The 60948-nt window shown below is 42.7% G+C and overlaps 2 protein-coding genes across 5 annotated transcripts; one reads left to right on the top strand and one right to left on the bottom strand.

Moving 5' to 3' along the window:
* The first annotated feature begins 12096 nt into the window (after positions 1 to 12096).
* On the top strand, positions 12097 to 18749 carry TMEM254 (transmembrane protein 254). Its single transcript, XM_084210072.1, has 4 exons — positions 12097 to 12223; positions 13761 to 13864; positions 15038 to 15097; positions 17245 to 18749. Exons 1-4 carry the CDS (start codon positions 12122 to 12124, stop codon positions 17363 to 17365), a joined length of 387 nt encoding a protein of 128 aa, XP_084066198.1. The 5' UTR covers positions 12097 to 12121; the 3' UTR covers positions 17366 to 18749.
* A 4306-nt stretch (positions 18750 to 23055) lies between these two features.
* On the bottom strand, positions 23056 to 52048 carry LOC311156520 (L-threonine ammonia-lyase-like). 4 transcript variants are annotated; one of them, XM_084210520.1, is made up of 12 exons: positions 51827 to 52048; positions 47618 to 47644; positions 44093 to 44435; positions 39810 to 39926; positions 38674 to 38915; positions 34378 to 34543; positions 33816 to 33912; positions 32855 to 32930; positions 32125 to 32250; positions 30744 to 30911; positions 30375 to 30432; positions 23056 to 25897 (listed from the first exon to the last, which is right to left on the bottom strand). In XM_084210520.1, the coding sequence occupies exons 1-12, from the start codon at positions 51925 to 51927 to the stop codon at positions 25799 to 25801; spliced, it is 1620 nt and encodes a 539-aa protein (XP_084066646.1). In that variant the 5' UTR covers positions 51928 to 52048; the 3' UTR covers positions 23056 to 25798. The 4 variants fall into 4 exon arrangements, with proteins under 4 accessions (XP_084066646.1, XP_084066644.1, XP_084066647.1 ...); XM_084210518.1 differs by having other exon boundaries at positions 51633 to 51959; XM_084210521.1 differs by lacking the exon at positions 47618 to 47644.
* Between the last annotated feature and the right edge of the window lie 8900 nt (positions 52049 to 60948).

The raw sequence follows: 60948 nt of genomic DNA on the forward strand, positions 1-60948 counted from the left end.
CCAAAACTGTTATCCAAGCTCCTGAAATGCATGTCGAGCCTTGAGTACAGCTGCCCCGAGTAGAACGGCGGCTGACCTCCGAAGCTCTGGCTCCCTCCTGGCAGGCCTGGCTGCGGGCAGAGACGGCTCCGCTCTGTCCCCGGGCCCTGCTGCGCCCGGGGCCGCTCCGGCCCAGCGCACCGGGGGGGCTTTGGCTTGCCCGGCCTGGCGTAGGCGGCGGCCTCGCTCTTCTTGTGGTTTAGCTGCCGGGCTCTCCGGTTCTGGAACCACACCTGCGGGACCGGCAGAGACTGAGCACCCGGGCCGCCGCTCCGCCACCCGCCCGTCCGCCACCCGCCCGTCCTCCCTGCCCGGAGCGCCCTTCTCACCTGGATCCGGGACTCGGGGATATCGGTGAGGCTGGAGAGCTGCTCCCGCAGGGCGATGCCAGGGTAAGGCTCCTTCTCGAAGGCGCGGACTAGCAGCTCTAGCTGCGCCTTGCTGAAGGTGGTTCGCTTGCGCCGGCCGCCCTCCCGCCCCGAGCTGGGGCCGCCGGGGCGCGCCGGGGGCTCGCCTGCGGGGAGAGAACGGGAGGCGGCAGTCAGCGGGGCCGGGCAGCGTCCTCCTGCCCCAACGCCGCCAGCACTGCCACCAACACTGCCACCAACATCACCACCAACACCGCCACCACCAACACCACCACCAAGACCCCCGCCGCCTGCCCGCCCGGCGCGGCTCACCGGCGGCTCCGGGGCTGGGGGCCAGGCTGGCGGAGGGGAGGCTGGCGGGGACCAGGCTGGCGGGGGGCAGACTGGCGAGCTCCATGCGGGCCGAGGTCTGCGGGCGGTGTAACGGCCCTGGCAGGTCTGTGCCTTAAGAGCCCTCCACCCCGGCCTTTAGCGACCCCCACCCACCCGGCCCGGCCCCTCTGCAGCTCCGAGGGTGACTCAGAGCAGTCTCCAACACCTCCATTGTCATCCCATCACCAAAATACACATAATGAGGGCTCGCCCCATCCAAGGAGCCAAAGTGTCTCCCAGCGAAGTCCCCGTTGCTGCCACCAACCCATCCACCTTTCTTGAATTCAAATGGAGAGCAAATAATTTAATGAAGAAATCTTCCGCCTTGGGTTCAGCCCTCTGAGGGAGATCCCCTTCTCTCTGCACTGCAGGCCTGGAGCTCTGCTGGAAACCCTGTGCTCCCCCGATGCAAGGAGGCCTCCCTACCACCCTTCTCCTAAAGGCAAGCCATCCCAGCGCTTACTGCACCCAGGTTACAAGTCCTTGTCTTCCCCATTTGGTTACCCTGCTCCTATTCCCATCCATGAGACATTTCTCATCAGCTTTACTGCAGGAAATAAAATGCTGGTGGCTTTACTAGACATTGCATCAACACCCAATGTTCACAGCAAAGGACAAAGCCTCCCCCAGCACACTCAGGTCACCCTGGTCTGACGGAGCAGTCTCCCTCCGGAGTGCGTGCTGAAGAGCTCAGCAAAGGTTTTCCTTTCCTGGGGCAGCTTTCTTTCCCTCCAGACAGCTCTGCTCATCCAAGTCAGGTACAGAACAAGCAAGGTCTGTGCTATCAGCCCAAGGTGAAATCATGAACAGCATATTAATTCAAAAGAGTGGCCAGAAATATCATTTAAGAGAGCCAAGAGTGACATAAGGGACTTACAGGGAGCAACAGTTGCAACACTGAAAAGGATTAGATGTTCGAAGAGAAGCAAATCAATTAGTCAGTGTAATAATTTGTCAAATGAGGCCACTAATGGCTGTCACTGAAGGTGTTCAAGAACAGCAGCATCATTACATCATTTGTTTTTCATCTCAACTTGTCCCCATTCATTTTTCAGACTTGGGACCTACTCCAGCTTGCTGTGAATCTGAAGGGTACAGGGACAAAGTGTGTGTGAGCTGGTACACAGTGTTTGCATACTGCAGGGGCCAGTGCACCCATTATCCATGCTGCCACTTCTGGGTTGAGCTGCACAAGGGTTTTAACATTACACACACCACAACAAAAAATTAATGTCCTTCCACACAGGGATGGCAGTCAGCTCCTGTGAGTCTGGTACTGCAGAGACTGGATTCCTTTAGCAGCTCGGTCCATAAGGCTCAGAAACCACTATGCCTAAATAACATTTATAGCAGAAGTGCATATGTATCTGGGTGCTCAATTACAATAAGCAAACATACAAAGCTTGGGAGCATGGTTTTATTGATGGTGTTCACTACAGCAAATTCAGCTTCAGCTATTAATTCTTGTTCTAGGCATGCAGGGTTCACCTCTAGCTGCCATGAAGTCCACACAGGGCTTTGCACCCAGTCGTCCACAAGCCATCTCCAGTGCACTCTGGGCTAGCACAGCTAATGCAGCTGCTCCTTCAAAAAAAGCTGATCACTTTTTTTTTTGGCCAGTTTAGTTTTTGGTGAACTTAACACAAGCATCAGCATGGGACAAGGATGCACAGGGGCAAAGAGTAAGAGAGAATTGGGGAGCCTCAATTTGAACTGGCTCAATAAGGTGTGGAATTGCACATGACCTTTCCATCTCTGCAATTCCAATATAACTGTCCATGGGGTCCATGCTACACTGGTTCAAGGATTCCAAGGATGTTTGTAGGGTACAAAGAGATTACTCATTCAGTCTGGACAGAGGGAATACTGGAACAAATGCTCAAAATTTTCCTTCTGGATTTCCAGTTTTCATGGCAGAAAAGATCAACTCATGGCACTAACTACAACACAAAGCTGTAGGCAGCCTGCAATATTGAGCTCAAAAGAACAGGGAAACCACCTCCTCCAACACACACATACACACCTTATAGACACAGCCAGTGCAGAAGAGATAAGAAGGAGCCAGCAGAGGCTTGCACAGACTTGCACTGCTTGCTAACAGTGACTGTCCATCACTACAAGCTCGGCTCAAATAGAACAGCTTTTGTTAACATCCCCTAGCATAGAGAGAGCAGTTCACACTTCCCGGAGTTATTGTTTGAGGAACTCTGCCAGGCAACCTCTTTACACCCTTCATTTTCAGAGATTTTCTTTGCAATGCTAATCGATAGAGATTGCGAGTTTTGTTTTTAAGTCAGATTCCAGGAAAGAAGATGACAATCGTTGCCTCCCCCTCCTTTTCCTCCTTTTCTGCTGAGGCATGTGGACTTGGCCTAACATAAGAGCTAATTTCTGCCACAGCTGCAGATGGAAAATAATATTCTGACCCCTACTTTTGATTAATTTCACAAATAGAGAAATGGGAGAAGTGTGAGAAAAGAAGCACTAATACCCAAAGCAGCATGCTTAACAAAACCAGCATCTCTTTGGTTCATAGACTGTCTTCAGACTTCCACAAAAATCCACGGAATTTTGCTATAGATTGAAGTAGAGCCCAACTGTGGAAACCTATTCTGCCGGGGTTCCTTTATGCCCTTTGTGATACAAGTGCATCTACAGACGGATCCAAATCACAGGTGGGATATGCTGAGAATAGAACAGAAATGGAGGATACATAAGTAAAGTGTATTTAGGAGCAACAACAAAATTATTAGACAAGGACTAGCCTCAGTGCTCTTTAAAATAGCTCTCGAAAAAAGGTTTGCACCAGTCCTGTGCAGGGCACTGGAAGCAGCTGTGTTCTCTCCCTCCAGAGCAGCAAAGTCATGGTAGCGTGAATGGAATGCTGAATCATCCAGTGTGGCAGGGCCCTGTCACCAGGCGCCTGCCTGGGGAGTTTTAGGACAAACATCCTTCAGAAATCCCCACATCAAACATTTTCTACGGCAGTACAAAGCTATTGATGTTTGAGCAGAACTTTCAGCCCGAAGGAGGCAAGATCAATTTCACTAGTTGGTCTTCAGACATTAACACCTCATAAAAAGGGTACTCATGCCCTGCTTATCTGGAATGTGTCTTTAATTATGTTTTGGTACACTTTTGCAGCCCATTACTTACCAGTCAACACTGCTTTAATTATGGGCTTGGCAGTAACAGGCAGCTCTTACATCCTTGAAATAAAAATGCCAGAAAGCAACTCGGGAGAATTGCGAAGAGATTTCATGTTCAAATGGAAAACGGTGGAATTCAGCAAAGGGACATGGATTCTCATTCACAGAGATTCCACACCATGAGCAGGACTCTCATGGCCAGGGACACCCAGGAACCCTCCAGAGAACATGAGCGGACAAGGTTGTGCTGTCCCCTGTTCCTCAGGGAAAGGAGCACTTCCAGCAGCCCCACGTGGTTTGAAAAGTAGTTCAGTGTCCAGGTATGTCCAATTCCATGGAGTGCCAGCAGGATAAGCAGGATGGAGGCACATTTTGCACCATGAGCAAAAGGAAGGCAAAATTTATGACAATGCTTGCTTTTCAAGAGTATTCATTCCCCAGTCCAGAACCGGCTCTGAGGGAGCTGTCACCTACGCTGAGCTTTTCCTAACAGCAAACAGCTTTGTTAATCCAAGGCATTGCTCTAGACTTTTCTCCTACCAGAAGCAGATGTTGCTTCCAATGCTTGAAGGTGGATTCAAGCATTAGAATATTCAAAAAAATATTGCTGAAAACACCATGCACTTTTGGACATACCAATCTTGCCTTAGTTCACACTAAAATCTATATATTTCATGATGAAAAAGGCATTAGGTCCATTTCAGGTAACTTGGAATAATATTACACTTCAATATTTCTTATATTTAAATAAATATAAGAAATAATTTAAATAGTTTATGTGACTGATTGTAATGCTCTGAAATCCAGGGTAATAATAAAAAAAGATTGGATGTCTGTCTCACCTGATATTTAACTCTTCACCAATGATGAAAACTGGATACCTTCCATGGGAAGGTAGGAACCTATAACCAGCTCAGTAAATTACATACTGGTACTTGAAAATTATGATGGAGACATTGGTCATTTTCAGCCCAGAGTTTCTATTTTGTGAATTTATTCAGTCTTTCTCTGAATGTATGTAAAATTTTAGCTTCCAGAGCATCCTTTCACTAGGACTTGTCATGTGAAACAACATTTAGTTTTCTGTGTTCTGAACATGTAATTTGCTAAAATCATTTGGTGCTTGCTGCTGCCCACTCAAGAATGTGGAGTGACCTTCACTGATTCCAGCAGTTCACACTGACCATTTTTTCATAAAACCCCTTCACTCTCTACCTTCAGCCACCTCGTTTTCAGACTGAAGAATCCCATCTTATTCATGCTAGCTGCTCGATGCCTTCCTTATTCTCATTGTCTTTTAAAGAGCTTTTTCTGGTTATGCTGTATTCTTTGTGAAAAAAAAAGAAGATAGAGTGACCCTCAGAATTTAAGATGTAGAGGATTAATGGTGTTTTAACTATTATGAAGGTAATGTGCAGGTTTTTTTACCAGTGCTTTCCTAACAGCTAACATTTGCTTTGTCTTTTTGACCCTCACTGAGCTTGCATTCTCACAGAATTATCTATCAAACTCCAAAATCTCATTTCTGTATTGTAACGGTAATCTGCTGTGAAACCTGAAAACAGTTCCTTACTTTTACTGTCACTATGCTGCCTACTGGTGAGTTTTGGAGTCCTGTGGCAATCTTGAAAGAAATTGTCATCCCTGTCAAAGAGAAGGCTGCCTTAAATTTTAAAGGAAGACACTAGATAATACCAAAGCTAAAGTATTTGTAAAAATTGTGTATTTTATGACGTGGTAGCCCAGCAGTACCCAACACTGTTCATTTTTTCTGGGCAGTAGAAAAAAAGTCTTAGAAGATGGATGTAGGATAGCTAGGAAAGTGGTGATCAGTGCCCCCAGCCTCATGCAATACAATGTCTCCTGCTCTGGTGGAGGAAAAATCTGTGTTCTGTGGGACAGACCTGCCCTCCCACAGCTACACATAACACTGATTTGCAGTTTGGACAGGCTGAGCCTGAGTCTGTAAAGGGTTAGGATGACCACAGGGAAGGGCAAATCAGCAGACCAGAATCCACACCAGTGCAGGAATGGGCTGGAGTAGGATTTCCCTGTTTAATAAATCTAATGAATAAATTATCAGTATTCTTGACCCCATTGAACACACGATAGAAAAGCCACACAGCCATGCAGTAGGAAACCTGTGGTCAGTAAAATCCTGCCTTAGGAAACATAAAAAAATTGTGGATAAAATATCCTCCAGAAATCCAATCTGGGCCTCCAGAGAGTTACTGAGCACAATTTAGTCTGGCAAGCCCTCGCTTGCTGCAGCACCACTGAGATAAATATGATTTCCTTTAAATGTCATGGCATTTCATGCCCAGTACAGTCAGGCTCACAGGCTACCTTATTTTATGGTAATCCTTTTCCCTTTACTCTGTGCCATGTCCTTCCCTGTCTCCTTTCCTTTGTGAGAAAGCGTCTGTAATCGTCCTCACCTGTGCTGTTTATGTAACTGCAGATCTATCCTGTGACTGATCAGCTCCAGAAGCACTACTGGACTCTCAGACCTGAGAGGATCAGACCTCTGAACTGCAGATGTTTTAGGAAAAGGACTATCTTTTTCTTGTGCTAACAAAATCCAAGCACACCACATGATACTATAAGAATACAACAGATCTCAACATCATAGTCTGCTGAACTTGATTATGATAACTAGTCACTTAAGGATGAGTGAATTTGGCCTTAAGGCTAGTCTGCTGGGACTGGAGACAAGTTGTCTGGAATCTTCTCCTCCCTGTTTAAAGAACTATTGCTTTAACCTCCCTTGTCAATCCTATTCCTCTTCATCTCCCAAATAACATCCCCGCCCATGTGGCAGTAGTGAAACATGCTTCCCACCTATCTCACCCATCTGCTAGTGAGTGACCCCATTTCTTTGCTAGATCTGTGCTGGCTTTTTTCTACTGCATTTAGTTTTTCAATCACAAGATTTCTATTCCAGACATATAGGAAAAATTTTTCAGGACTATAAAACTGTGTCAATTGATATGACTTGTTCATTAACTGAGAAGCGCAAAAAAGATCCATTAGTTGGTCCCAATGGACCCTCAAGAACAGTAAACTAAATGGAAGCCTTTCCTTTTTCTCAACACTGCACTCTGTGTTTACTGCCATACACTTGGCAACATAAGGCAGTGTCTCTCCCAAGGAAGCAGTAATAAAAAGTTAGGAATTCCTTCAGAGAGAAAGAAGAAATAGTGTCAGATTCCAAACACTATGTATTAAAATACACTGTCGTGAAGTGATTAAAGGCCACAACAGGGCATCAAAATGCTGAGGGTTTGCTGGAGATTTAGTCCTTCATCCTGTTATAACCAGTGTATGTGCTGTAGGATGCTGGTGTGCAGAGTCACAGCACTGGACATGTATGAAATATGTTTTTGAATAGTCTAAGCTGCTCAGGGTTTTCCAACATAACCAATTTGAATAAGGCTGTCTGTCACAATTTATCCTTGCAAAGTACATTCAGTTTTATTAAATACCCTCCCCAAACGACATAAAATCTTTCTTTGCTCCCATACCTTAAAAAAAATCTTGTAAAATACTTGTAGTTCTTATCCAATTATTAAAATTCTTCCAGATCCACATACCATAAATCCAACATTTATAAACTGAGATTTCAAATGGACTTGTTACTTCTTACTATTTCATTTTTTAAAGCTACCTCACATAATAAAAAAAGACATCAGAGATATCCACAAAATATTTTTAGTAGGACTCAAGTTACTGACTTCCAGCAGATATGAGTAAAAATAAGTAGAGAACTGTAAACTGCACAGCTGTGGTCTAAACTGAAGCTCTCTGTGCAACTTGGACTTCAAACTAGTGAGTCTTGGCTGTCTCTTGAAAAAGGCTTATTAATATATTAAGGCTTATTAACCAATTATTATTGGTTGAAGCACATCATGATAAAGATGGCTGTTTCACCCTCCTCTTCCTCTTTAATAAGACAAAAACCCCCACAGTGATATTGTTAGGATGAGCATATGAAACTCTGACATAAATTCACCTCTAAAATGCACAAACTGAATTTGTAGTAAAATCAATGAGAATTTCATGTTTATGACTTATAGGTGTTACCTAGTTCTTAATCTTTGCAAAGAATAAAGTATTTAGCTGGGACCTTTACAGCTCACAATCTCCAAGACTTGAATTATGCTCATAATTGTGTCTGAAATATGATAGAAGTAGTTTTATCAAACACCCAAGGAATCCAATGACAAAGGAGAAGGATGCAGCAGACATATTCAAAGGTTAACTCACTCCAAATTGCAAAGGCTATTCACCACAGTATCAAACAGAATTACTATAGCACATTGTTTCCTGTTATGCACATCTCATTACACTCAACATTTCCTGTAAGTATGGGAATCTGTTGAAAATCTTGTCCATTAACCTAAGAATGTAATGCTTGTCAAATTGCAACACAAAATATACCATTCTTTTCCTTAGCTTCTCTAGTCTTAGAACTAAAAGATAAGGGGGATACAATTCTGAGTCCCCACTAAAAATTAAAAATGACCGGTTAACTAGCTACATTAGGAACCAGACACTGCTTGCAGTGGTTTCATTATAGCACTGTGCCATTTAGCTCTGATTTTAAAAAAAGTCCTGTTGATAATTCTATTTCCTTAGTGACTTTCCCTGAACAGATCCCATCTCTTTTATATCAGCTTCAAATCCAGTTTAAAATAGGCTCCAGTTTATTTCCAAGTAACTTCCTAAGAAAAGCCCAATCCTTAAAGAAAGTTGCTGTTTAAACAAGTCACCTCACTGACTCTAGCATGATGACTCATGCCATAAAATTTGTTCTGAATTTGACTAATCCTCCCTCCCTCCCCCTCCTTTTTTTTTTAAGGAATTTTAAAAGACAGGGAAGAGCTAACGTGCCTCTATCTATTCTCTGGCATCCACCGAGAACACCAAACAAAAGAGGCCGACTACCTGGCAAATACCCTTTGTACTTCCCGATGGACGTCAGATAGCTAATATCTCTAAGTTAGAGATAGCAAATGTTTCTAAACTGAAGAGGCAACAGTTGTCAAAGTAGAAATCTCAGAAGTTATGGTAAAATAGTTTTATTTTCTGTAAATGCAGCAAAGTGAATTTGTTCTGCATTTTCTCAAAAATTCACATAACAGTGTTTGGGATTTGTTGTTTCAAGTTTAGATTATACCTGTCAATAAATGCAATTCACTGACAAATAACATTTCCAATGCTGAAGCCACAAAGATAACTAATCTGTCAAAAATATGAAGGCAGAATTGCAAACCTTTGCAAAATATGATAGAGCAAGCTTTTCAGCTACTCTGGGAAATTACTCCCTCAAAATTAGTCATCAAGATGCATCTAACAACACCTAAGAAACACAAAAAAGATTAATCACTGATAGCTGTGGACTTTCTATTTTATGACACCTTGAAAGAAAGACAAAATGATCCTTGAAACGTATCCTGTAAGTGCAAGTCACTGACCTCTATTCAGAGAAACAAGGTAATATTTAATGGCGTGTGCTGGCCAGACTAGATGATGCTACAGGTCTTCTGGCTTTTGATTATTACAACTGGAACTATATTCAGCTTCTTAAATACTCTAAAGACTCCTCTCTTTGTCAAGAGAAATAGCCTGTTTTAAAAAGTCAGGTCAAAGACACTGTCCTGGATCAGAAATGGAATCTCTGAATGTCCAGCCACCAAGAAAGGCCTGAGCAGGGAGTTGCCTTCATGAACTATTTCACATTCAGGTCCAAGGCTGCGAGATGCCAGGGCTGGTAGAGCTACCCATGACAGTCAACAGAGCTGGCAGCGAGTGGGGGCTGCTGCCCCACGGGAAGCTGGAAGAGTATAACTTGATAAAAAGATATATCAATTATTTTTGGCAAAAGAGAAACAAAAGTAAGCCAACTCCCCGTCCTCTGCCCACGGTGCGGGCGGTCCTCACTGGAGTGTGGCAGTACGGGTGACACGACACCGGCTCTGACCCCACCTGGCCACCAAGGCCAGTGTAACGAAGCAAATGCAGCAGCAGCGGCTGGTGCTGACAGCCAGTGCTGACAGCCAGCGCTGACAGCCCGTGCCTTTGCTGTGCATCCACCGCCCTCTGCAGTCACCGCCGCGCAGCAGCCCTGCACTGAGTGCATCCCTTCGGCCCCGGGCACTTTTTGGCTGCGTGCCCAAACACGGGCCGCGCTGTGACCGCGGGGATGGTCCTGGGCCGGGCAAGGTGGGCTCTCCTGGTGCGGGCCCGTCCCAGGCTCTGCTACCACAAAGCTCGGCCCGGATCAGGATCTCAGCTCCACCTTTGGGCACGGCATTACTGGCAGGCAGAAGCAATTGTGTACAATGTTCTAAAGAGGAAGAAATTAACGAATGGGCTACTAAAAAACAAACTGAAGCAAAGCACACCAAACAAACCCGGGAGAAAAAAAAAAAACACAAAAAGTTTAATTTCAGAAATTTCTCCCAGATACTAAGACATAAGTGGGGCCACGCACTCTTCTCTTCTGCATCAGCAAAGCAACACAGGGAAATTTATGAATCAGGTTTAAGTCTACATAGCCAACCTCACTGGGTTTTGTAGATGGGATTTCCAGCAAGTTCTACCACAGCAGGATTTTTTACCCCTCTCTTGTAATCTCCAAAGAACACCCCAGAAAAAGGGAAAAAAAGAAAAGGGGGGGGGGAAAGGGCAGGTATGTTCTTAACACGTAATTAATGGAGCAGTGTGTTTAGCCTTCATGAAAGGAGAAACAAGAGCACAGCCAACATTTTACAGTGTGTATACACTCTCAGTCATGCCAAGCAAACAAGTAGCAAAGCTCAAAGGAAAAGCATAAATCTGCCCAACCCACTCCCCAACGTTTCTACCCCTGAGCACCTTTCCCAAGGTCCTGGTGACTCATCACCGAGACCACATTTCCAAAGGGGCACAGAATAGAAAATGCTGGATTTAATACGCTTTGAATTTCCAGTTTTTAAAAGGGAAGGTACTGTCTACTGTTCTAGATAACGACTGAACCGCCCAGTGGTAGGAAGGTCAATAGCTGTTTATTTTACCCCAGGAGCGAGCGCCACTGCAGTCTGCGACCCGGGCTGTGCTGCGGCAGGGACAGTCCCGCGCGCTCCGGGTGGCACCGGGGACACTCGGGAGCCGCCTCCGGCCCGCAGCCCCGCTCGGCGCCACCAGAGGGCGCTCCGGTCCCTGCGGCGCGGGCCGGGGCTGCCCCGGAGCCGGGGGCGCATCGCGGGCCGCATTGCTGCGATTGCCCCATTTCCTGCATTTCTCACCCCTAAGCAAACCCTGCAGTAAAGTAGCAAGGAGTCGAGTTGAAAAGATCACTCCAACTTCTGTGCTGTTCCACGCTGCGTTCGGTACAGAATCGCAGAATCGATTAGGTTGGAAAAGCAATCTGTGACCGAACACCACAAACACCAAACACTTTGTCAATTAGACCATGGCACGGAGTGCCACGTTCAGTCTTTTCTTAAACACCTCCAGGGACGGTGACACCGCCACCTCCCTGCGCAGCCCGTTTCGGTGTCTAATCACCCCAAACTGCCCTAGTGTGGTTCTGGACTATGTCCTCTTGTCCTGCCACTGGCTGCCTGGGACAAGGGACCAGTTCCCACCTGGCTACACCCTTCTTTCAGGCAGTTGTACAGAGTGATAAGGCTTCCCCAGGCTAAACAACCCCAGCTCCCTCAGCTGCTCCTCACAGCGCTTGTATTCTAGACTCCTCCCCAGCCTTGCTGCCCTTCTCTGGACGCATTCCAGCAGCTCAAAATCCTTCCCAAACTGAGGGGCCTCGAACTGGACACAGCACCAATGCCAAGCACAGCGGGATAATCCCTTGCCTGGTCCTGCTGGCCACACTACTGCTGATCCAGGCCAGGATGGCATTGGCCTTCACAGCCCAGTGGGCACCCCGCTGGCTCATGTTCAGCCTGTGCCGAGCAGCAACCCTGTAGAGGCCAAGAGCGGGAGGCGACACTCGGTCACACCGGGGCTCCCTGCAGGGCCGGGCGGGCGGTGCCGGGCTGCCCCCCGCCCGGACCCGAGGGCAGTGCCCGCCCGGCGCTGGGCGAGGCCGCCGCCTCCGCCTCCGCCCGCCGGGCCCGCCCCGGCCCCGCCCCCCTCAGCCCGGCCTTAGCGGCGGCGGCGCGGCCTCCGCTCACTGCGCGGCCCGGCGGCATGGCGGCGGCGGCGGAGCGCGGCCGCGATGGCAGCTGCCACTTCCAGCGCTCCCGGCTCATCTGGATGGTCGCCATCATCTGCGGCATGATCCTCCTCGGCGTAAGGAGCGGCGCGGGGAGGGAGGGAGGGAGGGATGGAGGTCAGAAACCGCCGGGTGCGTGGATCAGGTTCCCTGCACCGTGTCCGCGGAAATGCCGCTCCCTAAAATAAACGGGGAGAGAAGGGAAACTAGAGGTGCTGCTTTGGCCAGGCAGGGAGGAGGCTGCACAGAGCCATGCAGGAAGGCCAGAGTGAGGAGAAAGCAGCTGGTCTGCGCAGGGAAGCGAGGCCGTGGCGCTGGAGGCGCGTCCCGGGCCCGGTCAGAGCGTCCCGGGCGCGGCAGCAGAGAGGGTTTGCGGGGCAGGTGCCCCGGGAAAGGGGCTGCAGCATTCCCAGCTCTGGGAGCTGAGGCACCGAGCATCAGCACAGCTCGCTCCGGGACAGCTGTGTCAGTCCGTAAGGTGCCTGTACAGGTGAGGGCTTTGGGCACAGGCTGTACCAACTGGTGGTGTTGGAAAACACGCGAGTTCTGTCACCGCGTTGTGTTAATTTCCAAAAACAGACTTCAGCTAAGTTCGTTTGGATTACTGGAGCAGGGGTATTAATGGCTTTTTGATGTATCTGACAAGTTTATGAAAGTCGTCCCTTGACTTTCACATGTTGCAATTTTCTGTTTGCACAGATTTTCTACACTTAAGAACCACCACTGTAAAAATGATAGTCAAGGCACGTCAAGTCACTCACAAAGCAGTTTTTGGGCTGTTTCAAGAAACAGAAAGAGCTTTAAGCAGATTCCCTGTTTGAACCCATCACCTTGCCGCATCTTTGGCATAGCTAAATTTACGTATAGTGAGAAACTGCAGCGTCGATACCAGAAGCAAGATAAGACAGCGTGAACTTTGGCCTGGCGCTAACCTTAGGTCCCTAGGGGCTTCTAAAGTGCACAGCTCATCACTCACTGCCTGCTTCTCCTCTCAGCTTGTGGAAATCAGTGTGCACAGTGCTAAACACCGTGGACAGCTCTGTGACAGGAAGGAAACCGGGAAAGAAATTCTGCATCTCTGGTCTTGGGATTTGTGCTCAGCTTTCTTCTGTGCCCTGTTAAAAATAAACAAAAATCTGACATTTTCTTTTTTAGGGGATGAAAGAAAGACTAATCCCCTAGTTTTAGATAGTTATTCCTCCTAAACAGTGTATTCACTGTTTGGCCTTCTCAGGTCACTTGCCTCAGATTAACTTCTTCAGGACAAAGACAATGTAGGTTTTGCAGCTTCCATGTCTAATAGGTAATGAGCTTAGAACTTAAATACCACTTAACGTGCAGATGCACTCTTGGTACCCAGACAGCAACCTTAAACTTATCGCCTTGGCAGCTGGTATGTCAAGGAATAGAAATTTCCTAGTTGGAATCTTTCAAAGGCTACTGGAATAATATGGTCCTGGGACAAAGTTAATAGAATGAAAGAATTTAAGTACTATGAATAAATGAGCTCTGAACTCATGGGGCTCAAAAATAAAGCTATTTTGAAGGTTAAACTGATACTTCAAGGTTACTTCTACCTTAAAGTAAGATAATTTTTTTTTTCTTTTTTTTTAGTGGGTAACACTTTGGCCTTCAACTATACCTTATAGTTACTTGGGATTATTTGGTACGTTCCTTAACTATTTAGTGGAACACCACCACAAATGGGTATGCTACGGGTAAGTTGGATTTGACTATGTAATTATTTTGCCTCTCTCTGACTCTTGTACTTAGTCTGTGTTAACAGGCTTTCCTGTAACCCAGTTGTTAATTAGATTTAAAGACTCTCCTTTCAAGCTTATTACAATTAAGGGTGTGGGGTAATAAGTATGTAGAGGACTAGACAGGCTAAGACCAGTTTGATACTTTAAAAATTCAACTTTGAATTTGGCATCACTGATGGCTTAACAAGAAAGGGAAAAATGTTAAGATACTACTTTTGATGACAGTTATTAGTCCTAAGTTATACTTGTACCATCTACTGCAAGTCTTTTTCTTCTCTAGCAGTTACTCGAGCAGTCCAATTCTTTCTTTAGGAATCTTTCTTATCCAGCTTCAATTAAAGAACATTTTCTGCCCCGATACTCACTTCTCCTGATCTACATGAGAAATAATCTGCTGAACAAACTGCATAGTGCTATTTTGCTGGGTTACAAAACTTAGTTTTTGCTAGTGTAATTAACAAAAGACCAGAAAATATTTCCTTGACCTCGCTGACTCCCTGTAAAGACAAAAATCAGTAGGTCTTGTTTATTTTACCATGTATAATAGAGAACGTTCATCTTTTCTCAGAGCATCTTTTGCTTTAGCAAGGTGTTGAATTGATCCTAACTGAATATCTTGTCTTTTTTTTTTCCTACAAAAGCTTTTATATAAAAATTAGTAGGCCAAGTGTGGCTTATCAAGTCACATTATATATTCTGAACATGTACACACAGTTGTTTTCATAGAACTAAATCTGTAAAAACTTAAGTAGCTCCTTAGGACCATTAAAAATACTTATGTAAGTAAAAGGATAGATTTTGCATGCTTAACTAAGATTAACTTGTACTGCTTTCACTAAGCATTTGGCTTTTTGGCTTAATCTGAGTGCTGAGAATTTTGGAAGCCTAGTGGATGCTTCAAATAGCAGGTCACAAGTTACAGTTGCTCTGATTTTCTCAGTGGGCTTCAGTTCCTTTTAAGTGTACACTTGTGGGTTTTTTTCAAGATGAAAAACACCCCTTCCTTTCTAGGTTAAAATAAGTTATCGCTGCAGTGCTTCCAGATTAATATTCTCTGCATAATGCATCTTTGATACAACAGTCTTCTCCCTAATTTTCAGCAAAATAACCATGTTTTCTTTCCACCAGGTTCTGGATATCCTGGTTGATTCACATAGTGGAAGCCCTCTACGGTATTAAGTTATGCCAGTAAGTTGTTCCCCCCTCTCACTCCAACACAGGTTCTCTGTAAGGTGTTTCTGAATCAAGTAACATTAGCTACAGACTGATTGTGATGGTTCTCAGCATCAGTGAATTCAGAGGATGCTGGTAAAATTCTTGCTGCAGTGATAATTTGCTGTCCTCCACAGTTGGTTGCTGCCACTTCTCCCAGTGGTTACTGTTGTTCAGGGCAGCAAAACTAAGGGCTGGTAACTTGCAGAAGTGGCAGCAGCAAAGTTTGCCAGAGCTTGTCTGGCAGCCTCTGAACTCCCTGTTCGCTGGGTAACACTGCTGCTCAGGAGGCAGAGGGAACAACAGACAGTGTAGAAATAGTCTGATAACTTCAGGTGTTAGAATTTTATCAGATCTTACCCCATCAGGATTTCGATACTGCTAATTACACGCTTAAACAATCACACTTGTATTGTGGGAACACAACTGGGCGCTTTCATTTGGGGACTCTTTCAGATCTACTTGCATCTGCAGGTCCCTGGGATAAAAACCTTGAACTAGTCAGACCATACAAGCAAGGCCATCTGAGTCTTAGGTTAGGATAACCACGTACCTGCAAAGGAGTGCTGTCCAAACACATCCTCCTTCTGTGCACTTGTGGTTGCAGTAGTTCAGAAGAATGTAGGCACTCATTGGGTTCTCATGCTTTGCAGAGTCAGGCCAGTCTGTTTGCCATGATGGGTTTTCACTTCCTTTGGGTCATTCACTGCTGTCTGTCCCAGGCTTCTCAGGTGACAGCTCTTGGAAGCAACAGGATTTTGTTTCATGGAACGCTGCATAAGTTGTTTGGGGTTTTTGGGTTTTTTTTTGTTTTTTTTTTTTTTTTAAGATAGTAGAATATGGATGAATAATTTCTGCCTTCAAATTGAGAGTTAGTAAAAATTTAGTGTTTATCAGACTCCCATTTTAGACTGAGTGTACAAATAGATGGGTATCTGGGTCTAAGCCAATTCTTTTTAAGTATGAGGAAACCTGACTACCAGTGAACATACCAAATGAGTTTATTGTAGTTAATTTTACTAATGAAGTTTTGCAGAATAGTGTTAAAACCCACAAAAAAAAAAAAAGCAGAGATAGGCTGCCCATCATTATCTCATTAGGAGTGCTGCTTTAGATTACCTGACAGTTGTACTTCTGTGAGCACCAAACACCATTTACTTTTACTTATGTCAAAGTTCTATCTACTTGGCAACATCACAAAGGAGGCACAAAGAACACTGTGAGGACTCAGATACAAATTTGTAAATCAGCAATAGTACTGTCATTGGCTCTTGGCCTGTATTGCTGCACATGGTCTATTCATTAAGCTTGTCTTGTAGCAAGAGGTAAATTTCTTAAGTCCTTGTTCTCCAGGTTTTGCACTAATTTGAAAACACTGAAGCTGGGATTATAAACAAAAAAAACCCAGAGCTATGGAATTGTTTACAGGAAATGTGAAACCCCTTGGGTTTGCTGTTGTGTTTATACTTGTTCCTTTCAGTAGGAGTACTTCTCAAGAACAATGGAGGAGAAAATGACATTTTCTGTATCATATAGAAAAAGTCATGTATGTTATGTTGAAACTAACACAGGAAGGCCTCTTCTTCATAAATTAAGTGCCTTCAGCCCTGTTACCTTCCTTTGTCTAGCCACAAACTCAGGTACCAGTGTTTCTCCATCCCCCATCACACAGTCATTGTCAGGTCTCTGCCCTGCCAGCATTGTCTCCCACAGCATAGTGTGACTAACACAGTCAGCAAGAAATAATATTCAGACTTGTGTTTTAAGATCAGTTTTGAGCTACTCCAGTTTCTTGCTTCATTGCACACAAACTTCTGGGATAAGTAATTTCAAATAGGACAGATGGAGATTGCAATTTATATATTGTTGAGGAAATTGTATACATAGAATGTCTGAAAGAATTTTTGTTCAATAAGTAGCTTAAAATTCTAAAACCACAAGAACTGGTATGTATAGTTAGCACAAGAAATGTCTCAGTAGATGGAAACTAATGTGCTAAACTGAAATGCTCTAATCCAGTCTGAATCTCAAGGATGGGTAGAGATAGCTTACCTTACTTTATAAGTAGCAGTACAGCCTGCAGGAGCATAAGTTTTTTGACACATCTTGTGCTTTTGTTACAGGGCTAAAGGAATCACTGACCCAGCTGTTCAGTTTCAGTGGTTTGTTCAGACCCTTTTATTTGGATATGCTTCCTTTGGTCTCCTGGTGTCTTACAAGCCTGCAGACAAGAAGCAGTACTAGAAGACAATGCAGGAGGTCACCTCTCACATATTTATTCTCATTTTTCTGAAAAGACCCCCACACACATATCTAGGTGCTGTAATTAGCTAAATTACATTCCTGCTGCATGATGCAGTGCCCTTCTACCCAAGCAGCTCTCCTCTTACTAAGCAACACAATTAAAATTCACGGGGCTCTGTGGATAGTTCAGTGGAAAATCAACTCTTCAGTCTTGGCACTGCCAAATTGTAATCCTATTTGTTATGCAAGAAGCCAAAAGTTGCTCCTCTGCAGATTTTGACATGTATACTCTGTCACTGACAGCTGGTAGCAGTGGTTGATAAATTACCTTATCACGAGGAGAATTGTTCTTCTACAACAGGGAGGGTTATTGACAGCTACAAGGCAGCTTGCACCTGTTTTGTAATAGGATTTAAATTTCCCTATATTTTCTCTATGGGACTGACATTGTTGTTAAAGCCTGCTCTTTGCACTTTGTTTTGTCTGCTTATTTTGTTCCACAGAGGACAGACCACTGTACTGCTGCAGGCACATTGAAAAGACCAGGTCTCAGCTCAGGCTGAGGGACAGTGAGCTTGGATACATGAAGCACTTTAACTTGGTTTAATACAAGTGCCTTAAAATTCATGCAGCATGACCTCATCTTTGTAATGAAGATTTTAAGTTATGAGTTATTATCGTATAAAGTAGCTTTGAGGGCAGCTTTTTTGAGAAGTGATTTATTATCTGAAGAAAAAAAAAATCTATCAAAAATATAGCTGAAAAGTTGATATTTGGCAATGAAATTAGATGCAGTGAATAAACATATACCACTGGTTCCCAGGTGCTGGCCTTCAAAACCTATGGTTGAGAGACCATCAAAAGCACACCTCAAGAGTATTTCCTGTATGTGTAGTGAGTCTTCCATCAGATTGTCTTTTACTTTTGAATATTTGAACAAGAATTTAGCCTGTGTAGTTTTAGCACTTTTAAAAGGAATATCTATTTAAAGTACTAACCTTGGTGTGGGGAGAAGTTTTACCATGCCACTTGCCATGATACTGTTCTGGAAGAAAGGGTAAGAAAATGTTGATTTTTACCCTCTAAGAGCTCCACAAGGTGGTATCGAGTAACTGTGCAGTACCCACAGGCTGTAACACTTCTATGTGGGAAGCCTTATTCAAGCACAGATACATAAAGTTTTTGCTTTCAGTGGGTACTAAAAGCATGGAGAACTGAACGTTTTGAAATGGTGGTCGGTTTGTCATTTGGGTGTTGTTGTTGTCTAATGGAAAACTGTTTAACTTAAATATTTTAAAGAGAAGTAGAAACTCATTTAGTGACTAGAAATCCAACAGAAATGTCAAGAGCCTGAGCTATGTTTTACTGTAACCTTTTGTCTTAGTCTGTGACCCTGGAATAAAGATTTTTAAAAAGTGAAGAAGTTGTTTTTAATACAGCCTAGAACTAAAATGCCCGTACAAAATACATAGACACCTTCTTGACACAATATCTGTGTTCACACTTAGAACATGCAGGATCAGCTTTCCAAAGTCCCATCACTGACACAACACTGCCTTCCCTTCCCATGGCCGGGCTGCACTCCAAGCACTGCTCAGGCTCACTCTCAGCCCTTTCTGCTGGGCTTTGGAGTGGCTACAGGTAAATCACAGCTCTGAGAAGTTAACCACATCCTCTCAGACTCCCCCTAATTAGACAGTGCAGCCCAAGGAAGCTACAGTGGAAAAAAATATGTACTGCCTTAGTTTAAAAAAATGACCAAGTTAGAACAAATTTTAGCCAGGCACTGGCATCAGCCCCATTTTTTGAAGCCTCTCTGGGATCTTTGTTTGGCATGACAATTTTCAGCAGTTTTCTCTGTGGAGGTTGCTGGGCATTGCTTATCAAAGATTCTAGAAATGCAACTCCCAGGTATTCATCCACCTTCAGACACTTTCTCGCCCCAACCTTTGCTTTGCAGCAGTTCAGTTTTAACATTTGTTTAAAAAACCCACAAAGCATCCCCAAAAATAAAAACCCAAACAGAAACCAACCAGTCTTTGCCGTCAGCCTCTGTCCCAGAGCTGTAAACAGCACAGATGCCTGTTTGCTCAAGTTTTGGAGGCTTCACACTGCAATCCCAACTGCAAACCTGAGGAGCAGGGGATAGGTAATGCTGACTGACCTTATGGAAAAGGAACAAACCCACAACATGACAAGACTGAAAATAATATTGAGATATATTTTCTAAGTGTTTATAGTGCCCTTAACAGCACAGTGAGATAAACATGCCCTTAATATGTTGCAAAATTATTTTTAAAAGACAGTTGGAGCACGAATACAGGTCAGCCCCTCCCTCAGCTCTCAAAGATACATTCCTGGCTTCATTGGGCTCTCTGGAAACGCTGCTGGTTGTACCAGGCATAAGCATTTCTCCAGACTAGTCCCAGAAATAAAGCATTACTCTTAATCACTTAAAGCAACTCTTTCCACTGTAATCAAATCGTCCTCTCCACAACAGAAGGGCAGAGCAACAGAAGTGTACCCTGTGTTCCCAAAGGCTGGGCTGGGTGTCAAACCACCTCCATCAGCACCCAACCCACCCTGCTTGCCAAAGGAAAATACTTGCAAATTAACTAATTCACTGAAACAAAATACTTCAAAATATCGCTTCCCATTGAAAGGAAACCCCAATGAAACATACAGAAGAGCTTTTACTCTTGGAAAGGACCACTAAATAAGAAGGTCAATCACCAGGAAAGCTAAGATGATGTTAATAAAGGTTTTTCAGGATCGATTTTTCTGCTAACTTGGCTGGTGACAGCACTGAAGAATAAATACTGTTTAGACATCCATTTCAAATTGGAAAGAAGAAAAAACCCAACCCTTGCTATGAAAGCTAAGTGCAGGACTGGGTATGCATTATATTAACAATGTAAAATAGTTGCCAAGAAAATTTAAAAAGCAACCATGCCTGTTTTTTCTAGACATTTTAAAAACCCTCCTCATTCATTATTTATTTGTCCTGCATTGGTGATCAAAAGAAATAATTTCATACAAGTCAGAACCGCCTCACTTAAAACAGCACTTTTATGCTGTGATTGCTTGGTAGCTTTGTTGCAGAAGAAAACAAAGAAACCACCCAGGTCCATTTTCACCCTTATAATATATGGAAATGAGTGTAATTTATTCCTTAAAGTCAGGTTATCCAGATCAGCACATTAGGCAAATCACTGCTCAAATCAAGCTCTGTTGAGGAGATCTGGCTGTGTAGATTAGGACATGCAGCATCAGAAACACTGCAGAGCCTGGACAGAAGCAGTGAGAGGTCTCCCACTCATTTTCGAGAACTACTTCTAAAGCTTTCAGGGCTGTAGCTCATTTTTGTGAGGGAGTGATGAAAAACCTTTCTCAGAATCTCAATATGTTGTCTTGCTTTGCCTCTTTTTCATGCTGACCTAGTTTTTCTAAATACAACAGGAGTCAACTGAGCCAGACTTTGGAAATGCCCAAGTGCTGGTAAATGAGGGACATTTAATTTGCTCAGGGGCCGGGCAGCTGGTCCCCTGCAGAGCAGTAGAGCCCTGGTGAAGCTGGGTCACTCCTATGGAGTCTGCCGTGAATTGGACCCCTACAGGCAAGTCCCACAGTCTCATGTTTGTGGGCATTCTGGTACAGTCTCTTTATGCAAGAGCTACATGAACAGCTCAAGAAATTACCTTAGGTTGTTGAAAGCAAAAGAAACAAAATCCCTCAGTATTTCCTTTCCTCCTGCTTTTCAGAAGCGCAGTAATATATGGCACAATCCACGTACTGTGCGAGACCTTACACAGCCCCTGCAACTCCAAACATAGCTACAGCACATGCATGAGGGGAAGGAGGAGGGGGAGAGGAGGAAACTGAGGTGTAAGGAGCATTATTGTATCATTTATGAACGTTCTTTGAGACCATTTTCACAAAGGAAAACCACTCAGGTGCCCCTTGTGGGAATACACAGGGTGACCACTCTACTAAGTTTAGCAATTACACAATTTGATACGTCCTTCTGAAGACACTCTAGGTCTCTTATCCAAAGGAAAACCATGTCCTTCTCCAGAATTTCAGAAGTGTGAAGGATAGGGCTTTTCACAGTTGCAATCTGCCCCTGCACTGCCCCCCCCAGGCAAGTAAACCAGAAGTAAATCAGAGTGCCTCAATTTAGAGGAGCTTTCAGACATCAGCAGCACAGGCCAAGCCCCCTGTATCCTTTGTGTGGGTGCACTCAGATGAGACTGATCTGGCTCTGTTCTTAAGGACTCTGTGGTTCTTTAGACTGGCAGGCTGTATGAGCTTAGATGTATGGGATGTTGACCATTATTGACATACTTCACAACATTCTTATTTGATTAGAATATTTTCCAAATACTGCCACCAGTTTTTGCTGCAGCTTTAAAAAAAATAGATAAGTGCTTTTGAACAATGGGAAATTCATCAGCTCAGGAGGGCACAACATACTGAAGGATTCCTTCTCCTCTGAGATGTAGCGAAAGCTTGGGAGCACATGAAAGCAAAGAAGAAAACTCAAAACTTCAACACCCTATACATGGCAGAATGTGTACAACAAACTGCAGAGAAAGTGACAGGAGAACCAAAGCCATCCAATAAACGACTGGCAGGAATTACAGCCCAGCCCCAGAGTGTTCTGTTTACTTTTCCAGTCAACAAACCACGTGCTTATGTTTGGGTCTAGCAAAAATTAAACAATAGCATGTCAAATTCACTTAATGTGTTGTAGGATGGGGAGTTTGTGAATCTCCCAAAAGCTGTAGGCCAGAAGGCAAGGTGCTGCCTGTGAGGACATGCCACCTGCACGGGAAGATAAACATGCAAAAACATGTACTGGCAGAGATTTAGATGTTAATCCCCAGCTAACAGGACCTGGTTGAAAAAATTAAGGAATTAGTGTGGGAAGATATTTTGCTTCAATTTAAGATGCGCCTTGTTTGCAACAGTCCTGGGAAGAAGTTGCGCTGTGCCCCTGACAGGCAGAGTGTGCCTAGGACAGCTCCCAAAGCGGCTTAGCTCCAATGGACCACTGTGTCAAGGCATCTTGTGCCTCTGGAGACAGGACTGTGCATTTTAGCCAGTGGCACCCTGGAAGTGAAGGACAGGCTCCCCAGATGGTGATGATTGCAGTGAGAATCCCAGAGAGCTGACTCAGCTGGTCCCATGGACTTCACTGACCCACCTGAGCCCAGCCCAGGACACGCTGCACCCACACCCTGCCCACTGCCCAGGAGCACAGCCAGGACCAGGGCAAGGAACAGCACCTCCATCTGTGGCACTGAGCAGAGCCTGTGCTGGAATGAGCAGGGTCTGTGCTGGAATGAGCAGGGTCTGTGCTGGAATGAGCAGAGCCCATGCTGGACTGAGGACAGCCTATACTGGACTGAGGACAGCCCATACTGGACTGAGGACAGTCCATGCTGACTCCCACCAGGCTGGGGAGCAGCCAGGAGCCTCCCCTGTGACCACACAGGGCCAGAGCAGCCATCCTGCCCAGCTGCTCTCTCCTCCCTCGCAGCTCAGAGCTCCCCCCTCACATGAATGATGTGGATTTTGAGCCAATGTCTATGACAGATAAAAGAAAAATATTAACTCTGATTTTTTAAAGTGAGGCTGCTATCACTATCACATAAGAGAATGACAAATCTTTCATTGCTGAGGTGGCGTAGCAGAATTTTAATTATTTTTCAAATAAATACAATGCTTAGATTTATATTTTGCTGATTTAACCATTAGTAAAATTTTAAATAATCATTAAAGTTATTTTTCAAGTTACATAAGAACACTCTATATAAAAATACTTCTTTAAATAAAACATTCAAAACCACATTATTAGATCTTTGAAATGCCATAGATCTTATTATATTTCATAATTCAAAAAGGAAAAGGTTAGCAGCACAGGTATTTAATTATTTTTTCGAAGCATACATTAATTTCAATGTCTCATTTTGAGGTTTTTTTCCCCCTTGGAAGATCTTAATTTTGTCTTTAAGCCAATGAGACTTCAATAAAGGCAATACAGAATGTAAAACACCTCTGGTATTATTATATTCACATATAAAGTGTTTATTACTGAAGAGTGATTTACACTTTAAACTATGTTTATACTTAAAACAATAACAATAAAACCAAACAGCAAATATCGTGTTCGACATTTTCAGCACCTTCTGGACATCACCTTCCTTCCCCCCACCCCAAACACATTTCCAAAATCATATAGTGCTTTCAAGTGCATTGATTTTTCGTTGCTCTATCTGCTACATCTTCTTGCCCCAGGTTTGTGAAGACATGCTAACTGCAGTTCCCACTGATTAGGAAAGAAGTTGTTAATGCTCTGAGCTTCTAAAACAACAAAGTCCAGGATAATACAACATTTTAAACCAAATACCCAGACAGCAGAACCTGTTGGCCACTACTGACAACTTTGGTTATAAAGCTCCATTTTCTTCTCATGTAGGTACCTGAGACATCCTCAAAATTTCCTGAGACTTTTGCCAAAACACATGAGAGAGTAGTTAGACCCTTACCAATAAAGGGTTTTCCTCCCCAAATCTGCTCTTTGCTGACGTGGTTTCTCATTCCAATGGAAGTAGCAAGCATGTAATATGGACTCTGTCATCTACTTCCATACAGATTTTTAAACTCTCCTGACAGTGGAGAAAGGAGTTGTTTCTGACAGGACACAGCTGTGATTTACAGGACCAAGGCCCATCCCCATCATTCTGGATGGCAAGAAGGGAACAGAACTGATCATTGGGGCATCAATAATTTTTAGTTCCATGTGCAAACTAATATGGTCCTTCCAAAAACAGACCAAACCTGTAAACTTCTATTTTTTGTCCACCATTTGTCAGAGTCTGTACTCCTGCTCCTTTGTGAACAACAACAAGAAGGAGAAAACAGATTATTTCTCAGAAAAATTCTACTGCAGAGACAGCCAAATGCTGCCCTTCTCATCCCTTCTTGCCTGTACAAGCTACAGGGAGAGATGGATCATGGAAGCACAGAGTGGTTTGGGTTGGAAGGGACCTCAAAGACCATTTAGTTCCAACCTCCCTGTTGTGGAGTTCTGTTCACTAGACCAGATAGCTCAAAGCCCCAGCCAACAAGGCCTTGAATCATTGCAGGGATGGGGCATCCATGACTTTTCTGGGCAACCTGTGCCAGGCCTCACCACCCTCACAGTAAAGCATTTCTTCCTAATACCTAATATAAATCTGCCCTTTCACTCTAAGCCTTTGCCCCTTGTCCCATGCAGCTTTCCTGTGGGCCCTCTTTAGGTACTGGAAGGTGCTGTAAGGTCTTCCAGAGCTGAAGTTAAGTTCTGCCCAAATGAAAAGGCACAACTGTGTTGTGTGCACATTCAGAAGAGGGCCTCTTAACATTTCTTGCCATCCCACTCTGTTACATTATTAGTTGGTCTCTGCCTGTAGTGATAAAAATGGTATTTAGGTCAATGTGTTCTTTGTTAATTGCATTAGCCATGTGCCTAAGACTTAGGCTTCCTCTTCTCCCAGCACTGCCTTTGGCTATTAACATGTGGTCTTTAAATATATGTCACTATTAGCAGTGTACTCAATCTGTCAGGTGAGATGGATAGAGCCTCTTTTAGACAGACTAAGATAATCAGTGGAATGCTATTTACAAAATTCACATGGGTAGCAAGACCCCTTTTTATACTGAGTCTCCAAAAGCAGAGGGAAGAAATATGTTTGTGTTCTGTTTATGAGCTCTAATCATACTTAATACTTTTTTTCAATTTCTGCAAAATATTTTTGAATTTTATTTTGCAAATAGGATCATTTTCCCTTTAGAAAAAATTAATATTATATTGGCTTTTATCTTCCAAGGGTTTTTCTGTGTTTAAATCACCTTCTATTAGCTTAATTTTTCCTCACGTGGTAGCAAAGATCAGAACATATTCGTGTTCAATCTCCTGAGGCAGATTTAGCAAACAGAAAACTGCTTCTGGCTTGGAAACAGAAAATTTCTGTACATGTAATGTGGCTAAGTCCAGCAGAAGGAGCTGCATTACATCAACAATGGGCATCGAAATCAGAAGACCTTTGAGAGGTCTATATTCAGATGTAAAAAGAAGTGCCTTCTCCTTGTTTATGGAATATCATTGGGTGCTACAAACTACCTAAAATCCAGGCAGCCAGCTGATAATGAATTGAGGAATTCCAACACCAGCAGAGACTAAGAGCTTCCCTTAGGTAAACTAAAGTTTTGAGTCGAACTTTTTTTTCCCAAAGACATTTACTACATTTTGAGCAGGAAATAAATATCCTGAGACTATTTGCTAACTGTTCAGCTTTGAAAGATAATGTTTGCTGTGAAAGCCTCGAGGCTGGGGCTCTGCAGAGTCCTTGTCAGAGGCCCTGGTGCCCCCACCCCGCGCTGTGCCCGTCACCGCTCCGTCCAGGCAGCTGTGGGGTAGCGTTCCAGGAGTGCATTCCTCAGCTGGGCTGTGTGGATCTTGTCTCTGGTCTCCACAGTGCAGGTCACCTGGAAAAAGAATTAGGACCGTTCCTGATGGCATGGCAGCAATCTCAGACAAAGCCATTTCCAACTTAAACCTAAAATACACTCATAAAAACAATCAGTTCAAAATAAAAACTCAGGCCCTCACATCCGCTCTCTATGCAGGTAAGAGAACTGACATTGCAGACATCTGGGGCTCTTCCAGCCCATCTGCATGACCAGACAACCTTCCAAAACCCTACTTTATTGCCTTCAAAGTTTAAATAAGACAGGCTGATCCTCTGCTGGCTCTTGGGTAAGGTACCTTTCTGCTCTTGGCCTCCCTGAAGACATCTGTTAGCAGTTTCTCTTTTCCTTTCCCTGTACGTGGCATTGCTGCCACCTCACCCACCTCTGACTCTTACTTCATCACATTTCTGTATTTCTGGCACGTGTTTATTCCAGTACCTCCATCCTTCAAGTTTTTTATATTCTCTTTCTCTTCTCTTTCATGGAGTTATCCCCCAGTTCTTTATCATCCCTGAAGTATTTTGGCTTGTTTCACTTCTCACACACCTTCTTTCTTCATTCTGTTTTTTGTTTGCTTATTGATCACTTCTAGTTTTCTTTTATGGTTGTTCTGCTGCTAAATAAAACAACTTGGGCAAAACCAATCTTAATAGTTTTCTTTTTAATTGTTCACTTGCCTCCACAGGTACTATTGAAATCCAGTCATGGAGCCATAAAGATAATAACTTGAATGGCATTTTTTCAGTTTTTCTATAATCTCTCTTTTTTGCATACTCACATCTTTGCCCCATCACTTGAAAGCCTGGGCACTAGCAAAGATGAAGCACCAAATTAAAGGCACAGAAGGAAAATTATACTTCACAATTTGAGGCTCCTAACTTCCATTACTGATAGTCCTGGTGGAATAATCACTGATGTTGAAAGTGCCACATGGGGAAAAGACCTCACAGAAAAGTGGAAATCTAGCAAGGGAAGGACAAGATAGTTCATTGTAGCAGTAAATCTACGGACAGCAGAGAAACAAGGAGCCATGATAACCTGGTGGTGGGCTGCTCCAGACATGCCCTGTCAAAATGTTCATATCAGAGCTGCATCCCTTCTAGAAAGCAACTAGGCAAAAAATTCTCTGTTTGCAAGGACATTTCTAAATAAGAACTTCAAATTCATGTTTTCTGGAACTGTCTTAAAATAACAATAAACTTTTTGCGAAACTGTTGAATGGAAATATAAAACACTAACACTCCAAGTTAATCTAAGTAGCCATAGCTCACTTAATTAGAAAACTGGCTACAGCTTCTCAAATATCCATCCTGAAGTAAGCCACAATTCTGATCAGGTCTTGTAATTCTTCACCTCTTGTGCTGCACATAGTTCTATTTGTTTGGTTCTTTGGAATGCAAATTAGATGCTAATTTATTTCTTCTTCAAAAAAATGGACTGTAATCTCAAGAGAAGGGCAGTCAAAGAGGACAAGTAATAATGAGGAAAGGGGAGAGAACACATTGATTGAGAAAAATATCTGAGAGTGCCAATGCACCCAACACCCATTCCCTCCTTCATGTTAAATCCCTAAAGCTTTGCAATCATATCTTCAAGGGGACACACACATCTCACATGGAGTCTGTAATTAAAAAAGTAAGATTTTTCCTCTTCCAGAGTAATCATGCCTGTTTTGCCCTGAGTAAATCAATTGCTGCTCCTGGAAGCAGTCTGCTTGTGAGAGATTCAGCCTTGAATCACAGCAAGCTGTGGCTCTGCCCTGGGAGCAAGCATGGGGAAGCATTTTGATTTACAGCTAATTATCCTCTCTGCCCTTTCCTTTCTGCTCATGATGGAAACCAGGCAGGCCTCACTAGACTGGAGCCAGAGAGCTTGTGAGCAGGTTGGATAAACTCTATCATTTTGTTCTAAGCATGCACCACAACCAGCAGCAGATAAGGGAGATTCTGTGCTGCAGTGTATCATAAAAGTACTAACAGCAACAGCAGTGATAAAAAGCAACCCCAGAAATTCACCTGATTTTTCACAGTTGACAAAGAAAGGAATAGAGAATTTGGTCCCAGCAGGAGTGAAGAGAGAATCCCACAACACCTCAGGGAGGCTCCAGATCTCAGCAGCAAGGAAGGCAAGAATTTACTTTCTTGATTAGATTAAGCCAATTTACACTGCAGTTTTACTTTCACAAACTTTCTCTCTTGCTTGCTTTGCCTGGGACCCATAATTTACATGAGTGTCCAACAGAGCAACATTCACAGGGAGTTGATGAGGTTATATTTTATGTGAGATGCAGAACACCCCAATACCTATAGGAAGTTGCTTAACTATCAATGGCCTAAGAGTAAGTGCCCCCAAATGGTCTTTTATTTAAGAATAAATTACAGAACCTATTGTCTGATCTTTCTTGTACACCAGACAAGGTAACTTATGACAACTAGAGAAAAATTTACCTTAAACTTATTTCATACTGATAAGCCCTCAGAACTATACATGGGATTTTTGAACCTGCAGAGCTCTTAGTGGCTGCAGGGCCAGCTGTGCACAGCACACCTTGCTTTTCTGTGTATCAAAACCCTCACAAAACCACCAAAACCAGAGTGCATTTCACAAATTTCTCTCCCACATATCATATCTTCGCTGGATTAACTAATTAATTAATTAAATAATTGTCTGGTCCAGTAAGATCATTAAAATAACCAGACAGACCTTTTACTGCATTTAAGTTCCATTCCCTGTGACAGGCAATCTAAAGATAAATTTCAGCCAAAGGGTTTAGTCAGCCTCTAAGTTTTTTTCAGAGCAGGACTACAAGAAATTAAAGACAGAAGATATTTCACTGAATATTGATGGCTTGTGGGGTTTATTTAATGACTGAAAATTATTGAGGAAGCAAGACAAAGGCTAAAAAAAATTAAACGAAAAAATTTATGACAAGTTATTGCTATACAACACCAAAATCCAGATGCATAAATCCAAATACTCTTTGGAATTACACTGACTTCAAAGAGAGGAAATTTCATAACTTTACAAAAGGAAGAAATTTGCAAAGTTCTGTGCTGAATAGGGTGGACAGCTCTATTCCCCTTTAACTGCAAGATCTCATAGTGGAGGCACTTCACCTTTTAGATCATATTTTCCCAGATTTTAAAAATGAATTTGGCATGCCTGTCAGCTCCCTGATGCCTGCTATCTGTAGGCTGTGTGTGCAAATAAAAACAGTGGGTGGACAAGCTGAGCCAATGTTAGAGAGCAGAAGAAATGTGAGTAGTACTGCTGAATCAGGAGATTTCAGTCTTTGGTGCTTTTCCAGGTTCCATGTAAATCCTAAATAACCAGTGCAGCTCTTTATGTCTGTGAATCATCAATTGAACCTTTGTATTCTGCTTCTTTAATTCTAGAAATCACATTCATCATCTTGAACTGTCTTTTTGCATAACTTAGTATTCATAATACACCACATTTAGCAACATTATAAGAGTTACAGGTTGTATTGAATCTAGCCTTCAGTGAAAAGCATTTCCAGAGCTAAGTTGGTCACTCAGAGGGATTCATACACCTCATGCAGTGAGTGTGAGTGCCACGCTACCTCCAAATCAGCCAGAGCAGTGAGCTGGCCCATCATTATGGCACACTGCAGAACAATGTGGGTTAAGCCCTAGATGTTTGGGAGTATTGCTGATATCACGTACTATAGTGATCTTCAATCTACCTCTTCTTTATTTCTGCAAGTGAAAATATTGGGCAGGCTTTTGCTTCCAGGCAGGAAATTAAATTTAAAGGCCAAAATCAGAGATTGCTTACCCAGTAACATTTCTGCCCCCCAATTAGGAGCCTGTTTAGCAAAGATCTGTAATTTGACTTCCCCCTGGGGTTTCACAAACTAAGTCAGGTTGGACCTGGACAGCAATAGCATGAAATCAGTAGGACCACACCTTTGCCAAACCAGTTGAAATAAGAGATGCATCATGAGAAAAATGGTCCTTTTAAGAGACACCATTAGCTGGTAACACCTCTTCACTATTTCTGCATCCAATACTCAACAAAGGAATAATGGCTTTCCTCTGTGCTCTTGGTGTCAAGGAAAAAAACTGAGTCCCTAGTTTAAAATGAGGATTCCTTAAGAGTAAGGGTGTTCTCTACATTGCTTTAAGGCAAACATGTCAGACAATTACAGCCAGCCTACACAGCTGGCTCTTCAAGTTCTGGATGGATGCTGCAAGCTTGCTCACCTCCTCCAGCACCTGCCACACGTGTCAGGAGCAATGCAACACCTGGAGTACTTCATCAGGGTGTTGCAACAGCAAGTAAAACTGGTCCTGTGTTATTTATATGCCTGCTAAGTGTTTGGCAAGAAGCTCTATAAAACAGAGGAAATAATCTCTGACACTGCACACTCTGTTGGACTTCTTCAACATAGGCATAAAGAGACAGGGAAACAGAATAAACCAGGGAAGGCCAGTACTATTAGAGAAACTGAAATTGCATCTCCTCTTACCTCAACAGTGAAGAGCTCAGATGTCACAAATGTGCGTTCTTGTTTGATATCCAAAACTCTAGATCAAATAAGGGACAAATTAGAGATCACATCAATCCCCTGCCATTGCAAAACAGTTTCTGAAAGTGTTTGGAGAGTAAAAATATTTCCTTCTTTCTAAATTAGACACAATTCTATGCTACAAAGGTGTTTTCAGACTGGAACAAAAATGAAGGAAATAAAAACTTTTCTGCAATATAACATGAAAAAAACCTTTGATTAATTAATTACTTACAGACTTGGCTTCAGAGATTTTTAGAAACATTTCCAGTCTTTAATAATCTTTGTGCTAATCTGTGATTATATTTCCCAACTATTAGTCTGATTTACCTTGCTTCCTCCCGAGCCAAAATCTCCAGTAGCTTTGATATGTCTCCTGGGCAGTCAGAAATCACAAGGGAAAATCTGCACACTCTGTTATCCAGGGTCAGGGCACGAGCTATGCACTGCTGCAGCAAATGTAATTCCAGGTTTCCACTGCATATAACAACTGCCACTCTGAAAACAGACAGAAAAACAAGAGTTTTGATAAGCACTTGCCTGTGTAAAGGAACTATTAATCATAAAGACTGTGCCAATATCGGCCTAAGGTCTGCTAGAACCTCCCCTCAATAAGTATTACAGATTAGAGGGCTCCAGCCTCAGTATCCATTGTGAGCAGGTAGGGGAGGCCTATAATTTGGCTGCATTAGTTGGTCTGAAATGTTGTTTTCATTTCCCATTTCCTGGAGATTTTAGTTTTGTTAGAGATAATGAGCTGGAGAACTGTAGGTCTAGGTTACAAGTTTCAAGAATTTGACATAATTCTCACCTGGAAGTTCTAAGTTTCAGCCTCTTACTGATCAGACAAAATGTATGTTCAAGGTTTTCTGTAACCATTGATTAAATTCATCACAACCCTGAAAAATGAGTGCAGAAATGTTTGAAGTGCAAGTGAAGAGCCACATGATTAGTCTATGAAAATCTCTCTCTGCAGAGTCAAACCTAACCTCTTTGCATGTTCCCCTTTATTGTAGCTGTAATAAAATATGTTGCTGCTCTGTGTGTACTGCCAGCTTCTTCTGAAGAATAGTCTCAGCAGTATTTTGGTGTACAATGCTGTGCACTAGAAATTTTATTTTGTCTTGAGGGCATGTATGTTTAAATACATTCTGGACTATGACCTGAGCCAAGGCTCAATCCACTTAAGTGCTGAGTCCTCAAGCTGAGAGCAAGGCAGCACTTGGCCACACGTTGAACACTAAGCACAAGGATAATCCCTCTGACTGTGTGGACAGTTCTCAGGACTGGGAGGCAGGTGCCACTGGGTCACTGCAGCAGACAGCCTGGCTCCTGTCCCACCACATGCAGGGCTGGATTCCACAAGTGGAACAAGAGGAGACAACAGGCTGACAAGAGCAGGACACCGTCCTGGCAGGTGTGACGATGCCTCATGGAGCTGTAGCTGCCTTTCCCCGGATATCTGAGAATCAAGGAAAGGGACAAGATTTGTCAGGTCTCCAGGAAGGCATCTGTTTGGTTCAGCATTATCTTACCACCTGTGACCGGTCCAGTCAGTCTGAAGTTTCTGCCACCGATGAGCCCCTTGCCAGTTCAGGGGCAGGAACTGCCTTGTCACCCACAGAACAAGCAGATTTTCACTGTTTCCCGAGACCAAGGTGCTCAGTCCCATGTTTTTGCCACAGTTCCCTGTTTGCAGTAGCTGCTGTACCTTTTACCCTTCAACTCAGGCAGCTTCCCTGCCACCAGTGCTGCAAGCCCAATGGCCCCTTCTGCATCAACCGTGGCTCGCTCGTACTCCAGCAGCCTCAGCATTGAGATGAGGATGTCCTCCTCCCTGAAAGCAAGAGACTTGGGTCAAAACAAAGCAAATCAAAAGAACTCCCAAAAGTAGAAGACAATACGTTGATGGGCAACTGGGTTCTTGCCATCCACCCAGATACATGTGATCCCAAGGTGGTGTTACAGAATGCTGTGCTGCTAGGGGTGAATGTACACCTCAGACTCATTATTAACTGAAAGACAGGATGGCTTTTTTACTGGAAATATTACCTAAATGCTAGTAGTAAGTATACTCCACAAATGTGGCCTTTTTACAAAGGTTTGTCAAGGGCTCCCTTCAAGTGTGGTAGAACACAAGGACAAGATTTACATGACCAGACAATGGTGGCAGGTGAAATTTTGGCCAAAGGGTGAGTTTGGACAACCCTTTTAGTCATATCGCTTAGTTTTAGGTAGTCCTGTGAGGAGCTACCTAAATCTCTTTCAATTTGAGATGCTCTGTGATTTCTGTGGTTTGTGGGTCTGGGTTCAAAGTCTTCAGTGCCCCTGTTGGAAGGAAAGGCACCCCATGCCCACACTCCCCCAGTCTGCATGTCGCATTTTTCATATACAACAACGTGCATCCACTATTATTCATTTCACTGCTTTTCTTCACCTACCTCACAGCAACAACTTTATCCACAAGCTTCCCAGTCAGCTGCAAAGAATTACTGCCAAAGCAAACTCCACTCACATCTGCAGATTTCAAAAGACAAAAAATATGAAGTTGGCTGGTTCAGACATATTTAACATATTTTAGAGTCCTGGCTGGTTTGTGCCCTTAATGAGAGCAGCACACTGCTGTTACATGACCTTAAGTTGCTTGATTTTTTTCAAGTGACAGAAATATGTTTGGCAATGAAAGACCAAATCTCACAAGAAGATTTTGCCATTTTGGACCTCTTCAAGAAACTTCTGATACTTCACTGGCTTTGTTGCAGTGTGAGAGTGACCCTGCAGCCCAGTGCTTTTCACTGTTCAACAAGGATTGAAGGAGAGGAGACCCAAGCATGGTACTGGGCTTGTTAGCTCCAGCAGGACAGCTGGCTAAGAGTGCAGACACAGGCAGAGCTAACCAAGAGAAATTAGAAGTTTCTTACAAAAGTCCCATTTAATCCAAAACTTCCAGAGATTTGAACAACAGGCAAACAGGATGTTCTTAAATTGTTTAACAGATGAGTATTTTTGAGCAAATGATAAGGAAACAACTCTACCATTTATAAACACTATTCTTCTGAGAACAGTTTTGTGTCTAAATATTTAAGCACTGCGTAATTTTCCTGCCTTTTCCACAAGAGCTTTCCCATTGACTTCCCTGGTTTAGATGCTGTGTGTGAGCACAATATTCAGACAAATACGCTCAAATTTCTAAGTATTCATGTGCACTGGAAATAATATTTTGCCCCATCAAGGTGTGGGGGGAAATGTGGCAGAAGTTGCTCTTACAGCTTGAATTACATTCTGACTCTTCAGAGAACTCCCTTAAAATATGTTTGAACTGAAATAATAAGAAAATTATATAGTTGGAGAAATCTGTTACAACCTTTATTTTACCTGCACAAGAATACTGCATTTTCTCACCTCCATAGAAGTGATGATTGTTGCAGGCCTGGTCATCATTTGGGTGGCCAGCTTTTAAGGACTGTTGCAATACTGGGAAACTTTCAGATTCAACTCCCTGAGGAAGAGAGAGGTTGTCACTTTTTTATTGTTTGTAACAGAAGTTGTAACAGAAGTTGCCACCAAAGTAGACAGTCAAATCTACAGAAATTTCCTCTTCAAATTAACAAGAAATTTCAAGTGTTAAATAACTGTGTTACCACTAAACTTATTCCATGGCTTACTTAGGACCAAATATTTACAGTAAGAACTTATTTCAAAACACAGAACTGGATTTTATTTGCTTAGGAAAAGTCTTCCCACACTTTTCTCTTAAATCCAGCCAAACAGCCAAGGCACAGGAACTTCCCTGGTTCTTACAGGGTCTTCTCTGAGGCAAAGCCCATGGGATCAGGCAGTTCTTGTCCTTCTTGTCCCCAGCGCAGGCAGTCTCTGCAATTGTCACTAGATACCAGCGTGTTTTGTAAACAGCTGTGGTGAAAGCCACCCAAATACAATGCTTAATAGGTGAAAGGCAACTTACAATTACAGAAATATGTGGGTTGAGGTGTTTGAGTGCAGCAGCTGACCCTGCCAGCAAGCCACAGTGGCCTCCTGCAGGGAAAATCACTGCATCCAGCTTTGGCACCTGCTCGTACATCTCCAGCCCCACGGTCCCCAGGCCTGACAGGTACACAGCACTGTCCTCCCTGGGGGAAGGAAGGGCACACATCAGCAGAGTCACCTTGTCAGTGCAGGAAGAATAATTCCACCTACTACTTTCAAGATATTGTTCAGTAGAAAAAGATAAATGTGAGAGTAAATCAGCAGCACATGAGGGCAGGAGGTGGTGCAGCAGGACGGTGCCATCAGGTGGATGATAGCATGCTGCTGCCTACTGGGAGAAAACTTGTGCCCTACTGGGAGAACACCTGTGCTGTAGAAAAGCCCCTCAAAAGAGTCTTCAGACTGAGCAGCACTTAACTCCCATTGTGATCGGGGGTTTACAGGACTGGCAGGGAGAAGTCATATTTCCATTGCTATCACTGCCTTCAGCTTCATAAATTTTAAATGTTGCAGTCTAAACTACAAGCAAAGCCTCAAAAAGAAATCCCCTCTCTACTTATCAGTGGATTTAGCATTTGTGATGAATGGAAATTTTCATGAGATTTAAGCAGTGTGCTCAACCTCACAAATATCAGATTGCTAGAGCTGTCTTTTCACAGTCCATGGCCAATATCTGATACCTTCCCATTAAGTGAAGCATTTAGTCATGCCAAAATATTTCCCGGTAACTTTCAGGCAAATATAGTCTAAATAATAGGGACAAGCAGCATCAAAAAAAACCTGAAGAAAATTCCACTCTAAAATCATGACTGACTTGGATCTATTTCTAAAAGCTGGTTTGCATTTTTTTTACAAGTTAGCAATTGTGTAAATGTAGAACTACATGTAAGAAAATAAATATGAGCTCTCTGTACATTCTGCTTTTTCTGGCAAACAGAACTGTAGACCCAATGGCTGTACTTGATTTACTTGACCCAAGGATGTTTGGGTACTAGGAAACTGTTTTTATTACTGTACCTGTTAGACAGGCACAGAGAGGCTCAGTGTAGGAGCACAAAATTGCTGCAAGGAGGAGACCCTTGAGAAGTTACCTCACATGTATGCAAAGACAGAAAATTCTTCAGGGCAAGGGTCTATCTAACTACATAAGAAAGGACAGGATTAATGAACTTCCCCTCCTGTAGTGCAGCCAAAGACAAAGGCAAGAAATCATAGTGGAATGAGTAACTGAATCTTTGTATTTACTGTCTTTATCAAGATACTGTAGGAGCTCTCTCCTCCTCCTTATATGTGACAAAATCTATCACTGGCCTCCTGAACAGGTCTGGAGACTTATTCCCAAATAGGATTCAGATCCAAGCTTGTGGAGCTACCCCTGCCATAGTTACATGGGGTACAAGGGAGGGGACCTGGAAAAATGAATGAAGGCTTGGAATATTCACTGAAGGAATAAAGCCTCTCTAACAACTGAAAACTGCCCAAAATAAATCTGCTTTGAGCATGGAGAGCTGTTAGCAATTTGAATCAGTATTTCAGATCATTATGTTTTCCTTGCTTACAACTAGTTGAAACATCAGTTCACTGATCAGCCATCAGCTTTTATAATAAAATGGGTGAATTTCTTTGCATTGTGACTGATAACTTTTGCTTTTTGAAAGTAAAAAATATATCATATGCTATTGAGGAAAAATGAAGGAAAAATGAAGGAAAAATGAAGGAAAAATGAAGGAAGAGGGCAGATAAATCTAAAGACTGTAGACTGAAACAAGCATTTTTGAGCCAGAGCCATAAACTTGGATATTTGCCTTCTGAAATGTGTGATACATCAGCAATCAAAGATGGGCTGTCAGGTTGTAGTTTTCCAGTGAAGTTTTGGGGTGGCAGCTAGAAGGCTCTGTTCCTATCTGTTCCAAGGAAACAAGTCAGCCTGTTGGATAGAGTAACAGACTAACCAGATCAGAAATAATCAGGTTTGATCAGCATTTAGATACGGAGTTACACAAGAAAAAAATGGGCTCTCAAGGATAGAAGGTGTGCAATTCAATCTGCAGCACTCTTTCCTCCCTGATTCACAAAGGAATGTTTCTCACATCCTCACAGAGGTACTGAATTAGTTATTGGCAATAGTCACATTGCATTTATGATGAGGTCCTGAGCCCCTGTAGTTAGTAAAAATTTCATGGCACCTAGGCAGCAATTAGGCAGACTAAATGATTGAATTCCAATTTGAAAAATCACATTTCCTTCCTGGGTTTCCCCAGGAAGTTGCAACCGAGTAAAAAGTGTCCTTCATCTATTTGAATTCTCGCATGGTCATTTTCATGACACAGTATTTTAATTGCACCCAGCAACGGGAAGAGCTGACAGTGACACACCAGCTGCAGGCACCGCCCCTGCAGGCACAGCCCAGCCCAGTCACGTAGGGTCTGCCTCAGGAAGGGCAGGATGAATTCCGGGGTGAGGAGACCCAGAGACCAAATTGGTAGGGATTGTATCCAAGCTAGAATTAAACTGAAATACAATGGCTTTGTGGAAGTTCCACTCTAACTCTTGGGAGCTCAGCTAGTATTTTACAAACAGCTTTGGCAAGTGACAAGAAGGTGTGTCAGATCCACACTGGAGAAGACTGGCCATCCATAAAGGCATACATTACACTGGGAAATCTCTCCAGGTCTACACATAACAAAATATTTTTCAGATATCCCATTATGAAAAGCCTCACAATTGAAGTGGTGGTTTTTCCTTTTTTTTTTTTTTCCAATGAAAAATTCCAGCTGTGTGGTTTTAATTAAACACAGTCCCAGACTGAACAACTTGTTTCTTGTAACCTGAAACCTGAAATAAATCATAGTGCTTTAGTATTATTAATGGTAGGGTGGACATTTAGAGTTCCTCACTGTTGGATGCTCTACACATGCATTGTCCCTGGAGCTTCATAAACCTAGAGAATATCTGCCTTATGTAACTTAAATCATTATTGAGTGATGAGGGGAAGATTAAACATGAAATTACAATAAAATAATTTAGCTCTGTTGTGTGAATGTGATAGTTGATGCAAGCCAGCTGGAGGCTAACACATCAATTGAAAAATTTATTTGGGAATCACCAAATTATGAAAAACTGTGTTTTTCAAAGGAGCTTAATAGTGTTGTTTAAAATTCATTGGGATTCAGGGCACCTCATTCCCCACTGAAAATCCCAGTCTGGGACAAGACTGTGCCCATGCTGGCAGACCAGGCCTATGAACCAGCCCTGTGTGTCCCTGGCTGCTGGCAGAGCTAACCAAGGAGTTGAACAGAACACTATTGCCTTCCCAACACACCAGCTGGGAAAGAACTGAGGACTTCCTCTGTTCTGCTCATTCTGGGATCTTCTTCCCAGGCAACACCCCTCACCATGACTGTGTTTGAGGCAGCAGTGCTGGGAGCTGGAGGGGAATGGGCACTCCCTGCAGGAGATGCCATGCAAACACCAGGAGTGGGATGAAGCCTGCAGAGAAGCAGCAATGGTAGGGGGACAATAACATTCCAGATAGATTCCAGATCAGGGTATCAGAGGGACCACTGTTAATGATTCACGCCTCTGTGCTTTTGGAAATATTTCTTGAAGAAAGGTTAAAAAAGACAAGGGGTTGGGCCAGGGGAATGCATGAGAGAGATTTGAGAGAAAAGGGAAAAGGTATGAGTTCTAAGTGTTTTTTGTTCATCTTACCTATGTTTTTGTTAGATCTGCCATGTTCAGCGATCTCAAATAGTTCAAATTTAGATTTATGCTCATCCTTAGCTGCTTTAAATGTATGTGTGAAGTAGCCTCTTAATCATCTTTTTTTCAAGACAGTATCAGTATTGTTCCTCATACCAGATATGTGAAAATCTTAGAGCATTAACCTTCTCTTGTTCCACATTTTCCCACTGAACCGTTTTCATTAAAGATTAACTTTTACCCACCTAACTTCAAACAGACCCGAAATGAACACCAGCCTGAATGCTTTCTGACAGAGTTACTAAAGAATTAAATTATAGCCACTATCATATGAGCTCATAGAAATCAGAGTTTGCCTAATTGAGGGGCTGAGAAGCGTGTTTCATTTTGGTCTCCATCCCCAAATGTTACAGAAAGACATGATTTGTGCCTGGGAACACGTAACTGTCCATATTCCAGCTAAGAGGAGCATTTGGATGAGCTGTGACAGCATTTTAATGAAACTAATGGTTTTTGCAGAGCTGTGCAAGCATCTAACGAGATCTCTCTGATGTGCCTGGCTTTCACTCACTCTTCCAGGTAGAGGTAGCCGTTCTCCTGTGCCAGCCTCCGGGCGTGCACCTGGGAGTCCTTGGCCGTGGTGCCGTAGGAGATGACCATGGCCCCGTAGTCGCGGCACATCCTCACGCGCGCCGGGGCCGTGCTGGTGCTCAGGATGACAAACACGGGCACACGGAGCTCCGAGGCGTGGTGAGCAACAGCCATGGAGAAGTTACTGTCTGAGGCCACGATCACCCCTTTCCTTTGCTGCTCCTGAAAAGCAGGGTAGTTACTGCACGTTAGACGGGGTCACCTAGCTGTCCCATATGATCCTGGACCATTCTAATGATCTGTTTCCTTTATTCCCTTTACTAGCTGATTGAATTGTGATATTATGGTACACTGTATGCATGGTTGGTGTGATCTCAGGATTTACACACAAAGCTAAAACAGCACAAGATCAATCCCTGTGCCTGCGCTCCTCTGGGTTCAATTCTTGTTCCATGAGAAAGAGCTGAAAAACTCCAGCTGATCACAGAAGAGCTGATAGCAGGTCCCTCAGAGCATATATCTCTGCTCTGCCTGTATGAAATTAATTCATTTCTGCTTCCTTTTAATAGAAGATTTCATTTATATTACAAAAGGCAGGAATAACCACTGCTCTGGGCTGCTGTCTCATGCCTATTTTAACAATTACTGCAGAGACTCCTATGACAATGGCAATAATCTCCTATGACAAATGATGAACAAACTATTCATGTAAGAAAACTGAAATTCATTACAAAATCAATTGGTGATCTAGATCTTTGTCATCACTCATTGTAATTCAGTTTCATCATTGCTCATCAGTTTGGTGGTTTCAACACATCAGAACTACAGTACACATAAAAACACTTGCATCTTAATGCCACAAGAAAATGCTGATGTTTCCATTTTGCAAGCTTTTGTTTCAAACATTTTTAAGAATTTCACTGGCAGATCAGCCAATTGTAAATAAAGTAGTATTTTACATTCAGACCTATCTTTGCTGTGTTCAGTACAATGATTCTAAAGACAAGAAACACTGTGATTCCATGGAAATTAGAGGTAAATTTATCTTCAACTCTGCTCCATTTTTGTGAAGCAGAGCTACTCTACTTCTTTTTGAATGCTGACATTTTGCTATACCTGAGGCAATGACATCAGAAGGTAAAGCACACCTCGTTCCTTCACAGACCCTGTGTACTGGAGGAACTCCTTCTTCAGGTAGATATCCATTCCATACTGCTTGGATAGCCTAGAATACTGGAGTAGATAAATAATAATATGTCAATAGATCTACCAATAAGAAAAATCTTCCACACCCCATCAGCTGCCTGTTGAGGCATGAGTTCTACTGCTATATATGAGCTCTAAAAAGAAAAATTCATCTTCTGGTTCTTCATTCACAACAGAATATTGTTACCTACCAGGTCCTTCTGCTTTATGGAAGTGATATTCAAACTCAGAGCAGAGAAATATGGACCATATGCCATCAAGAACTCTGAAAATAGCACTTGCTTTGGATCTTACTGTTCAAACACAGTCATTAAAAGAAATATTTTCAATTATCTCAAAACCCATACTTCCAGTACTTGCCAGAACAGGATATTGACTACCCAAAAAATAAGGTCATCACCTAATAGATACAAAGGCCATCAGAAAATACCTCCTTGAGCCCCATTATGGCTCAGCTATGGTTTCTGCCACTAATTCACTACTGAGTGCTGTCTATTTTACAACCTAAGGCCATTAGAATATTAGTAAAGACATTTCTTACTCAAAGAAAAACGGAAACAATAAAAAACCATTTCCCAGGACTGCAAGTGCAAGCAGCAGTTGTTTGGAAAAGCTTAGTGTTTGGAACAGAAATGATGCCTGAGCTGAGGGGAATTAGCAAGCACATTACATGTGATGCAGGGCCCAAGTGTGTGATTTTTAAAATTTTTAATGGCAAATATTTGTTAAGCTTTATAATAATACACTCCCAGCATGTATCAACATATTAATTTCCTATTACCATATTCATTAAACCCAGAGTTTTACACAAGATAACTTGTGAAATAGAGCTGCAGTAAGCCTGTGGGTGCCAGCTCCCCAGGCTTACTGCAGCTCTATTTCAGAATTGGCTCCATCTCCTCTATTGGCTGCCAAAGCAAAGGAGGCCCTGGTGATCTAGGGGATCAAGTCCTCATTTAAGATAAGTCATGAAGTGAGACAGATCCAAAAACAGTATGACAAAATATTTCTCTCAAGCAATATCTGGTGGTGTTGTACATACACTGTATAGTGTGCACAATGACACAGCTTTCAGACTGCAGGACTTTCCAAGTGAATTTATATAAACTAAATAGATCTGAATCAGACACTTGCTTTAAAGTATGCAGTTAGACTACACGTTTCAGGTGAATGTTTCAAGGCTTTTTAGTGGACTTCCAAGCATATGTTTAAGTTCCTCACCCATAGGTGGGGCCAGATTCTCTATTTTGCTTCTGAAAATCCTGACATAAGAGCTGCCACTTGCTGCTCCTTTGCAAATCTGGCTGCGGAAACTGAAACAATGGAAAGTGCTTAGCACACTAATAGGATAATAGTTTATATCCTAAACATCCTAATCTATGAGAATGCCTATGCAAAACAGAACAAGAGCATCATAAAAGAAAGGCTACCAGTGCTTCACATACCATACTTGTTTTTGTAGAGAATCTTGGATTCTCTGTAAATCCAAGATTTAGAGCGAACAATCAGAAAAAGGATTTAAGGAGATGAATCCTGTGCATAATAAAGTTGCTAAGCCTCCTACATTTAAAACTGTGTCATTGAGTCACTCTTTTCCACAGGAGTGGTGCACTTTAGATTGATATTTATCTTTAATTTTGATAGTCAGGATTTTAATCCTTTATGTTATCCTTTTTGTCTCCTTTAACTGAGGATTTTTTCATATAGCCTTAATATAGCAACTACTTCTAACAAAGCAGGCATCAGTGCTATTTGCAGTTGAACTGACCTCATGTGTGACCTCCTAAGACTCATTGAACCAGCCTGGAAGATTTTCTTTGGGTCACTGTGATCTTATCTAAGGACTACAGATACCATGTCTAAGGTACAGCACACAGCACAGCCCCCCTCTGGCATCCACAAAGCTAAAACAACACAACCCTCACAGCTCCTTCATCAGTAGTAGCCAAGCCATGTGTCCAGCTTGATGTCAATTCCTCGTTTTCTTATGCTTGCTAGCTCTTGGACATGTTACTATCCATTCATGATGCCATATGTCAGCTCCAAGGCAAAGTCCTGCCTCAGGAACCAAGATGCTCCATCCATGGTTTTACCTGCAGATTAGGAATCACCCTATGCAAAATGTTTCTCTTTTCAATTAATTAAATGGATTATATCACACTCACTTTTTTAGTCTAAAGAAATTTCCTTGAAAGGGGCTCTTACCTCTACACAATGAGTCAAAATAAAGGTTTTCTGGGTTTTTCTTGACACCACTCTGTGTTTTTGAAACAGTGCATGAAATGCACTAATAACTTCTGCAGGAACATTACTTTGAATAACAACAGTCATGGGCTATTTTCACAATAAAATATACAGGTGTTTATATGGGTATAGGTTTTCCACTATTTTGATAATTTTGAAAGAATAGTTCATAAAAAAAGACTAAAGTGAGACTGGTTCAAGTTCAGCTTGAAACAGTAAACGCAGAAAGGGGATCAACTGGGTTGCATAAATCTGCCAGGGACAACAAGGAGAAAGGAGCTGTTTAAGTTGAGGGGTGTCATGGTTTAACCTCAGCTGGCAATTAAATATCATCCTACCACTTGCTCATTTCCCTGCCCCTGTGCTCTGGGCAAGATGAGAATTGGAAGGGTAAAAGTGAGAAGTCTCATGGGCTGGGATAAGAAAAATTAGTAAGAATAAATAAATAAATAAGTAAATAACAACAATGTAATTAAAAGGAAAATATCAAAGAGAGATAAATAAGACCCAAAAAAGACAGCTTATGCAATTGAAAGCAATTGCTCACCAACAAAGCTGATGACCAGCCAGGCCCTGAGCCACAGGCCCCCAGCCAACTTTCCCCCTAATTCTATTGCTGAGCAAGATGTCCTATGGTGTAGGATGTCCCTTTGGTTAGCTGGGGTTAGCAGCTCCAGCTGTCTCCCCTCCCAACTCCTTGTACTTCCCCAGTCTTCTCACCGGTGGGATGGAGTGAGGAAGAGAAAACACCTTGACTCTGTGTAAGAGCTGCTCAGCAGTAACAAAAGCATCTCTGTCTTATCAATGTTTTCATCACAAATCCAAAATCCAAAATCCATCACAGCCCCATACCAGCTACTGTGAAGAAAATTAACTCTATCTTAGCCAAAACTTTCCTGTATTCCAGCCAAATCTTTTGTGCCACCGTACAGCCCCAAACTGTCTTGCACCATGTCCTTTGACACAAGACACATTTCAGTTATGTGCTACAAAAAGCACAGCTGTCCTTATTTTGGGAATGCTAGCCTAAAAATCCCACAGTGGAAGTAGTTATGATGTCTGTGCATCAGCAGGCATCATATGGGGACAAGGAGAACTGCTGCACTTTGAGGACCCAACCCCTTCGCTCCAGGGACTGCTAACCCCAAGCAGATTGCAAGATTCTTACCCTGTGCATGTCAGAAAAACAATCCACAAGGATTCATTGAGACTGTGATTTGGGACTGCTGCTAGAATTGCCATTTAGAAAAGACACTCTTTTCACCCACCAAAAGGAAAAGAGATTACCCAGAGAGCCCAGAGTAGCCTGCTTGAGGAGCTCCCAGTGGTAGAAGAACACCATGAAAAAATACAGAAATACAGTACAGCTTGCCATTGTACTTCTCTTATGCTTCAGCAGACCTTGTACATTGATGGGGGCATCTCAGGCATTTCTACACCTGACAGGTGCACAGGTTTGTGTGCATCCTTATTTTGCTGAAGACACCTGTGGCAGAAATACCTGGTTACAGAACATATCCAGCCCTTCCTGGCTGGCCTGGCTGAGAAGGCAAATCTGTATCTTCAAACCCTCCAAATATGAGGGCTGGTTCCAAACCAGACCCTCCCACAAGAGTGCTTACCCAAACACTCATAGTCTGCCACCTCCAACTCAGGTTCCTAATAGCAGGAGTTTTTCACTGGGAGCATAATACCACAGTGCATTAAGTCTATGCCTAATGTGGTTTATCCTTTGTTTACAGGTCACTGCAATCTTTGAGGATTTAGGTTAGTGTAAACAGATAAGAAAATTATTACTGACAGTTAAATACAATTAATATGAACATAAGTCTTCTCACACAGATCTGTCTGCTGCAATTCACACATACCCTTTCTTCATTTCTGATTGACTGTCATAAGGAAAATGAAAAGAAACATTGAAGGAATGCAAAACCATAAAGATTCCCTACCATGCAGGGGGTTTTCTGAACACCACACTGGATTTTGAAGGCTGCTGCACTAATGTCTTCAAAGCGAATCAGCCTGTTACAGCTTGCCAGGCTGGTCCTACTGCTTGGCTGAGGGATGCAGGAGAGGGCATCCCTAAGCAACTCCTCATTTCGGCTCACTATCTTCATTTCCCAGGTCTTCACATCCCCGTTCAGGTAATCCTCCTCACCAAAATCCTTCAGTCTCTCGGGGTTGATAGAGGGTGGCTTCTGCCCAATAAGGCCATTTCTTACAGGGACATCCTTACAGCAGTGAAGATCACAAACTGCTGGGATATCTTGTTTCTTTATTTTATTGTCATCCCTGAAAACAAAGAAAAGAAACTTGTTAAAAAGGCTTGGATGATTAAAGGTTTGATACTTGCATTTTCAGTTGCTCTTTGCAAGCCTCAAACAGGCAGAGTGAGTTGCTACTGACATAATACCTACCTGTAGGTGCACTGAAAGATGCTGTAAGCCTTCCAGCTGTTAGAAAAGCCCCAAATAACTCAACACGTGGGCAAACTGTGAAACTGTCCTACCCAAGAAAATAAGAAATATATAATTTGTGCTCCCTGGACAGCAAGACCTTCCTTAGTACTCAGTATTCAACCAGCAATGATCCTAGTTCAGTGCTTCCAAAAATTTTGTAATAACTGGAATTGTATTTTCTGCACACAATTCTATCTTTTTCAAAAAAGGCAAGGAGCTGCTGCAGACCATTCCCACATACTATTAATAGCAGTAACAAATGCCACTACACTGTACACAGGAGGTCTGCTCTCTGCCCTTGCATACTTGCAGAGCATACTCTTGACAGCCATCAACTGCCTCGTGATGAGAAGGAAATTACTTTGATAAGGTATAATAATTGTATCCTCCTCCATAGCTAAAGAATTAGGTCTTCTGATCTGTGGGTTTACATTTCGTGGGTAAATACCTGTGTAGATATGGCAGAAATGTGGTGGCACAAAAATCTCCTTCCCCAAGAAACATACGAGAGAGCACTGCTAGAAAAAATTGCAGGATTTGCTACCTTCAACTGCCTGACTCTGTGGTCCACAGCGTTCAGTCCACAAGGAACACTGTGCTGTAGTGCAGGATTCTGCAGCCCTACTAACAGATAAATGCAAAGCTTCTAGGAATTCTTGGAATTTGGAGATTATTACGGGGAAAGGGAGCATTAAGCAGAAGGCCAGTGATTTGGAAAAGAGCTGATACCACCCCTGGTTTGTAGCTGTGATTAGACAGATGGTATAAGCTCCTCTACATGACTCACTATTAATCTATTTGGTGGAAATGGTTTTCTAAAAACAAACGTGTAAAATTATGTCAGAGATTCCAGCATTATCTCCAACAAAAAATATTTACCTTTTTCCTAAAATAATTTGGGTCTTAGTTTTGCAGCTATCCAACAACAGGACTGGCTAAAGCACATTTTACAGCACTGATCAACACCACAATATGCTTTGCAGCAATTTCCAAAAGAATTTTTAAATATTTAGAAACATCTGGTTTTTGAGCAATTGCCCACTTTGGGCAGTATCATCCATGTCCTTAATGGTATCAGCAATCTGTGCCAGTAGCTCTGGCTCCTATTACACTTCCAATTCCTCCACCAAGTAAATCACATAACGATATGGGCAACATAAAATGTTTTATTATTAGAATCAAGTAATATACCACAGCATCAATCATTCTGTATATCTTCACAGGAGAAAATTTTTGTAGCAAGATCTTCTCTCTCTAATTAATGAGAACACTAATTTTCTAACATAAAGAAAGTATATACACATTTGTAACCTCTTTATGTTGAAATTTGTTATCTAAACTATTTTCCCAATACTTTATCTTAAAGCTGATACAGCCTAACACCAGGCATTCTGCTTCAAATCAAGCAACTTATCAAGGAGCTCTGTTCCATACTTTTCTGCATCTCTGCTCCATTGGGGTCAGACAGCTGGAACACTTCATAAAGATGTTAAGCTTCCAGTGTTAGCTAGGGTGCACATTAGTCTGCTTAATGCAAAGCTGAGAACCAGATCAGACTGCCTCCCTGTGAACTTGTTACAGCACAGCCCCCAAAAAACAGCAGCAGCAGCAGCATCCAGGAGGCCACAGTGCTGGTAGAGTTCATTCCATGCCTCTCCCTTCCAAAGAAATATTTTCCATATCACAGACTCCCATAACACTCCAAAAGGAAGAACAGATAGGTCTTATTTCTGAACATACTGTCTACAATGTTTAGCAAACATTAGCAATGAATTATTGATGTAAGAACATATGAATTATGTTCTTACACCAGAAATGGTTTAAAGGGGTCTATGTAGGGTAAAAAAAAAAAAAAAGGCAGGTCAAAAATTTGTGAGTTTATGGGCCAAATTTTTATCCAACTGGCATTTGAGATGGAAGAACAATTCTCATTTTTCATTGCATCTGCTGCAATTAAAAAGTCTATAAAAACACCCAGCCAAAGATATCATAAGAAGTTTATCAATGAAGCAGGATTCTGTGAGAAAGTACAAGTGCATGGTAATGCTTCATCACACTAGTGCTGTCAAATATTTCTATCTGCAAATAGACTAAAATGGAATATTGACTTTTTGCCCTAGCCTTAGTGTCCCCTTTTTGCAGAAAAAAAGGAGGGAAGTAAATCAGATTCTCAGTCCTTGACGTGCAGTACCACTCCCATGACCAGTGAGTATCTGCTCAGGACTCCATTGTGACCATTGGTAAAGAGGAACAGAAATCAAACAGCTGTAAAATATGTAAACTCAAGGCTTTTCAGGCTTGAGTTAGGTTTAGAGCACATCTGAATTATTACCATCTCAATATTTAATAAAAATCTATCATACATGTGCATCTGAAAAGTCAGCAGCCTCTCTCATTCTATTGTACATATATGTATTGTGTGTATTTATTTCAGAATAACTTTGATTCTTCTTCTACACCCACATGTTTCATTTACATTAGAGAATGACATGTTCCCATATTGAGCCCACCTGGATGTGCCACAGACCCTCCTAGAGCTCTCAAACTCCCAAGGTAAACAGCGGGCTGAGGTTTGATCACATATCACAAATGGCCCTGCTGGGTCAAAAGTATTTCTTGCCTCAAAAGCATTCCACATGCTTGGCAGAGATCTAGATGGATTTCTTTTACAGGAACAGCCAAAGCAGGCAGCAAATCATGCAAGTGCTCACAAAAACACAGCACATGACTTCTCAAGCACAGTCAAAATCCAGCCCCTATTCTGCAGCCATGTCCACCAGCTGAAGATCTGAGCCAATATAAATCCAAACCCCAGCGTTATAAAGCACTGCTCCTTTCAAATGGAGCTTTTCCTTTTTTGGAGCTTGTCACAAGTTTTCATTAAAAGGTCTGTTTATTTCCAGACATAAAACAAACACCCAGCTGGCAAGCTTTGTTACATGATTATAAATTGCAACATTTTACCTTCAAAGTGATTAGTAAAAGCAAACATGAAAATACAGTTTATAAACCTACTTTTTCAAGAACAGCTGCTCAGCATAACTGGAAAAAAAAAAGAGAAGATCCATATGCAGACTTTCCGTAAACAATTAAGGCACAGGAAAAAATATCATTTGTTTAAGGAGATAGCTTTACATATTTTAAAATCTCAAAGTCAATGCAAAGACAGTATGTACCAAAGTGTACTCCTACAATAATAAAAAGCAACAACTTGGAATGAATCATTTTTCTATTTCCAGTTTGGTTTTTTGAACATACTGAAAATATTCATCAAGTTAAACAGCACTAGGGAAAAACATTCAAAAATAGCAATATTAACAAGCTAAGAAAAAAATAAAACCAGAAAAAATAATTTTGGGAAGATGAAAGGCAAGAATGCAAACTGTACCTAAAGACCACAACTGTTGCCTTTGTTAGACAGAGAAGTGTCCAAGTGTGCAATGATGGGCAGTTACATGTCCCCATGGTGAAGCACTTGAGATTGCCTCCCTCAGGACCCACAAAACAGACTAAACAGATTAAACTGAGGCACTGGATCTCCTCTGCTTCTAGAACTGAAGGAACAAAATCTGCAAAACCATGCATGTCCAGGGAATAGCAAAGTGTGAAAGACTCGTCCCCATTCTGCCCAGGATAAATGTTAGGGGGAGATGGTATTAAAGTATGAGGTAGAAAATTTAAAATTTCCCTTCTTAGAGAAAATAATTAGCTCACAGAACTCATTGCAAGAGGACTCTACAAAGAACAACAATGTAAACGGGCTCCTAAGAAAATGCACAACTAAATGGAAGTAGTGACTGATACACACATTGTTCAAGAATTAGTCTGTGATTCAGGAAGCCCCTGAGCAAACTCCATGAAAGCATGTGAGAGAAAGTGCCTTAGGTGGCTTTCCTTTTTCTCCCAGTTCTGTTACTGGCCACCCCTAGAGAGGGGACACAGAGGAGGACTGCTCTTTGGCCTGACCCAGTGTTGATTGCAGATGTGCCCAATGCCAGCAGTTAGCCCCTTTGGCAGCTTTTACACTTTAAAAATGAGTCACAACAGCATCTTTTGAGGCAGACACAAAGTTGAAATTATGGACATACATTCCCATGTACTGATTCCCAGATGGAAATTCAACTGTCACAAAAGGAAACTAGTTTTAATATAAGACTGAAAACTCAGCCTGTCTTTGTCATTTCTACAGCAGTTTTTGTCATCTGTGTTCACAGTGATGCACATTCACTCTAAAGAGGGACTGACAGTATTGCAAATTGTGCAGTTGAGCAGTCACAAAATGTTGAGATTGAATACCACTTCAAACTCATATGCACATGTTCTCCACATCTGGATTTTCATTCTGTCCTTTTTTAATATTTTGGGTGTAGGGGTTTCTTAAGGTCATACCTATATGCTGCCATCACCTTCAGGTTCCCTGAAGACCTTCCTGGAGCACACTGACCAAGAGACATGGGTAAGAAACAGCTTTAGACATATTTGTCATCTGCTTTCAGGTAACTGGGCTCAGATCTTACACCTGCAAGTCCAGAATACTTATTAAGGCAAAAAGTGACCCCATTTGAAGTCACTTCTGCCTCTTTCCTCAGTGCTGAGCAGAGATGGGTCAGGTACAGGGGGCAAGGCAGGGTGAGCAGCCTGCTGGAGGTAGCAATCTGCTTGGCTTATGACTGCAATGTGACTGGGGCTGGGATCTCCTCTCACAGGAGTGAGAAAGAGGCAATCCCGGGATATGACAGAGAGGGCCCTTTCCCTCATCCAAATCCCTTTTACCCAGAACCTCTCCAGCTCCATTAATCCTTCTAATTCCATGTCCCAGTGCTGTCTCCTCTGACCCTTCTCGCCACCTGAGCCTCCCAGACCCCTCTGACACTTTCCTTGTTTGTTGCAATCCCCTTTTCCAGTAGCTCATAAATATTCCTCTTCCAGCTCAACTCCTCTTCTGCCTTTTTACCCATTCCCAAATACATCCAAATACTGCAACAGCAGTAATTCTTTAAAGCATCTCAGCAACTTGTGCAAGTGTGACTTTATGAAAGAAAAATGTTAGAAAAATAGACGCTTGCTGAGATAAAAGTATCAAGAAAGATCATAACAAATGTCATCTGCACTACCAGAAATTATGCAGGTTAGGCACTCAATAGTGTCTGAGTGCCCTGCACACCACTACAGGGTGACAAGTAAGCTCCTGCAGGCACAGGGAAGGAACACAATAAATTTGACAGTTCTCTTGCTTTGATAATAAATTCAAATCAGATAAAAGGAAATACTGCACTCTAAATATGACTGTCTTGAATTATCATTATTTTGATATTGAATTATCAGTATTTTGTGCAGAACACCCATTTGAGACTGTATCACTGCAACTAGTGGTTCATACAGGATGGAAATATAAAATGCATATCTGACCTTTATATATCTAAAGCCTATGCAAAGTGATTGCTCCTAAATCACATAGGAATCACCACCACCTTCCCCTAAACAGAAGGACAAGTTCAGCAAATATTAGCTCAACTTTATTGATGGAAACTGGGGCACAGACAGATCCAGTGACTTGCCTAAGACTTCCGCAGGGCTATTTATCAGAGTGTCTTAAAGACAAGGAGGTCGGGCCATAGTAACCATGCCCAGTGACAAAAGTGTGAGCACTGTGACCATCCAGCACAGCTACAGAATAACCAAGCCCTGAGACTGAGCAGGCCTTTAGAATGCTACTCACCATCTACAGCTCTGACAAACCCGTGTGATGCTGCACCAGCAACAGAAACAAAGAAAGCTCAAGCTCATGCAGCAAGCAACCAAGCTGTATTATCACTTCTGATAAAAATCTTTCCTTACTTTTAGCAAGTCAGATTTACCAGAAACTGAGCTTAGCACTATATATGCCTCCATCTGTGGTCATAATCTGTTGCCATTCTTCTGTACACGCTATGCTTATGTCATTGCTTACTGCTCTCAATGGCAACTGGGTGTCAGCTGCTAAATAGAAAACACTAGGAAAAGCAATCTGAAAGCAAGAGGAATTCACAAGGCCACCCATGATGGAAATGCTGAAGCAGAGGTAACCAACTGTCCCTCAAACAGACCCATCCCTCTCAAAAGTTCTTGTCAGACATTCACAGCTGTGAATGTCAAATGATAGCTATCCAACACTGCGCAGAGTTTGGCAGCCAAAACTCATGAAGCAATTAAACTTTTTCCTAAATTGAATGTATTCTGAGTCTAGAGGTTTTCTGGTGATAAACACATCTCCATAATTCACTTCCAATTAAGAACGAATAGCATAACTCAAAATAGAGGAAAGAGTGGTCCTGTGCTGAAAGGAGATCCACAGTGCCCTGCAGAACAGGTCATATCATGGGTGACTTTGGGCAAGCCCTTTTCACAGTGCAGAAAACCTTGTCTTCCCCTTTATGAACAGCATCAAGTCCACTGAAGCAATTTAAATGTTAACAACATCTGTGACAAGGAGACGCAGGAAATGAGAATTGTTCCTTGTTTGTACCACATCTGGCAAAACCAGAGTGTGATCTCAGTAGTGGTGTCCAGATAATGAAATGGAGGGAAAAACAAACTATGGAAAAGGTTAAGAACGGGGTTGCACAACACCACCATGCCATGTGTGTGCACAGCCTCAGCTCATGCTACACAAGGACACTAGATGACTCTTAAATTCCATCTGCACCATCCAAGTTTGACAACAGGAATTTAAGATCACCATAAGCACCATAACAAAGACAACCACAGAACTGTAATAACAGGATCTGACATGGGCTATCCCAAGATAAATTTTCAGCAGTCCACTGGCCTGTCTAGGGTTATTTTTGATACCGTACCCTTGAAGAAATAAAAAAGCTGAACTCTGTGGGCTAAAAATATTAAAATCTCCACCACTTCTAGTGGATAACTCCGAGAGCAACCCATATCCACAGAACCCTGGGAGATTATGGAAAATTACAAACAAATTCCTGGATTTTTTGCTTGGTTTGTTTTTTTTAAGGAATTAGGAAAAGGAAAAAGAAAGCATTACCTATACAGCACAGCGACTAAATAAACAACGAGGCGAAGCAAAACTCCAACTACGACACCATAAGGAGGCAGGAGGGGTCCAGGGGTTGTCATGTCCTTGGGCCTGGCCCTGGGGGGACCCCGAGGGCTGACCATGACCCCTGAGGGGGATACAGGAGCACTCTAGCTCTAAGTCAGACAGCAATATTCTCCAACCTTTGCCAGAAAGGATCGTAGTCTTCGTCTTCCCTGTAGCGCTCCCTGGGACTTCTGTTTTTTAGGACCCTGAAGTAGATAAACTGTGCTGCAAAATTCATCGTAACTCCTGGTGCAAAGCAAAGCTGGGACACTGCTGGCAGGGGACACACTTGCCTGTGAGAAGTGTCAGCCCTGCACTGCCTGGGTGGGAAATAGAGGCAGTGTGCTGTAAGCAGCTCTCAGGGCTGGCTGGGGGGGAAGTGCCTTGGAAAGAGATGGCTGCTGCTATTTAAAGAGATTATTTCAGAGCACAACCTGTCCTTGTCAATTTGAGTCAGGGCCTGGATTATGCTTGGGTGACGCTCTGTTAGCAGGACACTTGAAGCTTTGGTTACTTACTGCTTAGCTGTGGAGCATGATCCCCACCAGCTGCAGGGCCCATGACTGAGCAGCAGGGCTCTGGCAGGCAGAGCAGCAGGAAAGGGATGCCAGGTTTGGGGGGCTGAGTCTCCGCAGGGATGCTTTCAGGCAGCCCCAAGGGACATGGCTCCTCATGACTGGGGTACAGAGGAGACAGCTCAGTTCGTGTAGGTCTTCTCTTGGCACAAGTCCCTGCAGCAGAAAAATATCTAGATCTTAAAGAACAGAAAATACCATCTAGGGGAAGGACTGTAGCAACAGTTAGCTATACCTATGTACATAACTGTTATATCTATTTACAGCTAGATGGGGTTTATATAGCTATATAGAAATACATATATGTGTGTGTATGGGTATATGTATATAAACTCCATCTAAATTTGCCTTTCTTTGCCCTGAGAGAGAACTAGCAAAGGCAGAGACACAGTTCCAGATACAGAATGGCTGTGCAGCAGGGATGGGGCAGAAGTCCTTTTGTGGTTCCTCTCCTCTCAAATATATTCCTGATGGAGTGCAGTACTCAGACTGCCTGGAGACAAACCAGGTATCTATTTCCAGCTATGAGAGGGCCCTCAGTACTCTGCCTTCTACTGAGACCATACAAAATCTTAATCTCCAAGACAGAGAACAGACATGCTATAAAATGTAACCCAAGCTGCAACCTAACTTTCCCCACAGGACATCATGAGAAATGCTATAATCTAATTTATATGGGAGAGTCAAAATAAATGCTCAAATAGTCTTCTGGGATCTCTGGAAAGTCTGAGTTGTGCTGGTGGAGCCTTCCCTGCACTGGCGTGGCAGGCAGACCCGTGTTCTCTCGACTTCATTAGTACTGATGAAGCTCCAGATTGACCATTTTTTCCAGTTTCTCACACACAGACCGCTTTTATTCTTTCTTTTCCAGGTGGTGGATGTGCAGGTTGTGGTGGTGCCATGTGCTACAAGTGGCCACAGCCCAGCAGCACGCTGCTGCCAGGGGAGATGAGGAAAAAATGCACTTATATGCTGCCAGCACTTGCAGCCCTGCAGCCAAGTTACCTTCAGGCCAATTTCACCGGTGCCTTGAAGCACAGAGGGAAGGCAAGGGGAGTTACTACTCTGTTCACAACACAGCTGAGCTGCAGTGGTGGGCAGGAAATGGAACTTTATAGCGGTGAAAATGGAAATTCCTTTGGCTCTGGGGGTCCAGATGGATGCACACACGCCTTGACATGAACTCAGTTCCTCACAAACAAGGCTCTGGTCTGTGACTGGCACTTGTAGACCATGTGCATGGGTGAAAGGACTGCTGGGACCATTTGGTCAAGAAGCTGGAAAAAAATTCACCAAGCTGTTGCATGACAGAAGTACATGAAGCACTGAATTGCTATCCCTATAAAACACTCCCAAACAAGCAGCCAGCTATAGAAAAAGGATCTTTGGGAATTTCTGCTGCAGATTTCAGCCCATGTCAAGCATTCCTTCAAAGCCCTTGCCACTTCCAAACCTGTTCACAGTGCTTTAAAACACACCACAATTACCACAGGAAAAACTAGCTTTCAGCTTTGATTTTTTCTTTTATATGGATGGAAGGAAGGGATAAGTAAGATACAATTACAGCACTGGTACAGTCAAGTGATATCTAACACAATTGCCACGAAAGTTACAGGTCACCCCAGATGACATTTCTTTTCAAATCTAGAGTTTCTTACTTCCCTCCAAGCTGCTCTTTGGTGGGTCCTAAGGGAAGGAAGCCAATGCCTCAGGGCTGTATATCTTTCCAAAGGTTTCACTTAAAACTTCCATGCTGCCACCACTCACACTTTGTGCGTTTGTGCAAGGAAATTGTCATTCATATCTGCCCAACTTTAGGCTGAGACCACAGTAAAACCAGACTTGGTCAGAGGCACTGTGTACATCTGAAATTGCAGTTATTGGGAAGTGGTTTTATCCACATCATTATAAAATATTATCTTGTACTTAGACAATCTGGTGTCCAAAAAAAAAAAATGAAACACACAGTTAAATCAACAGAGAGGACTGAAATGCGGTGCTTGTGTGCTGGTGTGTAAGAAAAAGCAATGATTAGCACTGGAAAGAATTGGAAAATCCAAGTCTTAGAATAACAGTTTTACACTCACCAGGTCATATATAACTGCCAGCCTTCCTCCCTCAGTCCCTGGTGCAAAACCCATTAAGAATAGCATAATGTTGAGAGTAACAGCTGCTTCTTTTTCTAGAAAACCTTTTAAACAAGGTTATGCTGCACTTTTCCTGAACTAAAAAATAAAATAGAACCATTTTGGTGTCAGAATGGAAAACAATGCTTCATTCTCTTGTAACCAGAGAGAACTCAGTTTGGACAGCACTGAGAAAAATAGCCATGGCCATTGTAAATAAGGACTTTATTGAATTACAGGACTTGAAAGATTGTTTTGAAGGGTTAGCCAAGCTTTTTCCTACACTAAATAAAATTAATAACCTTTCCAACCTCAGTGAGAACAGCATGGGTGGGAAGTGATAGTCTATCCAAAGCAGAGAATTCTTTACAGAATTTGATCACTTGCAGAAGGAAAGAGGGTGGAGACAGTCTACAGTTAAGCCAAGAAAAACAAGAAAATTTCTCAGAGAATAGCAACTCAGAAAACCAAAATGATAATTGAGGATTATGCAACATATTGATGCGAATGTGGTGGTAAACCACTGTGATAATCAGTATGGATAAAAAATATAGTCATCTCATAAAGAATTGCCAACTAAAAAAAAAAAAAGGAAAAAGAAAAAGGAAAAAATATAGGCACCAAAAAGATTCCCATTTCCTTCTAATTAAAGACACTAACTCCCACCTCAGATTCTTCATAAATCAATATTCATAGAGCAGACTGAAGTTTCAGCCCCCAGTGTTTATATTTTTATTTGTTTTCATTTGTCAGCAGCCGACCCACAACAGTAAAATGTCACATTCCCATTTACTATCTTTAAGGATCGCAGAAAAGGCTGACAAGGTAGATTCAAATCAGTGGAAACAGAAGTAGCTTCCCCCCAAGCTGCATTTCACAGAGCCTGAAACAAAGAGCAGGCATCAATTCAAAGAACATATTTGCTGGAGCAAGACACACCAGGGAAGCCTGGATGTGCTTTATCTAAAGTTATGACTGTATCTGTTGATGTGGGACAGACTGTATCTGTTTTATGTAAACATTTTGCAGAAAGGATGAAATATTTCTCAAGGCAAAGAGCAAAAGCTTACATTAGAGTCCAAAAATTATCTCCTCAAAATAGTATCTATTTCCATAAGAGGTCTAATACTAAGATGCTGAACCAATAGCATCAGATGAGGAAAAACTGGCAACACAAAGCTTCTGCCTTGCTGTAACACAAAAAATGTACATTCTCTTCTACTGAGACTAAATAACTGGTAAGAACCAGCAAAATATTTTGTGCTGCTATTTGGGATATTTAACATCTTGCTTATCTCAGTTTCAAGTGGCAGGAAAACATTTATAATGCATGCAGAGGCAGCACATTAGCATTGCAGATGCATGAAAGTACCCAGGACTCTATTCTAAGCCACTTCACAGAAATTGTATTAATGAGCAGAGACTGTATCCAGTTGTCTTTGAATAACAGGAGATCCCTTATGCTCTCACTGGCTCCAGTGTTTTGCCCATGCGATCTAAAGCACTGGTCATGCAGTTGTGTTCACGCAGAGTGGAAGGGCCCTGGCTGAAGCCCACTCAGGGAATCGCTGAAAATCCACATTTGGTTCTCTGTGCAGAGAACAGGAACTGCCATCAGCTGTTTCAGTTCTGCTTTCCCAGACACATTAGACCATCAGAGTGGCACCATATAATTTCAAAGTACTACTGCAATAATTTTTTCTCACTAACAGAGATCAGCAGGCATTCAAATGGCAAGTGAACGTGAGCTGCAACACAATTAACGCTGGGTTTTTAACAAACATAACTCCCAAAGGGATTCTGATTTGCCACAGCCTATACAGAAGCACTAGACGACGCTTTCAGAGGCTTCAAATGCCTTGGAGGATGTGTGAGCCAGCAGCAGAGCAGAACAGATGGCGTTTCTGCGGAGCGCCGGTCGGTGCCTGCCGGGCGCCGCTCACCGCCCCCCTGGCACGGGCACGGACCGAGCTCCGCTCCCGCAGCGGCCCCAGGGTCAAGTACGAGCAGCCGGGGCTGTGACCCTGCCCGAGACACTCAGGGATCCAAATCCTCTTCCCTGCCCTCCCGCTGTGTCTAATTAAAACGCTGAACTCTCGGTTGCAGTTCACGCTGTGCCGGAGATCAGCTCACCTGGGCTCTGCCCAGCGCGGCTGCGGGAGCAGGAGAGAGATGCAGCCGCCGGAGCCAGGGATGGGGCGGGAGAGGAAGCGGCCCCCGGGTAACCTGGTGGCCAGAACAGGTCACCTCAGTGCCACCCGTGGGGCAGCTCCCCAGCGGCCAGTCTCACGTGTGTGCCAGCCCGCTCCCCACGGCCCTGCCCCGGCCCTTCTGCCGGGCTGCTGCCCCAGCTCGCCTCGCCTCCGCCTGCTCCCACGCTCTCCTTCCAACAATCCCACCAAAGCTGCGCAATCAATTCCCTCCCAGCGGCCCCAGCAGAACACTCTGGGCACCCTGGACTGCTATAATTTCTTCTAAATTCAAACCATAGGCTTTTGCCCCATCAGCTTCTCCCAATTCACCCTTTTAATGATAAAGAGATTACTTCAGAATTAGTTATAGTATCCTGATAGTTCAGTTGGCTCCTGTCCTCACTTTTGATGCTTCTTATTCCTCGAACACATGCAATGAGCCCTCCATTTCCCTTTGACTTTTTTATCCTCTAATCTTGTATTTCCTCTTTTCTCAGTGTTAATGAAAAGAGACGTTCGAGAGACACCACTGTCAAAGTCATGCCTTCATTATTCTGTAGATAGCAAAAAAGTATTCAAAAAGATAGAAACAGCACAGAAATAAAAATAACAGAATGACAGATTAATATCTGCATTAAGACATAATATTTCTGTTATGCTTACAAAGAGTTCCAGAGGTGAATATAGATTAAAGAACATTTGGGACAGATAATCTAAAGCATTTTACTGCATCTGGACAGAATACTGTAACAGATCTTTTAACTTTGAGCTAACTGGTCTCTTAAGGCAAGGAAGGCTGTCCCAGACATTGGAAACAGCATCCATGCTATCCCAATTTCCTATATGGATGCTGCTTCAGGTGATAATTCTTGCTCCTACTTCTTTCATCCTTAACACCAAACTATTCATGCAGATACAGCAAACTAAAAGCAAGTGTAGCAACCAGCAGGCTCCCTCCTAAATGCATATGGAACCGATTGCACTTTAATGAACTCATTAGAAAAAAATTTAGAAGAGGGGTGGAGGACAATAATTCAGTTCACATCTGTTTTCCAACAATTGGAGTTAATGTTCTGCCTCTAGAGTTTGTGGAGTGTGCTAATCTGTTCATTTGCTCATCTGCTCACAAGGTTTTTCATGCCTTGAATCAACTTTTAACAGAAATCTTTTCATGGGCCCTCTCTTCTTTCCTGGTTATACTATTTCCCTATGGTAACTACCACACATTCTCCTGTTAAGTAGTGGCATTATGAAAGTATTTAAGTGATCTTTTACTGCAGTTTTTCAGCTGGAATTAAAGAGGTGAGAAGCCATCAGTACCATACAGTAATAACTAGCTGTACTGTTGGGGAATCTTGTTGGACAGGATCCATCATGTGATTAACTACACAGGCAGCAGGACGAAAAAAATTCATACACATTCTTGTTCACTCTCTGCCTGGAAACATGTATTGGAAGCATGTTTGAAGAAAAATTGCAGCTAAAGACATAAGGGATCTATAATAACAAAGGAACTACTATCATCCTGCTACAGTATTGTATATTCACTCACACACGTATTTTAAAAGGAATTTTAACCAGGGGTTTTTACTGCATTGGCTTTAAAATTATACACATACTATAAATTTTCAGAGAAATGGCAGTAGAATGATTAGCTTGGCTTCTCTCTCTGGCACGCCATTCTTCCCCTTGCAAGTCTCCATGACCTTGTAGTAATTAAGAGGAAAGGAGACCATGCTGAGTGGCAAACAAAAATTGAATTTATTTCCAGCTGTTTCTCTGTTTTGTTAGGTATCTCCACTCACATGCCAAATATTACTTGTATTCAAAGGCTTCACATACACGGCTGTTGCCTTCCCTAATGGGGAAAGGTACACAGGTGTTAAGCAACAGACCTTTGCTATTGTTATGACTCGTGTTCAGCAAGGTGCTACTCAACATGTGAATAGGTGCTCAGGTATTAGCAGGTCCTTCATGGAACGAAATTGTGGCTTCAGTTTCAAGTAATTACCTCATTTAATTGGTGTGGTTTGCAATACTGATCTGCTAAAGACACTAGCTGAGTAATTCTAATTGGGGAATAATCAAGTGCTTCCCCTATATTATTTTCCCTGAAAATTATCAACCACAGGCTCACAGATCTATTCCCCATTTTTATGTGACGCAAATGGGTGCACGTAAAGTTACAACAGCAAAGGGCCACAACCTTCTGCAATAGAAAACAGAGCAAATATCAGGCCACCGTGTGTGCAGTACAAGACTGGGAGTAAAGTGATCCCTGAATCACTATTTTTGCTGGGAATGTAGTTAATCCAACTTTTTAAGGTTTCTTTTAAAGAAAAGAAAGGTTTCTTTTCATTAAAATGGGTGGGCGCATTGCATATCATATTTCATAGGGTTGCTGAGGCATGGCCAGCCTTCATAAAATGCCTGAAATCTGTCAAATGAAAGGACATAACTTGTTAAAATACAAAACAAACAACAAAATTCACTAATATTCCATGTGACCCACCTTTTCCTTCAGCTTTCTGATTCAGTTTCCTTGCGGATCATTGCTCAGGAAGCTGAAGCCACAGACTGAAAACAGCCTGAAGCCATGGGATGCTTACCTAATGCTGGCAAACAGAATCCAGCCTAGTGTGCTGGCACCAAGATGACACCAGGGAGTCCATTCCTGTAGCTGACTCACTGCTGGCTCTAGGCGTAGCACAAAATGTATTGTTTTGAAGGAGGCTGGATCAGAGTTGTTTGCTCCATGACACACAGACTTGTTAACTTCTCCAGGGAGGGCAGAGACAGAGCTGATCTTCACAGTGCTTCACACTATGAACCACATGATATGGGTTTTTTAACTGCATCAGAAACTATGTCTTTATGACAATAGCAGGAGGACTTGATATTTTTTGATGTCCCCTGCAAATCGAGATAATAAACACAAGTTCACATGGAACAAACCAGAGAGGGGCTTGCACTGGCACAGGGAAGGTGAACACTCATTCAAGGTTGCTGACCTGTAACTCCACCAGAGGCTGCCAATACCGACAGAGGCATGGAGGCTCTGTGGAGACTGCCAGGGATGTGTGCTAAAAATCACTACTATCCAAAGCTTTAAATGGCAATGTCCACTCCATTCTAATGAAATCACCCCTGCAAGAGGCCCTTCATCTGTTCACCAAACAGAAGTACTGTTGCAGAGCAAACTTCTGCTTCCCTGAGAAGCAGCCCAAAAGCTGCATGCCTGCTCTGCACAAATCAGCCTCTCCAGGTAATAAAATTCTGCTTCTACATCTGTTCAACAACTGCTCCAACCCAGCAGTCAGAAACCAAATGAATCAAGAGAGTGAAAGCAAGTGACCTCTTCCAAATGGATCATGTAACAAGTCTCAATTTACATTAGGTATTCAACAGCCTCCAAGTAGCAAGAACTCCTGGTCATGAGCAGCTGACAGGTTACGCCTGTGACAAGAGCCTAAGGTACCTCCACAGTCTCTAATGGAGACAAATCTTCTCTCAGGGGCAGGTAGGCAGACTACACAAAACTTGCACAGATTTCATCATCCACCAGTGTTAAATCCAGGGTGGTGATTATACTCTTTCATTTCTTTCTCTTCAGGGTAAGGCACTTTCCTCTCCCTACAAGGACTGCTTTCCTACCATATTTTTGTCTCCTGGAGTAATCTCCAACTAATTTTCTCTGTGTTTTACATAAGGTCCTGTTTTCCCCAAGAGTTTGCTCAGCTATATCCCCTGTCAGCCCATGCTGCAGGATTTCATGCCCAATAGCAATGTGATTTTTTTCACATAGCACATATGTCCTCTGTCAAGATATACCCTTTATTTAGTCCATTCTTTCTCCCTGTGCACCCTATGGGATCACTGTGCAGTTATTTATTGCTTTTGCCAAGCATTTAACTAGTCCAAGAAAGAGATACAGAAAGACTGTACCAAAAACAAACAAAAAAGCACCTCCCAAAATAGACTTAGTCCTTATGTTTGCTCTCCCTTTCACCAAACTGCCTGCTGGCATAAATTCACATCCCTGTTCACTGGTATGCTTTTTTTGGCTGCCAGTGTCTTGGGAACATCTCAACAGCTGGATTTTGTGCAAACCTACATTCATATGATCTCATTGTGTTCTCATATATGGCCATTTTGAAGATGAATGTGCTAAAGAATGCTTTCTCTGATGGCAATCAGTTACTAACTTCTCAGAACACAAATATGTTTGCATCATATTCTTTCTTCTCTCACATCTTCTGTCTTCTGAAAAACCTGCTTTACCATTTAATGGGTATTGTCACATCCCCAGATGTTTTGTACTTTAGTTGCCAGTTGTCTTACCCTGAAGCTTCCTTCTGAGTATTTA

Source organism: Fringilla coelebs (assembly GCF_963513975.1).
Source record: "Fringilla coelebs genome assembly, chromosome: 8".
NCBI classification, from domain to species: Eukaryota; Metazoa; Chordata; class Aves; order Passeriformes; family Fringillidae; genus Fringilla; species Fringilla coelebs.

Excerpts from the sequence above, each read along its gene's own strand:
- TMEM254 (XM_084210072.1), top strand. The coding sequence starts at position 12,122 with ATGGCGGCGGCGGCGGAGCGCGGCCGCGATGGCAGCTGCCACTTCCAG. Across the intron at positions 13,865-15,037 it reads CACAAATGGGTATGCTACGG|GTTCTGGATATCCTGGTTGA; the intron begins GTAAGTTGGATT and ends TCTTTCCACCAG. Across the intron at positions 15,098-17,244 it reads TACGGTATTAAGTTATGCCA|GGCTAAAGGAATCACTGACC; the intron begins GTAAGTTGTTCC and ends CTTTTGTTACAG.
- LOC311156520 (XM_084210518.1), bottom strand. The coding sequence starts at position 51,766 with ATGGTCAGCCCTCGGGGTCCCCCCAGGGCCAGGCCCAAGGACATGACA. Across the intron at positions 44,436-47,617 it reads GAGCAGCTGTTCTTGAAAAA|GGATGACAATAAAATAAAGA; the intron begins GTAGGTTTATAA and ends CTTTGTTTTCAG. Across the intron at positions 32,931-33,815 it reads CAATCATCACTTCTATGGAG|ATGTGAGTGGAGTTTGCTTT; the intron begins GTGAGAAAATGC and ends TGAAATCTGCAG.